Source organism: Carettochelys insculpta, chromosome 4 (genome assembly GCF_033958435.1).
Source record: "Carettochelys insculpta isolate YL-2023 chromosome 4, ASM3395843v1, whole genome shotgun sequence".
NCBI lineage: Eukaryota > Metazoa > Chordata > Testudines > Carettochelyidae > Carettochelys > Carettochelys insculpta.
The window spans coordinates 127,914,045-127,974,992 of record NC_134140.1 but is presented as its reverse complement, the minus strand read 5'-3'; the positions used below and the strand labels follow the sequence as shown (position 1 = coordinate 127,974,992).

At 46.0% G+C, this 60,948-nt stretch overlaps 1 long non-coding RNA gene across 1 annotated transcript; it reads left to right on the top strand.

Annotated features, from left to right (window-relative positions):
* The first annotated feature begins 271 nt into the window (after nucleotides 1-271).
* On the top strand, nucleotides 272-41,969 carry LOC142012843 (uncharacterized). Its single transcript, XR_012645487.1, has 3 exons — nucleotides 272-353; nucleotides 4,602-5,124; nucleotides 41,937-41,969. It is a non-coding gene; the product is annotated as an uncharacterized LOC142012843 (long non-coding RNA).
* The last annotated feature ends 18,979 nt before the right edge of the window (nucleotides 41,970-60,948 follow it).

Below are 60,948 nucleotides of genomic sequence, written 5' to 3'. Positions count from 1 at the left end.
ATATTGGGCAGGGGCAAATGGGAGCATCAAGGGAGCACGTGGTGAAGTCACCATCTCGGGGAGGTTGTGAGTTTTGGAGTCTCAGCTCATGACCTGAGCCTTACTCGTGAGGCCCTCAACTGGGAAAGGGAGGCACAGGCAGGATCCTCATCACTATCAAACCCACAGACTACTACCCTTTCCTACTTCTCCATGTAGGAGCTGGTGATACAGCCAAGAGCGACCTTGATGAGATCGTTGCGGATTACATAACACTAGGAAGAAGGATCAAGGAATATGGACCACAAGTGGTGTTCTCATCCGTCCTCCCTGTGGAAGGAAGGGGTCTGGGTAGGGATCGTTGAATTGCTGAGGTAAATGTGTGGTTGCGTAGGTGGTGTCGCAGAGAAGGATTGGGTTTCTTTGACCATGGGATTCTGTTTCAGGAACAAGGCTTTCTAGGAAGAGATGGGATCCACCTAATGAAGAGAGGAAAAAGCATCTTTATGGGCAGGCTTGCAAACCTAGTGAGAAGGGCTTTAAACTAGGTTTGTGAGGAGACAGTGACACAAACCCTGAGGTAAGCGGGGAAGGAGTAGGGAACAACAAAGTAGGATTCCTAGGTGAAGAGGAGAAAGCGGGCCAATTAGCCCCTTCTCTAAGGTGCTTGTACACAAATACAAGAAGCCTGGGAAACAAATGGGAGGAACTAGAGGCCCTGGCGCATTCTAAGTAGTATGAAGTGGTTGGAAAAACGGAGACTTGGTGGGATGATTCGCATAACTGGAGCACGGTCATGTTTAGGAAGGACAGGCGGGGGAGAAAAAGAGGAGGAGTTGCGCTCTATGTGAGGAAGCATTATGATTGGTCAGAGCTCCAGTGTAAGGAGGGAGAAAAGCCAGTTGAGTGTCTTGTGTTAAGCCTAGAGGTGGAAGCAAAAGGGATGATGCCCGCTATAGACCACCAGATCAGGGAGATGAGGGTGGATGAGGCTATCTTCAGACAGCTAAGAGAAGCTTCCAAATCACAGGTCCTGGTTCTCATGGGAAACTTTAATTATCCAGACATTTGTTGGGAGACCAATACAGCAGCACACAGAAAATCCAGGAAGTTTTTGGAGAATGTTGGGGATAACTTCCTGGTACAAATACTGATGGAACTGACCAGGGGTTATGCACAACTTGACTTGTTGCTCACAAACTGGGAAGAACTAGTAGGAGAAATAGAAGCATGTGGCAACCCGGGTTGCAGTGATCATGAAATGGTAGATTTCAGGATCCTTGCAAAAGGAAGAAAGATGAGCAGCAATATACAGACCGTCATTTTCAAAAGAGCGGACTTTGACTACCTGAGAACTGATGGGCAGGATCCCCTGGGAAATGAAGATGAAGGGGAAAAAAGTGTAGTAGAAATGGCAATGTTTTAAAGAAGTCTTTCTGAAGGCACAGGAACAAATAATCCCACTGCATAGTAAGAAACACAAATATGGTAGGCAACCAGCTTGGCTTAACAGGGAAATCCTTGGTCAGCTTAAACTCAAAAAGAATGCGTATAAGAAGTGGAAACTTGGACAGATGACTAAGGAGGAGTATAAATATATGGCTGGAAAATGCCAGGCAGTAATCAGGACAGCAAAGGCACAATTGGAACTGCAGCTGGCAAGGGATGTGAAGGGTTTCTATGGGCATGTTCAGAATAAGAGGGTTATCAGGGAAGGTGTGGGGCCATTACTGGATGAGAGAGGTTACCTAGTGACAGATGATGTAAGAAAAGCTGATGTGCTCAATGCTTTTTCTTGCCTCAGCCTTCACGGATAAGGAGAGCTCCCACACTATGGTGCTAGACAAAGAGTATGGGAAGGTGGAGGGCAGCCCTCTTTGGAGAGGGAATGAATTAAGAGCTACTTAGAAAAGCTAGATGTACAGAAATCCATGGGTCTGGATTTAATGCACCCAAGGGTACTGAGGGAAGTGGCAGACATCATTGCTGAGCCTTTGGCCATTATCTTTGAAGACTCTCTTGGAGGTCGGGAGAGATTCTGGATGATTAGAAAAAGGCAAATGTGGTGCCCATATTTAAAAAAGGGAAAGAAGGACAGTCCAGGGAACTATAGACTGGTCAGCCTTTCCTCAGTACCTGGGAAAATAATGGAAAGGATCCTCAAAGAATCTACTTTGGAGCACTTGGAAGAGGGGAAAGTGATCAAAAGTAGTCAACATGGATTCACCAAGGGCAAGTCCTGTCTGACCAATCTGATTAGCTTCTATGATGAGGTAATGGGCTCTGTGGACATGGGGAAGTCAGTGGATGTGATATACCTTGACCTAAGCAAAGCTTTTAACACACTCGACCACAACATTCTTGCCCATAAGATAGGAAGTATGGATTGTATACAAGACTGTAAAATGGATGGAAATCTGGCTTGACAGTGGGGCCCAACAGGTAGTGGTCAACGGCTCAATACCTGGATGGCAGTCAGTTTCAAGTGGAGTGCCTTAAGGCTTGGTTCTGGGGCCGGTGTTGTCCAACATCTTTATTAATGATCTGGATGAGGGATTGGATTGCACCCTCAGCAAGTTTGCATATGACACCAAGCTAGGGGCAGAGGTAGATATGTTGGAGGGTAGAGACAGGATCCATAGTGACCTGGATAAATTGGAGGATTGGGCCAAAAGAAATCTGATGCAGTTCAACAAGAAGAAGTGTAGAGTCCTGCAGTTGGGATGAAAGAATCCCCAGCATTGTTATAGGCAGGGGACTGACTGGCTACGCAGCAGTACAGAGGAAAGAGACCCAGGGATTATAGTGGATGAAAGGCTGGATATGAGTAAACAGTGTGCCCTTGTAGCCAAGAAGGCTAATGGGATATTAAGATGCATTAGGAGGAGCATTTCAAGCAGATCTAGAGAAGATGTTATTCCCCTCTGTTTGGCACTGGTGAGGCCACATTTGGAGTATTGTGTCCAGCTTTGGGCCCCCAGTATAGAAAGGATCTGGGTGTGCTGGAGCAGGCTCAGCAGAGGGCAACAAAAATGATTAAGGGGTTTGAGCACATGACTTGTGAGGAGAGGCTGAGGGATTTGGGCTTGTTTAGGTTGCAGAAGAGAAGACTGAGGTGTGATTTAATAGCAGCCTTCAACTTTCTGAAGGGGAGCTCTAAAGAGGATGGAGAGAGACTGTTCTCAGGGGTGACAGACGGCAGAACAAGGAGCAATGGTTTGAGGTAACAGAAGGAGAGGAGTAGGTTGGATATTAGGAAAAACTACTTCACCAGGAGGGTGGTGAAGCACTGGAATGCGTTGCCTAGAGACACTGGAAGTAGAAACTTCTAGGGATGGAATGTCCCAGCTTGACATAGTCATGGCTGGGATGACTTAGTTGGGGTTGATCCTGTTTGAGGCAGGGGGCTGGACTTGATGACCTCTTGAGGTCCCTTCCAGCTCTGTGATTCTATGATTACAGGCCAAAGGTGGAAGAAGACATTTCCTAGCTAGTTCTGAGACCAATGGGCTCAGCACGTCACTGAGGTGAGCCTGTGATTTACCCAGCTACACAAGCAGGGGAACGGGGAGTCCAAGGGACTAGACTAGGAGATTTCTCTACATACCTGAGAAAATGCTGTTGTCTGCAAGGAAAACCCACAGAGCTTCTGTCAGCTTAAACACATGCATAGGGGCCATTAAAAGTCAAACGGTAGGAAACCATTACCACATAAACCAGAAATAGTGTGAGATACTGCCATTATTTCCTGTCCCAAGTGTAGGGATGCAGCATCTGAGATAACACCCTTTTGTAACTGTTGGTAAATGTTGGCCTTTAATTGTAATTGGAGTGTGAGACAAGTATACAGAAAAGTTTGATTGTATCAGTCTGGGGAAAAGGCATTTCATAAATGTCAGACACTATTAGTAGTACTTTGTGTGACTTAGAACAAGTCCACTAATGCATATTTCCAGCAAATGGCAATTCTGATCATCACAAACTCTAGGAATATTCTGGATAAAGCCAGTGGCTTGGGGGTCTTTACAGAAACGGGAAAACTGGTCCCGCACTCTGTGTTGCACAGTTTCATGCTTGCTGTGCAGAAATGGGCAGTATTGCCTCCTCTTGCCTTAATCCCACTTACTTTCAACTTCCTGCTCTCCCTTTGAGCAGCGGTAGCTGCTACAACTCTGGCAGATAATCTGGGAAAGCACGGCAAGTGAAAAGAACTAAGCTATCATCTAACTGTTTTTCAAGGGATTAATTTCACCTGGGTTTCCTGTTTGCCCCAGTAGACGCTGGTTCTTTTTGATTCAAGATGTGGGAAGTTATTTCAAGTTTAAAACCACATGGAAATGCTTTTTTCAGGCTTGGCTCTCTTCCCCCTCCTTTTTTTTTTTCTTTCTTTCTTTTTGACAAGTAAGAAAATTGTGAAGTGAGCAGGAGAGAGTGAGCAAGAGAGAGAAGACGCTTTCATTCTTTTAATGCAATGAACTGAGGCAAAAAGGCCATTGTAATGGTAAATCGCACACAGAAAGGAAGAAAAGACTGATAATCAATCACAAATGAAGCATTCGTTCGGAATTTGGCAATTTACTGGCCAGTGGTTTTAAACTTAGTTTTTTTTTCTTTTTGTCCAGTTTACGTCAAACAGACAGATTTTAAATATCAAGGGCAGGAAGAATAATTTCCAGAAAGTTATCATGCCAAGGATTACTTAAGATGGGAATGATACAACACTGAAAACCCAGCAAGGACTTGGGGAGTTCTTAAGGAAAACATCATGCTGAAATACTGGCATGAAGATTTTTCAGCACAGGACCCTGGACTTCAACTCGGAAGGGAAACTTGGTGTGTCAGAAGCCTCTCCCCAAAAAGCCCAGGGTTTTTCATGCTTCAGGATGACTTGTAGTGGACTTGGGGGAAGTTCACAGAAGATTCAGAACAAGTTGGTTGTTTCAGTAGGATCTGCAGCCGAATGAATATGTGATGATAAAGATGAGGATGATAGACAATAATGCCCCTGGCATAGCATCTTCAGTATCTGGCATGACCTATAAAGAAAGATACATTTATCTGGAGGTGTTGCTTCAAGGAGGAGCTCCATGGGGATTCACTCTAAAAGGTGGCTTGGAGCATGGAGAACCATTAATCATTTCCAAGGTACTTTTTGTTTATTTTTAAATCCGGGTGCAAGAAGGTTAGCAAAAATGCTGAGTTTCTAGAACAATAGTTGTAACATTGCCTCCTGGGTGGTGGAAATGTTCCTGTGTCTGGCCTGATCCTGGCAAGTGCTGAGCACCTCTAGCTTTGCTGAAACCCCTAGTTGTTGTTTGTAATTCCTGCAATCTAAGGGCATTCTTAAGCAATCAAAGTAACTTTCCAAAGAACAGGAGCTATTGCTTTTAGAAAGCGGCTCTTTGTTTTGTCATAGTTTTATTTTTTAAAATGCAAGTGTGTGAATCTTCCTCTTTTGTGCTGCACCAGCCCTCTGATACCATGAAATAACAACAAAAAAGCAGTAAAGTAGCATTTTAAAGACTAACAAAATAATTTATTAGGTGAGCTTTCATGGGACAGACCCACTTCTTCAGAGCATAGCCATACCAGAACAGACTCAATATTTAAGCCACAGAGAACCAAAAATAGTAATCAAGATTGACAAATCAGAAAAAAAATTATCAAGGTGAGCAAATCAGAGAGTAGGGGGCAGTGGGGGGTGGGGGAGTCAAGAATTAGATTAAGCCAAGTATGCAAAAGAGCTCCTATAATGACCCAGAAAATTCATATGAAATCACAGTGCAGCTGAGTGTGTTCAATGAGCCATTATCAGCTTTTGTGAATTGATTAGCAAGAAAACATTTTAGGTCACATGATATTGTTTCAGCTAATCAAAACTGGAAGAAGAAGGAAAAAAAAGAAAAGCGTCATAAATACTTCTGGGTATGTATATGTATATAAATATGCATGCATGCATGTGATTTATATACACACAAAGTATACAGCTATGTAGTTACCAGTCTTAGAAAACCCACCCTGGCATTCTCTTATTTCCTGGTTGCCTGTGAAAAGTGGCACTCTGAGAATTAAATTACTTTTATTTAGGAATGCAGTATTAACCTACAGAAAACTGAGCATAGATGGCAAATATACTTAGGATAACATTTTCAGAAGCACTTAGGTCCTATTTTCAAAAGGACTTGAGTGCTTCGGAGCCTAAATCCTAATGAAAGTGAATAAGGCTTGGCTCATAAGGGCCACAACTTTTAAAATATTTAGGCACCTAAATGCTTAGATGGGTGGCTCATGACTTTTTTAGAAAGTGTAAATATCCGTGGGCCCTCATCTGACTGTGTGCTTAAACACCTTGAAGATCTATCCATTAAGGCTCAAGTCCTATTTGTGCTCAATGAGAGAGACACACAAGTGTCTAAATCATTTTTTGAAAATGGGACTTCACTGCTTTAGAAACGTGTACCCTTGGTTGTTTTCAATTGCTAGGTTATTGGCAATAGCATGCATACATGTATGTCCATAATGTATGGCATGGGCCTTTCTTGTGAGTGTTCAAATATACACATGCAAACAAACTCAGTCTAATTTCTTCATATAAGATGGGGCTTGTGGGCTCTAGAAACGTAGAGGGTTGGAACCAATGGCCGCTAAAATCAAAGAGGTACTCTGGGTCTATTCCATTTGGGCATGGTCCTGCAGCCCTCATTCGTATGAGTGATACTTACTCAGGTGAGTAGTTCCATTGATTTCAATGAGTTCTCATCCATCCATTTCCCTTTATTCACGTAAGCAAGGATTGTAGGTTTGGGACTATCACACAGATGTTCCCAACTGGAATGTTTCTGAGCTTTCAATGACTGTTTTCCCCCCTTTCCTGTAGGGCAACCCTAAATAGAGACAATCTGAGATACACAAAGTAAAACATCCTGTCACTGAATCAGTACATTGTATTTCACTTTTGGCACATTGGGGCTCATAATTTTCAGCTTTGTGCACGAGAACATCTTTTTTTATTGTGGTGAAACCAGGTTTGGCTTTTAATCCTGAAATAGCTTCATACAACATCCAAAGTTCAATAACTTTTCTTAAATGAGACCGAGATGTCTCTTGCTGTGTAACACTAATGAGTCTGTGGGATTTGGTTTCCTGGGCAACCAGCCCCTTGAATGTCAAACATGCCTGGAGTGTGCATGAGGCTACTGGCAGCTGTATGACTTGTGCCTTCCATCCCTGAAACAACACTACAAAAATTTGTATTTTGTTTTTTTTTTAACTTGTAGCTACAACCTCGCTTGCACTGTCATGAATTTTTGTGCATCTGTTCATGCCTCAGTGACATAGATGCCTGCTTGCCAGCTTCCATATAAATGTTTTACGCTCTGGAAGTTGTGCAAAGCATAGTTGGTTTGGTTATTTATTTATGATTTTAGCTGGCAACTGGAAGCAACCTGGTTATACAGATGAATACATTTGAGCATGCACAACTGTGTTCATAATTCACTCTGAAAAGCACATATAGAATTCATGTTAGTTATCCAGAGTTTTTTTTATCTATATTGTATTTTACTATAAAGCTCTTAGGAGCCATTGGGAATAATAAATAAAACCATACTGTAGGTTGAATCTTGACTTCCTAACTGCACGAGTCGTCCCCATTGAAATGAATGGGACCTTTCATGTAAGTATGGCGACACAGTGAGCTGGCTTACTACTGCTGATCCGTAAATACTAGAGAAAAATGGGCATTGAGGCAGCGTGAGTTTAAACAAGTGATAATTCAGAAGTAAGGCCTCATTTTTCGTTTGCACTGTAGCCTCTTCACACTGTTCTGGCAAGTACAGTACAGTAAACGCTTTCATATTCAACAACCTTGGGGACTGGGAAGTTGCTAGATATTCAAAAATGCCGCTTAATAGAGAGGCGGTTGCAGGATCCCCAGCAAGGGGGCAGGAGACCCTGCCAGCCCTGCGACTGGGAGCTAGCTGGGGAAGAAGCCCAGCTGGCTGCTTCAGCCCCGGGGAGCTGGCTGGGGTTGCTGGGTTCAGAGGAACTCTGGCAGCCTCAGGATTGGGAGAATTCTCCTGGGGCATGGGACAATGCTGCCAGCATGTGGAGCTCTGCTGGTGGCACTGGGCACGGGGGAACTCCACCAGGGAGTGGAGCTCTGCTGGGGCTAGGGGAGCCCCCGTGCTGAGAGCTGGCAGCTGCAGCCCCAGGACTGGACCGGTGCACCTTGATCTTTCTAGTTCTCTGCCTGTGGCACATCAGAGTCTAGTCTCCCACAGGCTGTGGTACTTTTGGTCTTACTTTTGTTTTTAGAGTTAGCATGTGGGTGCTGGGTGGTGCTGCTGGCCTGTGGTAGGCAAGAGTTCAGAATAGATGGTCTGTTGGTCTTTTGTGCCCTTAAACTCTGTGGCTAATTTTCAGGACTGTGTTTCACCAAGGTAAGTGAAATATTGGACCCCTTCTATGCCAGTCCCAGAAAGTGTTATTGGCATTTCCCATTGTGTGTTTTGAGTCTCTCATGGTTTGTGTTTTCTCTGTGGTGGTGTTCAACCCTACTAATTGTGCCTGGGCCTGGAAGCCATTTGTTTTGGCTTGCATATGTCTGTGGGTATTGGACAGCAAGCTGATATCTGCAAAAGTCAAGATCCTCTGACTTCTGTGTCAAAATTTCCTGTACACCCACTGGTTATTCCATGGTCTGTCTCGTTACCCAGTTTACTGCCAGTTAAACGTTCATGGATGATGTAAGACATATTTGTAGTCATCCGTAAACAGTAATTGTTTTGGTCTTGTGATCTCACCTAAGATCCCCTGAAACTGGACATAAAGAGAAACTCACTCTCTCGGTACTGCATGCCATGGAAAGCCAGCTGTTTACATAAGTACGGCGTGTGCCAACAATTGGCCCAAAAGTAAAGTACATTGCAGAGACTGAGCCAGGTCCTCAGCTGGTATAAGGTGGTGTTGCTTCACCTGACAATCTGCATCATTGTGTGTATGTCACTCTGTGTAACCTGAGCAGAAACTGTGCGTGAAGTAATAACAAAACTGTCCTTTCAAGAGGTCTGCTTTTATAGCTTTCTTTTAGTGTATCTTTGAAAGAAACGAGCCCAACCCGATAAAAGTCCCCTGGATAATATATTGCAATAGAATTGTAATACTAGATACATGTATTTATTCTGCTGGTTTGAACACTTACACCTACTCTGTGCTTTGCTGGATTAGGCCAGAGTACCAGCAGTTTGCAGGACCAAGCCATATGTGAATGTAACCATAATGGCTTGTTGTGTATGGTCCTGCTACACCCCACCCCAGGAAAAGGACAATAGAGGTCCACTAAGCAGGGTAGATTGGCTGCTTCTCCTGCAGCCAATATGGGGCCAGTAGGGCCATATGAAAGGAGACGCAGAACAGAGGAGCAGGTTAGTTGCTGTGCAGAGCTCAAGGATTAGAGATTGGCTGGCTGGAAGGGCAGCAGTTCTGCAGTGCACCCATGGCAAACAGCAGAGAGTCCCCAGATTAAAGGCAGAGATCATGCAAGCTACAGGGAAAAGACAAAGAGATTTAGAGCAGCTGTGGAAAGGACACCGCTGACAGTTGCAACCTATCTGGTCCCTGGGCTGGGGCCTGGAGTAGAGGATGGGACTAGACCCTTCATGACCCCCCACCCTCTGCCCCAGTAGCCACTGGGGGAAGTGGCCAGGATGTTGAGGCAGCCCACGGCAGAGAATTGGACAATTGTAACTCAGCTAAAGGGCTGGGGCCAGACAGGTTCTGAGAGGGTGAAGATGTTGCCACCAGGGACGGAGTTCTGGGGACATGGTTTCATTCCAGAGTGGGAACAAATTGAGACACACTGCAGAGGGCACAGAGGGAGGCTCCTGCTGGACCTGAGCCCTGAAAGGGACTTGTTTTATTTCACACACAGGTCGCGTGGGAGTCAGCCAGAAGGCTGAGTCACCAGAGAGCCATCAGAGGGAAAGAGGCGCAGGTACACGTGTAATGCCAGCAGACAAAACGGGACCTCTAGAGCTTAGTGCATGAGCCTCAAGCCAGTCTGGCTGGTAGTGAAGGCTGGAGAGCAGGCTTACTATTCTTCCTGTAAGTGGTCTCGGTGCCAGGGGATGGGACAATGCACCACGCCCAGAAGGGCCCCACAGGCCAGGGGTCACTTGTGCGAAGCAAGGGCAACCCCATTACACCACAGAACTTAAGATTTGTTAGGTGAAAAAGCTCCATTGTGAACACATGCTGCTTGTATGGAAAGAGGGGCTCCTGGTGAGACCTTTCTGCAACTAACCCAAACTCCTCAGAGCTATTCCCTTTTCCAGTATGTACTAGAGGAGGTAGGGACAGGTAACGTGTCACAGCTGACCCTGTTGTGCTTCCAGAGGGAAGTCTAGAATCTTCTCAGGGGAGAAGAGAGAGTTAACATTTCCCCCTCCACTTCTGGACTGGGTCTATAAAACTCTTCTCACGGCAGCGTGAGATCTTCTGTGAGGCCTAGACAACCCTGAGATCTCCAGGATAGCAGTGAGATGAGGGAAAGGTGCCTGGTGAATTAATTCCACCAGAAGTTACTTGCTAAAATAACGCAGATCACAGACCTCAAATGAAAAACCGAGAGCACTTTCTCCTGGTGTGATTGAATGAAAGTGAAAGAACGAAATGTTTCATCACCCTGTGGGGAAGAGAACCACATTTTGCCGATTAGAGCTCTAGCAAGAAGGCAAGAGATGGGTCTTCCTTTACATTTGTCTTCAGAGGCAAGAGATGGGTCTTCCTTCACATTTGTGCAATGAACTCTGCTGCCCCTCCCTCCACCCCATTGTGTAACTCTCACCCTTTTTAGTATAATTGGAGGTAATTTAATCAGAGAGGATTCTGAGACAGTATTGCAATTCAACCTCCCTGGCATTCTCCACTGAGGGAGGTTAAAGGGACTCCCCTTATTCATCACACGAAGCACAAGTACCAGTGCTCATGGGGGTTCCCGGTGAGTTTAATTATAGCACATCCCTACCAGATATGTTAAATCAAACTCCAGGAGATGGGCCGTGGCAGTGCTGATCTTCTGCAGAGTGAAGTTGTACTCTCAGACTTATAGCAGCTGCCTGGAGCTGCTTGGGATCATGACGGTACTGAGGTCTCTGCCCTGGCATGCCTTCCGGGCTCTAGCCTGATGGCGATCTTCAGCAGCTAATGTTCTGAGGGATCCTCCCTCAGCTGGGTATGGGATGATGCTATTTTTGCTCTCTTTCCCAGAGTAAACTGGCTGGAGCTGGGCCTGCCCGATGTGCTGGGAAGGGTAGCCCAGATCTATAGAACTCCTTACAGCATAATTCATCCTAGCTAAGACTAGGGAAACAGTTACATCCCTGCTAACACGAGCTGAATTTGTAAAGCATGCCTCTCTCTCACATGGTTTGAACTCTCTAATCAAGAAGCCCTGATTGTGAACTATTGGTGTACTTGCTTCATGGCACGATGAGAGTCTGTCCAGGGAGAACCAGAAAAATAAACAAAATAACCCTAAAGGGGGTTGAATACATAGCCAAACCAGTGCTGTATATTTTGCAATTGTTTGTACAACCTTGGCAATAATAATCTAAATCAGCTCATGAGAGAATCAGTTTTCTGACTGAAGGGTTAGAGTTTTTTAGTTAAGATATTTCAAGCATCTGTAGGTGTAAGAATCGGGATGTGTTTTCTCCTGTTAAACATGCAGAAAGATGGATAATTTCAATGCAGCTTCTTTCCAAAGACCATTCCTCTAAAGGCAGAATAGTCTTCTTGGCCAGTAGTGGGACAACAGCCAAATCTTCTGAGCAAGGCTGAGAAACCAATGAAATTTAGCCTCTTTTTGTGTTTTGAGGTAAAGAACAGCTTTTGTCAATCAAAACTGTGTGTGAGGGGTTTGAAGTAAGAAGAGTGGCCTGACAACCCCCCCCCACCTCCCAATGCAGTTAATATTTCTTGTTTGGGTGGGTTTTGAGAATGCTTCTGTCAATCAACTTCTGTATTTGGATCTATTCACACTGTCTTCCCAGCTATTCAAAGACCTAAGGACTCTCTCTCTCTCTCTCTCTCTCTCTCTCTCTCTCTTGAGGTGAAGGGGCAAAAGAGTTTGGTGGGGAGAGAAAAAATGTCTCTCTTTACAGCAAGCCAAGCTTCATGCTGAACTTTCTAAGCTGAGTGAACTTTTCAAGGTCTCATGTCTCACCATCCAGTGTAAACCTCAAGGCAAATACATACTGTTCACTACTGGCAGAGGTTCCTTGCCACGGCTACCCCTCCGATACTTGTCCTAGTTCATTACTTACATCTGTTTTCTGGCATAACATTACTTCACAAAAGATTTATAAGTAGGATCCTGTTTGTTTTTTAAAAAATTACTATAGGGTAAAAGGATTATAAATACAAAGTAGCCACAATCATTGTCTCAGATACAAACCTTGATGTATTAGGTGTGGGGTAGCTTGAATTTAAATCTTCCCATTATGATCCTAGCCTCCAACTACTGTTTGGTGCCTGCTCCTTTGCTCTGAGTCATATTTCAAATCCATTAATAAGGTTGTTGCAAGAGGACTGAAAGTGGCATGAGACTTGCTCATGATGGAAATCTTACTAAATCGGTGGCTCTTGATTTCTGACATTGAGGGGCCAAAAAATCTCTGGAGAAGAGCACCCAAGATTTCACTGTGTTGAATTTGAACTTCATTTGCCCTGACTCGGTCTCCAGACCAAACCACTGCCCTAAACCTAACTTAGAGCCTCCCTGTTTTCTCACTCCCACTCTAATTGAGATTAATACTGCAAGAGTAAAAGCACCTGAAGCAAAGGCAGTCAAGCTTGGTGCGGAGAATAGATTTATTCATTCCTTAGCTTGCTGCAGAGGTGTTTAATGTCATTTGGCTCATTCTAGAGCCAAGTGTGATCTATTTCCAAAAATCTCTGTGCTACGCACAGGCCTATAGAAACATACAGTGATGTAGGCCTCAGAAATGCCCATTTATTTTCAACTCCATGCTCATGTAATTAACAAGAGGGCTGTTTCTCTTGCTAGGGATTAAGGCATCTGAGACATTCTTTCTTGGCTAGTAGTTATACGGGAACATTTTTCACATTCTGTGCTGTAGCTCATCCATTCGCTTTGCTCAAAAGCATAGGTCGCTGACAGGGTCTTTGTGCCAGAAAGAGGAGGCAAACCCTGAGCTTTACCTCCCAGCAGGCTTGTAGGAAGCAATACAAGTTTAATAATGGGAATAGCTAGGGAGAGAGCATGGGAAATAATCTTGAAAACTAGTAAGAGCTTTAATCCATATTAAGGGCCTGATCCAACTCCTGGTGAAGCTGGTGGGTGTCTTGCCATGGACTTGAGTGGAAATGAGGTTGGGCCCTTAGCAATGAGGAAACTTATTCTGACTGTGCTTGTAATGCTTTTGTTTAAGAAGCCTCCCTCTGTCCTCACTTGAGTGAGCTCATAGCGCATTTAGTGACACATAATGAGAATCGTTCTATCAGTCTTGACAGACCCAGCCCCACCAAGACATTCTGGACCTCAGCTGACTGTCTCAGTCTCTTCCAAGTCTCTGCTTTTGATCTGGCTCCAAATTCTGTGACATTTTGATCAAAGGACTCGCAAAATCAGTGTTTTCCCAATAGGTTGATTCCAGGAGTCTATCAGTCTCTCCCACTCTGACATCCAGATGGCTTTGAAGCAATATGAAATGGTCTCAAGTACCAAGAGGCAAAGATTCATTCCCAAGCCTCGTTATTTTTTAACTCCAGTGACTCCCCACAAAAGGCTATTTTAAAGCTATTTGTTAACCTTTCTGTAGGTCTTGGTTGGTGAAAGAGCAGGGATCACTTCTTCGATTAAATTAGTTGAAGTTGGCACATTCAATAAGCTGCAAATCCTACAGGGGGTTAGACTAGATGACCCTTGCCTTGCCTTCTAACTTGATGGTTCTCTAGTTCTAAGATGGGCATACTGTCCTTGGCACGGTAGACTAGGAATACGAGGACGTTGACTCTTCTTTTGCTCTCTAAGATTGTGTCCACCCTAGCCCCATCCTTTCAGAGGGGGCACAGTAACGAGGTAATTCGGTAGATGCTAATGAGGAGCTGCTATGAATATGCAGTGCCTCATTAGCATAATGGAGGCTGCGTGTGCTTCGACAGTGTCGCTTTTGAAACGCACACCACTCATGTAGCTGGGGACCTTTCGAAAGGGCACTTTTGAAATCAGGGGGTCCTTTCGAAAGGCCCCCGGTTACATGGGTGGCATGCATTTCAAAAGCGGCACTTTTGAAACATGCGCAGCTGCCATTATGCTAATGAAGCACTGCATATTCATGGTAGTGGCTCATTAGCATCTACCAAAGTGCCTTATTACCGTGCCCTCGCCCCCGAAAGGAGGGTCTAGTGTGGCCACAGCCTAAAAGTTTGCGTGTGTACCCCCACGCACCTATGCGTGGTTAACTGTCCCATCTCATGGTACCTGGACTACTTCACAGAGAGAGAATAAATGTCCTCTATGGCATGAGCTGAAAACCTCTTGCCCTTTAGCTCAAGCTGTAGAGGTGCCTGCACTAAGCTCTCAAGGTCCCAGCTTGGAGACTGCCTGTGGGCAGCCACACATGGTTTGTTTTCCTACCAGTTGTTTGGGCTTATTTTGTTTTTATGTCCAACTACAGAATAACTTTATTCCATGTTAGTCATCATCATTGCCATCAATAACCGTGGACTCAGCGCCCATGGGTGTCTGATGCCTCTCTCACTATTTCCTTCCATCTTTCCCTGTCCAGTGTGGAGTGGTTTAGTTTCTGTAGACCAGCTGCACACCAATCTACTATCTCATCTACCCATTCTCTGTGGGGTCTGCCTGTCCTATTCGAGACATCCATTAGGCGGAATACCAGGGTCTTGACTTTTTGCTCATCATTCATTCTGCGGATATGCCCAAATCCCTTGTTTTCTCTGTTTATTTGTCAATACACAACAGTGAATGAGCCATTGAGTCCCGAGTCAATAGATTTTAAGCTAATGGCCTCCAACTTTTTTTACGCCAAGATTGAGCTACAGGCTATGGGAGGGGTCTGGGGTGCAGCCTCCTGCTGGTGGCACTTCTCAAAGGCAGCTCCTGTTTGGCAGCACAGTGGGGCTAAGGCAGGATTCCTGTCTGTCCCAGCCCCACACCACTCCCAGAAGGGGCCAGCTTGTCCCTGAGGGTGAGGGGTACATGGCTCCACACTCTGCCCCTCTCTGCTGGCACCACCCCTCTGCTCCCATTGGCCACTGTTCCCTGTTCCAGGCCAATAGGAAATGTAGGGGCAGTGCTTGCAGGCAGGAGTAGCACATGACTTCCTGTTCTCCCCACCCACATGCTGGGCCGGGCCAGCCCCTTCCAGGAGCAGCACAGGCCGGGGCAGGCAGGGAGCAAGCCCACCTTAACAGATCACTGCACCACCCCAGATCACGATTGACTGAGAGAGTCCCCAGGATCTACCAGTCGATCTTGATCAACCGATTGGCAACCACAGTGAAGGGACTGATATGCAGTGAGTAAACCAAACCCACCTGTTGGATACTGAACAGCTTTTGGACTTAAGCTGATCCTGTAGATCAGGGCTTCCCCATTTTATGTGGCCACGGAATCCTTTTAAACTCAAAAAAAAGTTTGCAGAACCCCTAATAAGTCTTTATTTGGAGCTGAAAAAGCAGACCCCCAAATAAGTAAACAAGGCCATGAGATCAACATTTAGTTTAATTGCACATAAAAACAAAAATCGCATTCAATGTGTACAAAAGTAAAGCTCAAAACCTAATATGCATTGTGTTGGCAGTTGTCAATGCCAAGAGTGTTTTTTTTCTTCTCTTGGCAAATTCTTTTTACGTTTGGTTTAGTACTGGAAAGTTTTGATTCGCAGATGTGGCGGGGCATTCAGTCAATTTCTGTATTTCACTTGTGTTGTATAATTCAAGAACCCAGGTTCGCATAATTATGCGCTGGTACAGGGTAACAACTGACGAATTGCACATCATAATAAAGCTGAATATTCTTGACATGAGCCGCCCCAAAATGATCCACGGTCCCTGAGAGTGAGTAGGGGGATTTACGGTGGTATATAACAGGCAATCAGTATATTGGCGTATGCAGCACTGCGTAGTGACATAATCATCCCCACTATCTGGCTAAGCTGGTATTGTACTAGGACACTTTTCGTGACAAACAAAAATTGTTTATTAAAGTTAATATACTTTAATTATAAAATGTTTTTGTAATGAAATTTTCTCATGGAACCCTTATTTTCACTTCACAGAACTCCAGAGTTCTGTGGAACACCATTTGGAAAACACTGCTCTAGAGTGAGTTGGCGAATAGATTTGTATAAAATGCATGCCACTGCGACCCAAAATAAGAGTTAGTGCAGAACTAATGGTTTTTAGGCAAGGCTCTGGCAAGGTCTAAAACTCTCCTGCACTTGCAGGTAGCTCATCCCAGGGGTACATGGTATCTGAGGAGGCCAATAGAAACCAATGCATTAATTTAAAAACTAGAACTGAGCTGAGCTATACTGGAATCGGATTTTAGTGGTGTTTGTTGTCAGGATTTTGGATCAGGCCTAATGCTGTGAAACATGCATCTGAACTGCCCAAGGCTTGTTGGGGATTCAAATTTGCTGATTACCAAAGAAGAAAATGATCCAAAAGGATGATCAATACTTGGACTACAATAAGCCTGATGATCAGAAAAAATAGCTATGAATCCTTTGGTCTGAATGCATTAGTGATCTATAAATTTTTTGCTGCTGCAGCTCTTCAGTTTCATAATCTTGAAAGCTTTGGGTAAATCACCGTTTGGTGGCAGCAAAGAGTCCCTGAATCCAATAATGCAGAAACCCTTCAATCGCACTGGCAAATTACTCACCTTTCATAACTTCTTGTTACCCTAAAAAGAGATATAGGGCCCAAGCCCACAGGAGGCAGCAGAACGAAATGACATACCTCAAACAGATCTGAAGAATTTGGTGCGCTACGGTGGAGTAACTTCTAGCACAGGGCACTGAGTTCAGTGCTGACTTAGGGAAAAGATTTTCACCTCCTGCCAACCCTGCAGTGCTCTTGTTTGGCATTCCAACCATAAGGATGTAAGAACAGCTATACTGGGGCAGACCAAAGGTCCATCTACTCCAGGATCCTGTCTTCTGACAGTGGCTCATGCCAGATTCCATTACTGTGTAAGCCCAAGCCTGGCCAGTTTGTGTGGCGGGAGGAGATCTCAGTCAGAGCTGCGATGGCTGCTCCAGACAATAGCTACATGAAATAAGAGCCGTGGAGTCTAGGAAAGCTTGGTCCTGCCCTGGAGCCAGGCCTGTGGTGCTACTGCTAGAGATGTGGGTCATGTGCATGGCTGAGCTGGGCACAGGTACTGTGGGCCTAAAACTACCTCTTTTTCAGCTGAAATGCATGAAACAGGCTTCACCTTTACTTCTTAGCACCCTCTAATACGCACTCACATCTGAGTTTCTCTCTTCCCTGTGCCCCCAAGAGGTCCCCTGTGTTCTTTAAGTTCTTCCATTTTTCACTCTGGTCGTTCTTCAAGCCGCAGCCATCTCTGCCGAACCCTTCAAAGGGTGGGAGGCTGTCAAACCCCTGCTGTCTTCAGGAGTGGTGAAGTGTTATGAAGCATTCCTCCCTACCCGCAGTCAGGGAGGCACTGGAGTTCCCAGGAGAACGTCTTCCCTGGCATGCGCTGAGCTGCGTGGGTGTATGTGGTAGAGGTAGGGGCTGTGACGGTATGTCTTCATTTCAACACAGGCTCTTTGTCACAACCACAAGCTGGGGAGCTGGGGGGAAGAGCCCCTGGCCAACCACCTCTGATGAAGTGCCTGTCCTGGGAACATTTTGCACTTTGTTCCTGGTAAATGGTTTGTGTGTGGTGATGCAAAGGGGACTCTCCAACTTCTGTCATTTTGAATAGGGACGGGCCTGGTGTGGGGAATGCTGGGTAGAGGACTTGGGGGCTTCCTTCGCACTGGAGAAATGCTGCAGCTATGAGCTGGCAGTCTATGTAATTTGGCCCATTTCATACTCCAAAAATTCTGCTTCAGATGTGCTTTCCTGAGCTCCGGGAAGGAGTCCTCTCAGGCAGGGGTAGTCCAGCCCCAACAGGGGAGCCTCCATAAGAGGGCAGGAAGTCCCCTGAGCTTTACTTTCAGCGTGGTGGTAGAACTTTAACACGATGTCTCTGTGAGCCTCTCCCAGCCCATCACTGAGAGAGGTTGAGCAGGCTGCTTCTGCAGGAGGGGGTTACGTAGTACTACTGTGTTCATCCACTCTAATTATCCACCTCAAATGTGGTATAACATGGTCATGTTGCGCCTTACGGTGCAGTCGTTAATTATGTGTACTGTGGTAACGCCTATTTCTTTAATGCAGTCCTGGTTATGTACAGAGAAGGTACAAAGTCTAGTTTGCCTGAACACAGGAGGAATCATACAAGAGACGGTTTCTTTGCTCTCAGTTCCAGGCCACTCCAGCCAGAACTCAATCCAAACACACGCTCTTTCTCTCAGGTGTTTCTACAAGTGCTTCTCTGGTGCTTCCTTGCTGCCTTCTTTGTGTGCTATTGCTAGGGTGGTGTTTCTGTCTCTTTGGTTATTTGTATGTAGCCCCTCCGGTTCACAAGCCCAGCGTGAGGTTATTCAGCATAGGAGAAGACTTGTACCTCCTTACACAGCTGCGGGGGACTAGGCCTGAGGCTCCTTGGTGTGCTCTGTGTTTGTGTATTAATGTGACTAGCCACCAGGAATAGGCTTTATCCAGTTAAAAGAGGATCTCAGTTCAGCAGCCTCTCTTCCCTGCCTGCAGCCTGCATGCTGCTTCATCTAAGTCTCTGCTGAGACCCTGCCGGGGGCAGAGGACACATCCTGGCAGGAACTAGGAAGTTCTCCCAGCATGCCGCAGTTTGTAGTCCACAACTTGTTGTTCCCAGGGCTGCTGCTGAAATCTGCTGGTCCGTGGGCTATGTATACACGCATGCAGATTCATCAAATTATACCCACCTCCTGTGTTTGCATTCAAACCCCAGGGGAAACCCCTCAAGTTCAGCTCCTGTTCCAGCTTTGTCTGCAGCCATTGGTTTGAGTGACTGCTCCTAATAGTTGAAGTATCAGAGGGGTAGCCGTGTTAGTCTGTATCCTCTAACGCAACGAGAAGTCCTGTGGCACCTTTTAGACTAACAGCTTTACTGGAGAAGCATGGGTCTGACAACGTGGGTCTTTGTCCATGAAAGCTTATGCTCCAATAAATCTGTTAGTCTATAAGGTGCCACAGGACTTCTCATTTGTGTGTAATAGCTGAAATTAGAGGAACAGAACTATCGATTCCATAAAGATTAATTGCTTTATACATTTATCCTGAATGAAAAAAGGAATCCAGAAGAGATGAATCCACCTTACTCAGCTCAGGCTGTTTGTTAACATTCTAACCGGCATCCATGCACATTATTTAGTTTTATATTAATGTAAAAAAAAACAAACAAACCCAGCAAGGTAACAATGAAGATTGATTCCTCTGGATAAGAAAATCACTCTGTTTAATTTCATTAATAGAGCAGGCTGTGGGACACATTTCAAGGCACTGGGTGAGACATAAGCTCCCAAATCCCATTAAGAAACAACAGGATTTCTGGTGCATTCCTCCCATATATTAACCTTCTCCTCTGGAAACGCCTTGGGCTGAGCTGATGCCATTTCAGAAGCAGGTGTAGCATTTTTCAGTTCCCACAGCCTCCACCAGCTAATCTGCTGGCCTGAAAGGCCTTCTCTATTTTCACAGGAGAATGGGGATTTTTCGGAATGATGGACAAGTGATGTATTTGGTTGACAGCTGTTGTGGCACCAGGTTCCACGAGGTCTTGAAGATGCATTCTGTAGTAGTGCTGAATGCAGAGTTGTCCTGTCTTTCAACACCTTTAGAGAGGGAGCAAATTTCTTGACAGCCGTTGTCAACTGTAGGTCATTTTCCTTCTTCTAACTGACATGCAGTTCTATATCTCCAGATGTTTGGCTAATGCTTTCATTGTAGTCTCTCAAGTTGATTGGAGCAGATCAAACTTTTTCAGACAAAAGTATTTCCAGTGAAAACTGGTGTATTTTTTTGAAAATGGGATTTTTCGTAAGCAATCGTCAACTTCTCCTAACACTTTTTCTTTTTTCCAAACACTTTGTGGACATGTTTTTATTTGTTTTTAATCAGCGTTTGTGTTGGTAAATGAAATATGTTCATTCTGTATTTCAAGCACCAATTTAATAAAAATGTTAATTAAAAATGTTGTGGAAACTTTTACCAAAAGTGGAAGATGGGACTGTTTTGAACCCTGAAAAACAAAAAGTTTCAAAGTTTCCTGTGAAAGTGCTTTTTTCTGGTTTTAGATCATCTGTGTGTATTACAGGTTCAATCTCTAATTTAGCATGGTCTGATGTGGCATCATCTGTGGTTGGAATGATTTTAATTAGCCAGAGGTCTACTTTTCATGGGTGTGGCCAAGTTTCCTATGGTCCCATAAAGATTGTTTACTGCCACCTGTACTGCCTCTCATTCTTCTATGCTGTTATTTTGCTCTAATTTACCCCAAATGTCTTCTAAGAGCTCAGCAAGCACTGGGAGTGTTGGTAATGCTGCTAGACAGTACTGACCTCCCATGGTCCAGCAAATTCTCTGGTTTGATGCTGGTCAGGTCCCAAGCATGCTGGAGTAGAGCGGTTCTATCTGTATTTATTTTTTAGGGCTGAAGTGCTAAGAGGCTGTAACCAGGGATCAGAGTGCCTTTATGGTAAGCATTGTACACAAACAGAATAAAAATGTAATCCTGCTTCAAGGAGCTCACAATCTGTACATGTGGTGCAACTATACGTGGATAAACCAAACAGATGAGCTGATGAGTAAATAGTGACATAAACAGGCTTTTAACCTGCAGAGGCTGCACATGGTTAACTTTATGCACTGTGAGTAAACTCACTGCTTCCCTTTACACAATTCACTACTCTTAGGAATTCAGAATTATGCAACTTGGAGTTTCTCAATGATTTCAAGAGGGAATCAGGTGCCCTGAGCTGCACGTGCTAACTGTGGGAATAATCTTTTTCCTAAAGATTTCTGGTAGTGCTAGAGCCATATATTTATCTTTTCTTGAAAAATCTAGGAATGCACTCTTTCACTCTTTTTATCATTCTTTTTAAGCAAATGGCTGTTTTAGGAAACTGGATTGGTCCCTGGTGCCAGACAATTCATTTTTGTGTGTTGGTTGCAGAGCAATCGTGCAAGCAGACTGAAAGAGATCCGCATTTCTCAAATGCAGTCTCATAGAAACTGGGAAATGAACTGCTGGAATTCAGACCAAAGATCTGGCTGTTTTCCAAGAGCAAATATGTAGCAAGAACCATTTCTACTTTCAAGAGAGTCAGAGTCTTAGAACCCAGACAGAAATGTGACACACGAGGGGAGCAGAAAGCAGAGGATCTTCGTATTACCAAAGATTTCCCCCCCTTCATTTTATGTTAGAGCAAAAGCTGTTGCTCTTAAAAAGGGCCACTTCAGAAGGGATGCAGCCTCTGCTGACCTGACTATAAGGCAACAGCAAAAGGTTAGAAGAATTAGTCGTGTAGTGCAGACTTTTATTAATAGTTGAATTGTAGTGCTCTTGGCACCAAATCTGCAACTAAATAAGTTGCTGGCACTTGTCCCTTAGTTAAATGACTACCACTGTTCACCCGTCTTGCAAGTCAATGAATGCAACCCTCGTGGGGAGGCAAGTTCAGACATGTTTGTTCCTGAGGCTACTGCACATTTCTGATTCCAGGCTAAGAGGTTTCTGCAGGCTTTCCATGTAATTCTCTATTGCTATTAGGTCTCTATAAATAGCCCCTGGAAACTAAATCTGGGAAAAAGGGAGTGGAGGGGAAAGAGGGGAACATGAGGGAGAAAAACACCACCAAAGCCTGATTCAGAAACGATGCTCTTTGGAGAGAGACTCCCATGTTTCTCAGGGTTGCAGCTTTTGTTGAGGGGGATTAATTTCCATCACAGCTTCATCACATGCAATTTAGCCTTTTTATCTGTCCAGAAAATCAGCCCTGTACAGCAGGTGGTTTCTGCCCCACCCGGCCCCAAAGGAAAAGCATCCAATTTCTCCAGATCTAGAACCATATTTCTGTCCCAGTTAAATCAATGAGAGGGTTGGCACATGGGCTGGTACTGCTCCGTGAGCCAGTCAGCAGGGAGGTACTTTCACAAGAGCATGGCCAACTTCTGCTTGCCAGAAAACATCATGCCTGTGATTTATTAAGGATCCATATGCTCTGAGAGGAGAAAGTCCCCCTGCCCCACCCCTCAGTAGCTAAATCTCCAACACCGCAACACCACCTGGTGAACCAAAACAGTCTGTTTTACTTAGGAATGTAAGAGGACAAGGTAAATTCATTAACCTTGTACTTCACAGTTCAGTGCTGTTAGTCAATGCAGATGGCATTTCTGTGGTAATTCCAGTCAGATCTGCATGTATTTGTTACACCCCCATCAGGTCAGGCACACAACAGCTACTATCAAACAGAAGATGGGGCTATGTTTGAGTTCACATTTCTTTTATCTGAAAAAACAGAGGATTTTCTCAAAGCGAATGGTAATTGTGGGTGCTTCAAGTTGGGTGTTCCACCTGAGGCATTTCAAAGGGAGTCTCCTATTGGTTTCTAGAGCGACAGGGCTCAGCATGTTCTGAAAATAAGGCTTCTCTAAGGTGCTTCAGTTTCCCTACACAAAAATAGGCACTTTAGAAAACTTAGATCATGAAGCCAAAATTTTCAAAAACTGCACCTGACCGACTGGACTCCTGTCTTTGGGTTAAATATTGGAACTCAGGATTAATGGTCTGTCTTCAGAGTAAAGCTTCTCTCTTGGGCGAACTTTGTAACTCCCCAGACTAAACTGAGATCTTCTTTCTGAAGTTAGGTGTAGGTACAGTTGTGCAGCACATGGAAGCTTTCAGTCTGATCTTCTATCACAGGTGAACTGTCCTGTTCCAGAGCGGGAAATTTTCACAGGTAACTTCACAGGCAAAGATGCATTGTAATGGTGTTCCCTTTCAGAGAGTCTGGGTTTCTTGGCCTCTTCCAGAGAGCCCTGCTATTTCTCAGTCAGTAATTGGTGTGTGTTTGCATCCCACGCACTAACCACATTTTGCATAATTTAAACTCCCTTCGAGCTGATGCTGCTCTGTTAACGTCTCTAAGCCAGTCACGTTCAAAATCTGTTTCCTTTTGGCTTCCATTTATGAAAGCTGGAATGCTCCGCAGCAGTGTTTCTCAATCGTTTAAATAAAGTACTCCTTTAAAAAAATATAAATAACCCCATACTTCTTTTGCATACCCTTAATAGTATGCATGTGTGATGGGGTTCAGGGGTCCCCCTGCACTGCACCCCGTCCGCTGGCAGGAGAGACTCTCACTCAGCAGGTACAACAGCAGGTTTATTAGGCAACAGATGTCCAGTTTCTCACAGAAGCAACAGCATAGCAGCCAGAGACAGTCCTTCCAACCTGTCCTGGGGGGAAGACCCCGAGGGGTGTCCCTCTGGGGTGTAGCTTTCCCCCCTCCTCAGCTGGCTGCCTTCCAGCTCTCCCTTTTCCTCGCCTCTCACTGCCGCCCCCGATTCAAAACCCAGCTCAGCTCCTCCCTGCTCTTTGTTCAGGCAGAGGTGTTATCTGCCAGTTGTAGCCCCAGGGTCATCCTTAGCCACTGGGAGCTGCTGCTTGCCTCGGACATCCAGCCTGACTCACCCATGCACTCCCCCCACTCCATCACAGCATGCCACCACTTAAGAAATATGGTCTTAAGATAAACTAAGGTCTTGAAACAAGTGCCATTCAATCTTTCCAGATGACTGTACCCATGCTACGAAATTACACCTCACTTGAAAACTACTTACTTGCAAAAGCATGCAAAAAAAAAAATCCTAAAAAAGGACTACTGAAAACTTGCTTACTTTCTACCATCGTTTTTTCAAATAAATGAATTGGAATAGAAATACTGTATTTACATTTCTGTGTAAGGCATATGAACCAGTAGAAACAAGTCACTGTCTCAATGAACTTTTAGATTGTACTGACTTTACTGGTGTTTTTTTATTCAGCCTGTTGTAAAAGTAGGCAAATATCTGGATGAGTTGATGTAACCCCAGAGGACCTTGGTGTACCCTTAAGGTTGAGAAACACTGCTCTACAGTCACCAGGGGCTTTCAGGTTGATGCAGAATTTGGTTTGCCAGCTGGTTTATTAGGGTCTTTCAGGCTGCGGAGAAGGTACACTTTTTAACCTCTTGGACTTCCCATCTTTTTCTGTTCATTTATATCATCAGTGATTGTATCTCCATATAGTTGGACCAGCGCCTCACCAGTCCCGTACTGTTTTCCCGAACAGACATTTATCCCTTCACACCACCCTTCAAATAAATTTCAGCCCCCGTTGCTGAAAGGGGCACTTCCCTCATCACTAGGACTTTGCTGTATCTCTGCTTCACTCTTCAGGATGACAGTAACTTACATGTCTTGCAGGTGCTGTTGTATCGCATCATTGGGCTCAGGGCGGGGGGGGGTTGGAGGGTGTGGGCGGCTCTGGACAGGGGGCTGGGTTTGTGGGGGCAGAATTTAGGGGGAGCTGGGAGAGTTGCAGTTGGTTACCCTGTCCTGCGCTGCTCCTAATCCTGGCCAAATGGGAATGTGGCTGGTGAGACTGGCACCATGATGAGGCTTTGAGTGTTTGCATGACATACTGCATGCAAGGTCTACTGATGTATACACGCTTCACTGCGTTGAGTGGAAAGCCCCCAGCCCAAGAAGCTACAAAGGCAATATGGTTCAGTGTCTATGCGCGAGGAAAGACTAGACAACACCGCAAACCTCCCACCCCTTGGGCTAAGCTACGGCTACCCTCTCTGTTTCTTCACAAAGGGTTTTACTGAAGAAAGAGTCTGTCTGTCTGTTAGGGGCTAAGAAGGAGTGAAGAATTGCTGGGGGAAGTTTACCTCCTGGTAAGTCTGAGGGGTTGGGTTGCTTTTGGCTTGCAGAAAACATTCAAAGCTGAGTATCCTCCTGGTTCGTGACTATTCCTGAGGTGTAGAGGAAGATTTGGCCTTCCCCAAGGAACTTCTTTGTATAATGGCTTGCAAAGAAGGGCTGGGCAGATTGTGTGTAGACAAAAGGCTTGCAGAGTCCTAACTCATATTCCACCGCTGCAAGGAAACTTGCAGCAACAGGTGTGTTGTGAACAAGACACGAGAAGTCATTCTTCCGCTCTACTCTGCACTGGTCAGGCCTCAGCTGGAGTATTGTGTCCAGTTCTGGGTGCCATATTTCAAGAAAGATGTGGAGAAATTGGAAGGGGTTCAGAAAAGAGCAACAAGAATGATCAAAGGTCTAGAGAACATGACCTATGAAGAAAGGCTGAAAGAATTGGGCTTGTTTAGTTTGGGAGAAAGAAGATTGAGGGGGGACACAATAGCGGTTTTCAAGTACCTAAAAGGGTGTCATAAGGAGGAGGGAGAAAACTTGTTCTTCTTGGCCTCTGAGGATACAATAAGAAGCAATGGGCTTCAACCTAAACCTCCCTTGCTGCAGTTTGACATTAGGAAAAAGTTCCTAACTGTCAGGGTGGTCAAACACTGGAATAAATTGCCTAGGGAAGTTGTGGAATCTCCATTGCTGGAGATATTCAAGACCAGGTTAGATAAATGTCTATCAGGGATGGTCGAGACAGTACTTGGTCCTGCCATGAGCGCAGGGGGCTGAACTCAATGACCTCTCAAGGTCCCTTCCAGTCCTAGCATTCTATGATTCTATGACTCTCTTATAGGGCTCTGGTGTCTCCCACCGCAGAAATCAGGCACATGGGGGACATTTTCACTCCAGCTCTTCTCTGTTTTACTCTACAATTAAAGCCTGGTGGGGAAGACACTGCGGTGAAAGGATGAACCCACAAGCAGGGTCCCAATCCTTCCAGATCTGCCACAGACTTTCTGGGTAGGTCACTTCACCCCCTGTGCCTTTTGGCCACAGGTGTAAAACAAGGATAAAAACACATCTTTTCATCTACCTCTTTTCTGCCTTCTCTTCGACTGTAAACCCCGGGGGTTTAACTCTGAATTGTTGAACGGGCCAATATGCACACGCTCCAAACCCGGTCTCGTCTGTCTCGAGTGACTATCTCTTATTATCAGAGGGGTAGCCGTGTTAGTCTGTAGCTTTGAGAACAACAAGAAGTCTTGTGGCACCTTATAGACTAACAGATATTTTGGAGCATAAGCTTTCGTGGGCAAAGACCCGCTTTATCAGATGCATGAGTGGGGAGGTGGTTTCAGAGGGGTATTAAAAAGGTGGAAATCTCCCCATTAGACGCTGACAAAGGCTCACATCGCCCTGTCTGATCTGACATGTTTTTGACTCCTTAGATAAGTACTGTTGATATTGGGCCATTTCGAGCTTGCTGAATAGAGCTTGTCAGCTCTGGCCCTCCCTTTTACTGGGACCCCACTCTTTAAATACCTCTCTGAAACCACCCCCCGACTCATGCATCTGATGAAGTGGGTCTTTGCCCACGAAAGCTTATGCTCCAAAATATCTGTTAGTCTATAAGGTGGCACAAGGCTTCTTGTTGTATCTCTTATTATGCATTCATAATACATAATGAAGATTTTCTAAGCGTAGGTGACAGAAGACGCAAAAGATGCCTACAGCTCTGTCATACTCAAATGTCATTACAAATAAGGCAGGTGATTTCCCATTATTGTCCTGTAAATGGGTAGCATCTCTGAGTAGATGCACAGTTTGGTATACGGCAGACAATATTTTAGCGCAAAATTCCTTGCTGGAAGCTTCTACAGTGTAAGCATGCTTCAGCGACGGCATCCTTAGGATGTCTTTTGCATCTCTTCAGCTCCTCAAACAGGGTTCTGCTGCTGGTCAGGTTTTAAGAGAATGCAGGGTAAGTAGCTGTTTTTCAATGTGGAGAACGTTTGCGTATTCTCAGGCTGTGATCTTGTCAAGTCTCATTAGCTAAGCAGGTTGGACAGAGCCAGTGCTCAGATGGTGACTTGGAAACGCTACAACAAGGGGCTTTGGGGATTCAGTATGTGCCTTTATTTCCTCTGACCCAGTGCCGCAGGAGGGCTCTGGGGAATCGGGTGGGTGCTATGCTGCTGGCTTTCTGAACAGTAGCAGTCATTATGGGTCACCCTGTGGGCTGTTTTCCTAGGCCAGAGGGGTGACGCTTGCGTCCTGGCCAAATTCTAAGAGTAATTAAATCTGTTGACTTAAATTCCATCTCACTACTTCCCTTCTTGACCTAAAGCCATTACATAGCATTGGTGGTGCTATTATACACGCTGCTGTGTGTGCTGTTGTAGAGATGGCTGCATTTTGGAAGTGGGTGGAGTGAAAGGAGCCCCCTGTGGACTTAGTTTGTAATTCTTTAACATATCATGATTTAGGAAATCTACAATATATATGAATGAATAATCACAATCAGTGTATCTCACTCTATTTGATACTTTGCACAATAAAAGAAACCAGAATGAACAGCACAATGAGACACAATGGGGCACTGACCTGAATACCTTTAGACGACAACCAGGGAAGAGATCTTTGGGTTCACACCAATAACTGGAGATTTGGCTGACATCTCACCAAAGTTAATAGGGTGATTTATTTTTGTAACCAGTGCAAGCAGGAAAAGGAACAGGCAAAGAATGCAGAAGAGAGGTGTGAAAACTGGGAGAATGAAGTGAGGAACTAGCTAGAAAATCCACGTGCAGTTATAATATGTATTTTATGACCACGTTGCATTTCCTGCTGGTGGCTAGGCCTCTTGGAGGATAACAGCCTACTGTTGTTCTGAGCTCGTGACTTCTTTAGCTCAACTGATCAAGGTGTGTGCTATGGATCTGAAGGTCTGAGGCTATGTCTATACTAACCTGGAAGATTGCCTTGCTCGGGGTCGATTTTTCTGGGATTCGATTTCGCATGTCTGGTAGGGACACGCAAAATTGACCTCTCAGGAGTTACAACTGCGAGACACGAGGAGTAAGGGAGGTCGATGGGGGAGTTTCTCCCATCAACCTTCTTCAGTAAGGATGGCCAAGCAAGCCGAGTGCAGATGTGTTGATTCTAGCTATGCAATTGCCATAGCTAGAATTACATATCTACAGTCAATTTACTTTGCCTAGTGTAGACATGGCCTTAGTTTCCTATCTTGCTTGCAAATCCGCACATGGGGATGAAAGATACTAGGACTCTTTTAGCTACATTCTGTGGGTTGGAGATGAACATCCAGACTTATTCCTATCAACGGGATGTCTACTATTAAAACACCAGAGTAGCACAGCTGTAGTGCTGCAGCTGCACCGGTGTACCATTTTAAGTGTAGATTTTCACTACAGTGAGAGAAGGGGGTTCTCTTGTCACTGTGATAAGTCTATCTCCATGGGACATGGTCTCTTTGCCAATCGAGGAATTCTTCAGCATTCATTGTCTATGCTGCAGAATGGACTGGAATAGCTGTCTCTCTCTTGGGCTGTGTCTACGCGTGCATTCCTCTTTTGAACGAAGTATGCAAATGAGGTAAATCAGAAATGCAAATGATACAAATTTGCATATCTGATTACTCATTTGCATATTCTTATTTCAAAATAGCTTCTTTCGAAAGAAGAAAACCAGTGTAGACACTGCTCTTTCGGAAGTAAAGCCCATCTTCGAAAGAATCCTTTCCCCCTCCAAAAAAAGGGAAGGATTATTGCAAAGATGGGGTTTACTTTCAAAAGAGCAGTGTCTACACTGGTTTTCTTCTTTTGAAAGAAGCTATTTCTAAATAAGAATATGCAAATGAGGTGCCAGATATGCAAATTTTCACCTCATTTGCATTTTCATTTACCTCATTTTCATATCTCTTTTGAAAGAGGAATGCAAGTGTAGACACGGCCTTGGAGTGTGGATTTTTCACATCCCTGGGAGATGTAAACTTGCAATCTACATAGTTACAGCATAGTGCCGGTCTAAATTTGAATATCCTTGATCAGTTGTTGCCTCATCAGCATTTGGTAATGACGTCTGGCTCTGAAGAGCCATTGCAGGAGAAAAGGTTGAACCTCTAAGCTGATGTCTGCTCCACCCAGTGGAAGCATTTAGTTCCATTGCATGTGTGAGCCGTAGACAAAACTTGCAAAAATGACTCCTGACTTTGGGTGACCCACTGTTTTGGTGCCCAACTTGGGATACCCGCAAGGGGCTCCGTTTACAGATCATGCTCAATGTCTTCCTCTGAAAATCTTTGAGATGTCTCAAGCCAAACACCCAAAGTCAATAGACAGTACAGTAGACCCTTGACTTATGTGGGGGTTGCATTCTTGCAACCCCTGCGTAAATCAAATTTCCGTGCAACTTGGGGGAGCCGGGAAACTGAGGAGGGCACCAGCTCTGGTCAGCTTCCTGGCTCTAGCGAGTGGAGGGGAGCTGAGGACCAGGCAGCAGCCTGGCTGCAGGCACCCCTCCACTTGCAGAGCAGGGAAACTGACTAGGGCTGGTGCCTGACTCTCTGCTGCTGCCACTGACATGAGCAGAGAAACCTCTCCTGTCAGGGGCAGCAGTCACATTAACCTGAGACACACGCATCTTGGTTGCGCATATCTCAGGGGTTTACTGTAATAGCTTTTGAAAGCCTTGGCCATTGTGTCTCTCTGTTTTTAACATGGCCAAAGTAAAGGCGAGGGTGTTGAAAAGAAGTTATACATCAAATTATGTATACATCAAATTATGCATCAAACTTTGCTGCCCTGAGTTAGAAGGCGTACTGCTTTGGTGCATAAGCCAGGTCATATCTGGCTATTCATTGAGGAGGAGGGAAAGAGGGTTCAGGGAGCCCTTCCATCTGCTTAGGGGCAGCCGTTATTCCCATTCTGTACTTGAGCACGTGGGCAGAAAGCATTTAGCATCACCAGGGAATCATAACACCCCAGAGGAAACACAAATGGCTCTGGGGCTGGGAAGGTCTGCAGAAGCTGGTGGATGCTGGGAAGAACCTGTCCTTCCAATAAGAGGTGGTTGCCACGTGCTCTCTCCTTGCCAGACATATGACTTGCTTCAGGCAGGGTATCTCCAAACACTCCTCACTGCAGCTGTGGCCAGGAAGGCTGACATACAGCTCTGAGTCTGAGGGACTGACTGGTTTTGGCAGTTGACACCTTCATGAGAGCAGGAATATTTTGCTCAGTAACAGCTTGCACAACGTGGCTGGGCCATGAAATCAGAGCTTGCCCAAACCAGCTGCGTTCTTGGCTGCTGAAGCACAGCGTCTCCGTTTTCAATTGAGGTTTTAGCAGATCTCAGAGCATTATGCCCTGTACTTTGCCATTTCTCTTTCTGAAATGCAGGGAGCAGCTTGGTGAAATTTATGACTAACCTGAATCCATACTCCTGTGGGTTTGCTCATCTCTGTCACACGCTACAATCCCTTACAGAGATCTGTGGCAGCATTTGCCTGTACATAAGCCAATCTAATTGGGATCTCCTGCTGTCTTGGTTGATTGAACCAGGAACCTGCGGCACTAACAGCATGACCTGTTCTCGAAGATACAGGCTAACATGGCTACCTCTCTAATACCTGCTACAGTCTGTTACTGGGATAGACCTCTGCAGCTGTCTGCTGTAATAACTCATACACTCTGCAGAGCAGCACAGCAGAGGACCTGTAACATGCACTCACACATAGGTTGCACTGTGATGTAGCCTACGCAGAAGTCAGATGCTGAATGATGATTATTCTATGGCTGCTTGATACCTTCAGTCCCAGTAATAACTAGAGATGTGCCCAAACTGGAATACTAAACAATTGACAGAGGACACTGTCACAGGCAGTGGGGGTCACCATGCCTTGCACCCCATCTGCAGTCAGACATGACTCTCATTCAGCAGGTAAAACAGGTTTATTAAACAACAGGGACACCGCTTAGAACAGACTTGTCAGCACAGAAACCACAGGGAGGCGGTACAATCCATCTTGGTGAGAGGGGGCGCAGGTCCTCCTTCCTTGCTGAGTCAGCCAAGATTCCCCAATTCAACTGCCCAGTTCCAGTTCAAACCAGCCAGTCTCCTCCTCTCTCCTTTGTCCTCTTTCCTTGGGAAGAAAGGTGTCACCTGATTGCCCAGGTTACAAATGGCATGGAGCCATCACACTTCGATGAGAAGTTGTCACACCAAAACTTCCATCACCAACTATGCATTGATGCTGTGCCTAGGGAAATGGAGGTACCCACCTCATGTTAGTACAGACAGCAGGAAACACATGCAGCCTAACACGGGAATAAAATCCTCACGCCCTCCCCCACTTCGTCACAAACACAAATCAGAACACTTGGGGGAAGTTTAGATTGGGGTCCGGATCAAATCTGGCTCCTCAGCTTTGTAACCTGATGCCTTTTCTAATGCTTTCTGTTTATACTAGTTAATCTGTTATTAACAAATGCTGTCTGCATTTAAGAGATCAAGATGGAGCAAATTCTTAAATACCAGATCAGCTGAAGAGAGAGCTGCAGGAACAGAGAGTGTAAGCTTGTACGGATGGGTCTCTGTCGTGCTGGAAAAATGTGCTAGAGTGTTTTCAAACGTAGCTTGTTGACGTTTTGTAATGAAGATACGCCTACAAATGGGCACTTATGGAAGGATATGCACAGAAATGCCCAGGTAGGGAAGGCCCCCATGCAGACATGCAGGAATGCACTTTTCCAAAATCCTTATTTGTCAAAAAAAAATGAAAAATGGGGTGGTGGTCTAGCTGCTCAGTGGACCACTCAGACCTTTCTCACAAGATCAACTGAATCTGAATTCATCATTGTTTGGTTTGTGTCACCCAGCTGATCAGGTCAGAGAAACACCCTGACCCGAGCTTGCAAATGATGGACAGCTCTGTAGAGGGCATTATCCCAGTATAATCAAATGGAATGAAAGGGAAACCATGTGCCTTTCTCCCAGGGCAACTCTTTTTCCCATTCCCTCTATCTTTAGAATAATACAGCTTTTCTTACTTCACTCAGAATTCATTAATACTTTACGTAGCAGGTTTTTTGTGAAGTAGAATCTACCCAGATAGTGATTCCCAAACAACGGGTCTTGGAGCTCTTCTGAAGATCCACAGAAATGTTCCTGTGACACACTGAAGCAGCCGTCAATCTTCATGCAGTAATGTGTTCTGGGAGCTATGGCCCAGTGCCTGATCTAAGTGTCCTAGAGGAAATTCCAGTGGAAATTACCAAGTTTTTCAGTGGGACCAGTTAGCCAGCTAGGCTTTGGAACAGAATGGCAGGTTTTTTGGTTTCCTGGTTCTTGGGGCTGTTAGTCCTCTTACAAAAAAGAATAGCGGCCTGAGGAAAAAAAAGTGCGGTAGCATCTAGAAGGCAAGAGAGATCAGCAGAAATGAACAATGCCAGGTAAAGAATTTTGATGGGATCCCCTGAAATATCTTTTCGTGGTTGGGGAACGAGTGGGGGGAGGTGGCCTCTGCTGCTGCTGAAGTTCTGTACCTTAATTTAATGTGCAGGTTTCATTTAGTTGCAACATGTGTCTGAAACATAAATATGTTCATACATAGCTGCATTTGCATGGGTCTATTTAGAATTTGTGACCTTTCTGAGTAGGGTGACCATATCTCCCCCGCCCAAATACGGGACAAGGGGAATGATGTTGTCCCGGCCAAAACAATCACCCTATCTGGGAGTCAGGAGGTGGCTGCCCTGTGGGGGCTGTCACTCTTCCAGTGAAGCTCCTGTCTTCCATCAGCTGTGGGGCCACCATGCTGCCACTCCAGCTCCCGGCTCAGGGGCAGCCACAGCATAGGGCCAGCTCCCGGCTCCCTCCAGCCAGGGGAAGCTGGGCAGCAGCGGTGCTGCAAGCTGGGGGAGGGGGCTGGCAGAAGCTGGGGCACAGCTGTGCTGCTGCATAGGTCCAGCTCCTAGCTTGCCCAGCTGGAGGATGCTGGGGTGTGGGGCAGCTGCGGCCAGGTCCGGCTCCCCCCAGCTGGGGGAAGCTGGGGAGCAGCTGTGCTGCCACAGGGGAGCCGGGGAAAGCTGCGGGGGGGAGCCGCACCGCCACATGTTCTGGTTCCCAGCTCCCCAGCTAGGGGAAGTGGGCGGCAGCCAGCTGAAAATATGGGGCAATTAGCCACTTTGACAAAATAAGTCGGGATGCCATCCTGACATCCCAAATACGGGACTGTCTCACTGAAACCAGGACAGATGGTCACCCTCTTATCAATAATCTTTCTCACAAGTTTTATGGCTCAGGGTGACATCTCCATCCTAAAAATGGAGGTGAAGTTGCACGTTTCCCCTGCAGGATCTCATATCCTTGATGGCCTGAGGGGTAATGTTAAGCACAAGCCTAAATTTCATTGACGTCAGTGAGACATAAGCATGCGCTTCAAGTTAAGCCCCTGCTTTTGTGCTGCATTGAATCAGGGCCCATAAAGAACAGCCTAAACCTGAATTTGGAGCAAGTGCAGCACCTGTAGCACAAGGCTTTGAAATTAACAGCAGAACAGGGTCTGGCAGTTGCAAAAAGTGACTCAGGGTGTGAAGTATTCAGTGACTCTCGCTTCACAGCATCGCAAACATTGTTCTCTGCTAGAGTCACACGCAGAGGACACATCCAGCCATTCAGAAGTAAGAAGAGGACTGCTTCCTAGTTTTGAATACAAAGAGCTGCTTCTCCTGGAGCTTCGGAATTTTTCCTTCAAAAAGCACCAATTACTTTCATTCCTGGCCACCGACATGGCATTAGCACAGAGGACAAAAATGTTTTCTATGCCACCTGATCACTGTAGCTTGTTGGGGTAATGTGAATCAGACTGGGTCTGTCCATCAGGTCAAATGTGCAGGTGAATGTATCATCTGTTCTTCTCTCACCACAGTGATGCTCTTGTGAGGCCTTACGGTGTAGCAAGGAGAATTATGATTTTATTAATGTTACTCATCTAGGCATGATTCAGAAAGGAGAATGTGGACTATCGTTATTGGGTAGAATGTTTACAGTGTTGTAGCAGTTTCTCTTGCAGGTTAGGAGAAAGTGAATGGGGGTAATATCTTTCAGTGGACCACTTCTGTTGGTGAGAGAGGTGAGCTTACACAGAGCTCTTCGAAAGGTACTTAAGCGTCACTGCTAAATACAAGGGGAACAGATTATTAAGCACAAGGAGTTAACACATTGCAAAAGACCATTCAAGATAAACTGGACAATTAACACCTCTGTAGTCACTGGGCAAAGGAAGAATAGTGGGTTTCCGATTGTTGTAATGATACATAAATGTGTCCCTGTCAAGTCAATGATTTTTCATGTCTAGCAAAGTTATGAATTTAAGTTGCTGGGCTCATCTTTTGAAGGTGGGGCGCAGGTTTCCTTTGAAGTTGAGGACTGAGTGGTCAGATATGGAGCTGGTTTTACCCTGGGCAGTTTTGTGCTTCTGCCTTTCATCATTTTTGGTGCAAATCTATTCAAGAGCATAGTGCTTATCTGGTGCCACCCACATAATTGTTGCTGGAACTTTAGGTGCAGTGGAGGAGGAACACCACATGTGTTGGAGACGTGTAGCTCTTGGGGATCTTTTGGGGAGGATTAATTGTGACCCATGAATCCTTCACGTGTCTGGCATAACCTGAGTGATCATGAGAATACAGTCAACGTCCATGGGAGCAAGCCCTGAAGAGAGATGGATTACAGTCTGCTGACTTGCTGCAGTGCTTTGCTTCTTATGCTAAATGCAGTGTCATGTGTTTAAAATGCTCCTGCCAGGCTTTGCTGTGGGCCTCCTCCCCACGCAGACAAGGATTTTCTGGTTTCATTTATTGGAGTGGTAGCCATGTTAGTCTGTATCTTCGAGAACAAGAAGCCCTGTGGCACCTTATAGACGAACAGATATTTTGCAGCGTAAGCTTTCGTGGGCAAAGACCCGCTTCATCAGATGCGTGCATCTGATGAAGCAGGTCTTTGGCCACGAAAGCTTACTCTCCAAAATATCTGTTCGTCTATAAGGTGCCTCGGGACTTCGTGTTGTTCTGGTTTTATTTCTAACCAATCTGCTCCTTTTCACTTATTGAGCTCATCCCAATCTCCTGGAAAGGGTGACTGTTTATTAAATTTGGAGGACTCCAGGGTGCTGCTTCCAGGCATACAGTGGCACAAAGACCTCTTTTTCTGTGAATTAGAAATTTGCCATATATCGGTCAGATGTTGTCCACGTGCTCTGCTGTGATGTAATCAATACAGCACAATGACATCAAGCAGAGGAACAGATCTCATAGCAAGCCTCTGCAACGTGACCATTTTCTATACTGTGCTATTGTTCCGCTTCTCTGTGTGTGTGACGTTCCTTTAAACCTGCCCCACCGCAACCCCGGATCTGTTACATCCTTTCTCCTACCTTGTCTTGGTTGACTGTTGCACACTGGCCAGACCTGGCGTTTATTTTGTTTGCAGTTCGTTGTGCTGCCAAAATCTGCGTGTGTGCTGGCAGGTGGAAAATGTGCACAGATCTCAGTGGCTCTGGAGATTTTACCTGAGACATACCTTTTTATGTATTCCCAAAGGCCATGGATGGAGCCCTGGACTAGAAGTGGAGCAACCAGAGTTCTGTTCCTGGCTGTACCCCTGGCCTTTGGGTGAATCATTTCACCTCTCAGTGTGCCTCAGTTTCTCCACCTACAGCCAATAAGCTCTTCAAGGCGGCACTTGTCTCTTCAATATGTGTTTGGTGTCTAGCACAGTAGGGGCCCCTATCTCGGCCTGGGCCTCTTGGTGAGTAGTGTAACAAAAAGAGTAATAATATTTACCATCCCTGATTTTCCATCACTGTTTCTTGCCTGGACCTGTAAAGTGTGACATTCGCTGTGATTTGAGAGAGCACAGGGGCATTCCCACTTCAGTGCAATATGCACTTTCCTCCTTTCTACCCTGTGGGGGATGTTGATCAAACCCTTCTTTAAAACATATAAATATATTTGTTCAAACTTGCAAAGTCTATTGCCTCAGTCTCCGGTAGCAATGAGTTCCAAGGGTTAACAAGATTATTTATTTGCATTGCAGTAGCACCAAGGAGCTTTTGTCATGCGCTGAGCCCTCTTGGTGCTAGGTGCTGTGTGAATACAGGACAAAAAGATGCTAATCTTACAGGCCAGTTATAAACAGTTATAACAGTTCTTCTGCTACTAAATTGAGAACAATATGCATAGGAGGGAGGAGGAGGAAGAGGAGCTGATTCTTACGTAGAGGGCCCTTCTCATCTTGCCCTCTCAGGTGCGGCAGCATATTATTACCTACATAACTGCAGCATCTGGGAGCCCTAGTCAAGGACCAGGATCCCTTTATTCTAGGTTCTAAACTCAGAGTGAAAAGGTGGTTCCTGCCCCAGAGTACAGGTATAAGACAAGAGAGGCCAGATGAATGCAGACGGACTGAGAGGGAGCACCAGGAAACAGGGTTGGTCAGCATCATGAGTCATGACTCAGCACTTCACCCGTTCAACTTTTGTCAAGATTCGAAGGCAGGAATGGGATTTAGGTCAAGAAAGGGGACTCTGAGAGAGGACAGACAGATGAGCCTGTGACAGGAAAGGATGGAGCCCAGGAACTCAGAATGGGCCTTTCAGAATCTCTCCATGTTGGTGTAGTTCTGCTCCTGTCAGAGCAGCCAGTGATACACATCTCATAGAGCTGGAAGGGACCTCGAGAGGTCAGTGAGTCCAGTCAAACGGCCCCCTCAAGGATTGAACTCACAGTCCTGGGTTTAGCCAGTGCTGAGCCCTCTTCGAAACCCTGCCCTGCAAACCATGTGTCAGAGTTCATATTGGAGCCACGACCATGGGGTGTAAAGAGAAACTAACACAGAGGCAGCCAAATCAAGGCTCCCTCCTTGGGGAGAGCGTGTCTCTTCCACAGCACGGGGAGCGCGGTCTCCATGAGAGAGAGAAATAAATACCGTGCATGCACGTGATCTTCCCCTATGTATGTGTAAAGCTGATGGACCCAGCTCGTTGGAAGGAGGGATTCCACTTGGGACCATAGGGGGTAAAGCCAGGTACCTCTCCCACAGAGTTGGCCAGTGATTTTTCATGGTGGGGGCACACCAAGATTTCTGAAGTGGTCAAGGGCTGCACTTTTCTCTAGAGGGACTTGTGACCTGGCGTTTGGGGGTGTGGGTGGTGACCTGGGGAATGGAAAGGCTGGGGTGCCAGAGGCAGGCTCTGACCAGGACACGCTTACCTAGGCAGCTCCCAGACAGCCGCCTTCTGAGACAGGCTCTCTGCCTGCTGCAGCCCCAGATGGATCAAGCAGGCTCCCTGTGACTCTCAAGTCCATACGCCATGGGGAGGGGGGAGGGGGGAGGCTTCGCCCATTGCTCCCACTCCCCAGCAAAATCTCTGCGCTCCTATTGGCCAGTAACTGGCCAGTGGGAGATGATAGATTTTTATGACGAGGGCACAGGGACGGCATGCAACGCCTTCCCCTCCACCTGGGGTCTAGAGCAGAGAGCTACAAGGAGCAGGATGCCACTTAAAGCAGCTTGGCACAGCAGCTTCCCACTCTGTGCCTGAAGGTCCCAGCAGGGGGCTGGTCCGCAGGCTACATGCCGCAGCTTGATGGGCCAGATCTGGTCTGCAGGCTGCATCTTGCCCACCTCTGCTCTAGTGCATGCGCTAGAAGTCACCTGGCTCTGAGTTAAGGCTGCAGCGTAGACTTCGCTCTCCCTTGTCAGTGGTCTCAGTGCCTCTGGCTTACATATGCTTCAGACAACGCTTGTGGATAAGTGTAAAGTGATGCACATTGGAGAAAATAACCCCAAGTATACATACAATATGATGGGAGCTAATTTAGCTACAGCTAATCAGGAAAGAGATCTTGGGGTTATTGTGGAGAGTTCTCTAAAAACATCTACACAGTGTGCAGCAGCAGTCAAAAAAGCAAATAGGTTGTTAAGAATTATTACAAAAGGGATAGAAAATAAGACAAAGAATATTTTACTGCCCCTTTATAAAACTATGGTACACCCACACCTTGAACACTGCATACAGATGTGGTCTCCTTACCTCGAAAAAGACACTTTGGCATTAGAAAAGGTTCAGAAAAGGGCAACTAAAATGATTGGGAGTTTGGAACGGGTCCCAGATGAGGAGAGGTTAAAGAGACTAGGACTCTTCAGTTTAGAAAAGAGGAGACTGAGGAGGGATATGATAGAGGTATATAAAATCAGGAGCGGTGTGGGGAGAGTGAATAAAGAAAAGTTATTTACTTGTTTCCATAATGTGAGAACTAGAGGACACCAAATGAAATTCATGGGTAGCAGGTTTAAAACTAATAAAAGAAAGTTCTTTTTCACACAGCGCACAGTCAACCTGTGGAACTCCTTGCTGGAGGAGGCTGTGAAGGCTAGGACTATAAGGGAGGTCGAAGAAGAGCTAGATAAATTCATGGAGGTTGGGTCCATAAAAGGCTATTGGCTGGGGGTAGGAAAGGTGTCCCTGGCCTCGGTCAGAGGCTGGAGACAGATGGCAGCAGTCAAGTCTTTTGATCATTGTCTTCGGTCCACCCTCCTGGGGCACCTGGCACTGGCCACTGTCGGCAGATGGGATGCTGGGCTAGATGGACCTTTGCTCTGACCCAGTAATGGCCATTCTAATGTTCTTATGTCTCCAAGAAGCCAATCAAAGCCCCATGAAGGGCATTCTGTAGCCTCCAGCGAGTTCTGGATTAGTCCCTACTGTATTGCAAGGTATAAACATTTCTTGATGCTGCAAGTTTCCGTTCTGCATGGATCTTTGAGACAGTGTCAGCAACAGGCATTAGGAAAGGAATGAGAAAAGCTGGATGCGTGTGGCACCAGTAAGCACCACAAGCGCCTGATCAGTGAGAGTATTTCCACTGACTGCAATGGGCTTTGGCTCGACACCCAAATCTTCTGATGCAAGGGAAGATGGTGGGTAGAGAACCAGGGGTCGGTTGCATACTTCTCATTTTTCTCAGATTAGGAGTTGCCTCCTTTGCACTGTAAATCTGCTGGGAAGAATGGCTGTCCCGAAGTAACCTGGAACAGCTGGCCTATGGCGGTGACCTAACTCCCTGTTAAATCTTGATTGTGTCACTGCCGGCTAGCAATAATCTCCTCATCTGATTAGACCAAGTCATGTGCTTGCTATTTTGTGAGATTACATCTCAGAGCCTGAGAGAGAAGCATGGCTAGCTGTGACTAGTCAGCATTTTACCAACGACACGCAGCAGGACATGGGCACGGGCAGTGATGCTGCTATGAGAGAAAAACTGAGCTTTGCAACTAGGGCTTGACAACTGTAACCAGGGCTGATGAGAGAATTTGCTGCACGGGTGTCAGGTGTGGGCTTTTTCCTGGTAAATCACACCTGCACTGTGTCCACCTTGGAGATTTGCATCAGTACAATGAGTGCAAAATTTCCTAGCCTAAACAAGGACCAAGCACATACTTGTTCTGAGGCTGAGACACAAGATTGATAAACACAGTGGCTATGATTACACTAGAGAGTTTTGTCAACAAAACACGCTGCATGTTTACACACAAAGTGCCTTTTGTGGACAGCGTATCGACAAAACCCAGCACTTCCCTGACAGGTTTCTGCTTCTCTGCTACCAGTCACAATGCCTTTGTTGACAGATTTCTGTCAACAAAACAGCTTTGTAAATGCCCCCCCCGGGGGACTCTCTCCACAGACAGGGCATCCACAACAATGAGCAGCTCTGTCTGCTGTGCTTCCAGGCGCCTATTTACTTGAGAGAGCAGCCAGGCAGTCCGTCTGCTCTGTCGACAGAGCAGAGCACTCTTCTGATTTGCTTTGGTCGGTGGCTGCACTCTGTCAACAGAAGTTTGGTCAGGAAGTCTCTTCCAACAGTGACTTCTCTTGACAGAGCCCTGTAGTGTAACTGGAGCGTTTGTGATTTCGCCGTATGTTGCACACATGAGCACAATACATTGGAGAAGAATCAGCACAGCTTTGGAAAAGGAAATCACGTTTTTTCAGTCTGTTAGTATCCTTTGAGATGTCAGCCTGGATGTCGACGAGGGTGATCCAGTCTATATAGTGCACTTGGTCTTACAGAGAGTCTTAGGCAAACTAAGCAGTCCTGGGAACAGAGGGAAGGTCCTTTCATGGTTCAGAACCGAGCTGAAAGTTAGGAAGTGTAGGGTAGAGAGGTAAATAGCAGGTTTCCCCAAATATCTGTACCAGTACTTGTGCTGTTCAATGTATTCATAAAATAGCGGGGTAAAGGGGTCAAGAGCGACGTGGTGAAATTTGCAGATGGTACAAAATGACTCGTGATAGTAAATTCTAAGCTGACTGCACAGAGTTACAAAGGGAGCTCACTGAAGTGGATGAATGGGCAAGAAAACAGCAGATGAAATTCAGCGGTGATAAATGCAAAGCAATGCACAGTGGAAAAACCAAGCCAAATTATACGTACAAAATGATGACCTCTAAATTCACTGTTACTCCTCAAGAAAGAAATCTTGGAGGCCTCACAAATGGTTTTCTGAAAACATCAGTGCAAAGTTATGGCAGCGGTCCAAAAAAAAAAAAAAAGGAGTGGGGTAACACAATATTAGGATCCATTAGGAAAGGAGTAGACAATATCATAATGCCATTGTATAAATCCATGGTACTCCCACATGTTGAATACTGCAGGCAGTTCTGGTCACTCGTTTAAACTAGTATACTGAAATAGGAAAAGGTAGAGAGAAGGAAAAGAGAAATGACTAGGAGTATGGAACAGCTGCTATACGAGGAGAGATTTAAAAGACAGACTGTTCAGCTTGGAAAAGACACAGCCGAAGTGGGGTATGATAGGGGTCTGTATAAATCATGGAGCTAGTGAATAGGGAAGCGTTCTTTCCCTCTATGTAACACAAGAACGAGGGGTCACCAGATGAAAGTAATAGGCAGCAGGTTTAAAACAAACAAAAGAAAGTCCTTGGTCACATGACGCACATTGAGCCTGTGGAACTTGTTGCCATGGCGTGCTGTAAAGGCCAGAAGTATAACTGGGTTCAAAGGGGAATTGGCCCGAACCAACAGGAAACTATCTGTCACAGGCTGCTAACCCAGACTATCAGAGATGCAACCCCAGGCTGCAGGTGGCACTAAACCTCCAGCTGCCGGAAGCTGGGACTGGATAACAGGGGATGGATCACTTGAAATTATCCCTTTTCTGTTCATTCCTTCTGGGGCATCTGGCATTGGCCTCTGTTGGAAGGCAGGACACAGGGCTAGATAGACCATTGGTTTGACCCACAGTGGGTGCTCTTATGTTTTTAAGATTAGCAGACCGAAGACCCAGACAGCTATTTCCACTGGTTTGTATTCTTATCAGGGCCAACTCAGTGCTCAGCTTTGCCACCCTACAGCCCATCTTGCCCTTGCTCTGGCTGCCCTGTGCAGAAGTGCTTTACCCTTTGCGGTGAATATAATGCAATGGTTTTGTGTCACCCGCAGCCAGCGTGCTGGGGAAACAAGCTAGTTGAGTGCTAGGGAGCCACCCTCACTCTTCGCTGGGCAGCCTACTCCTATGTAAACTTGAAGATGATGGCAAGTCTCCAGGTTACAACGCTGGCAAGGAAATGCCACTTTCGCTCTCAAATGGAGTTGCACAATAATTCCTAACACTTGCATAATATCTAGGAGGATGATTAGGACATCCTGGCAGTGGGGCGTACTTCGTCAGCCCAGACAACCTTGGTTTAACTGACTTGGACAGCTCTGAGGTTACCTAAGGCCAGCTGAACCCTGTCAAGTAACATTGCCTTGCTTCACTGTGGCTCCATGCTTTCTCTTTTCTTCCACATAGGAAACACAGAAACCATCAGAGTGGCGTTTGAATAGGGGAGGGGAGTCCTGGCCAGCCCTGGCCGGGATCTTTGCGTAAGCGTGCTAATGAGGTTCAGATGTGATGCCAGCCAGCGATCTCAAACTGCAGTGTGCGCATGAATGCACCAAGAATGCATCAGCTATTCAATGGTAATAAGTTTTTATAACCACCCATTTCCAGCCTTGTCACGTTTTGTACCCATGCGGCTACTAAACTGCATGGAATTTGACATTGGGGGAACAATCACAGTTGAGAAAAACCTCTACCACAGGAAACTTTTGTTGCTTACTGAATTGAGTCTGATCAGGTTATTGGTTTTCTAGTATAATGCCCCCTAAAACATTGGTCCATAAACGAGGATTTTTTTTAAAAAAAGGAATGAACAAGCAAGGTGGAAATAGAAAATACTCCTATACAGGTGCATTAACTATGCACTAAGAACTTCAGAGTTACAAACACCAGAGTTATGAACTGACAAGTCTATCGCTCATCTCATCTGGAACTGTAGGTTTGCAATCAGGCAGCAGCAGAAATGAACAAAACAAACGAATACAGACAGTACTGTGTTCAGTGCAGTCGGCAAAAAAGGGAAAGCAGCATTTTTCTTCTGCAGAGTAAAGTTTCCACGCTGCATTAATTCAATGTCCAGTTGTACATTTTTCAAAGAACTATGTTTTGTTCAGTTACAAACATGTCAGAATTACAAACGCCCTCCGTTACGATGCGTCCATCGCTCTGAGGCTCCCCTGTAAGTCAAACCCCTCCATGCAAGAGTGCAGGCTAAAAAGGAGAGACAGGCCTTCTGCAGGTTTGGGCCAGGTCCTGCAAATACTTAAGCGAGTGCCTAACTGCATTGTCCTCACATCAGCAGTTCCCGGGAGCTGCTCATGTGAGCGCAGTTAAACACATGCTTACGTGTTTCTGTGGGATCAGGCCCTCTGGTTTGCAGACGAGACAGTAAAGAGCCAATTCATGCGGACCCTGCTGTCCAATCTGTGGGGAAACTCTAGAATGGGTTTGTGTGCCAGGAAGTGCTTGTGCAGTCAATTGGTGATGTCATCTTCACAGGGGAGAAACACTGTGAGTTTAACGATCCCACACTCTAACAACGTACCAAGGAAGGAGATAGCAGGGAACCGGTGCCTGGGGAGTGGAGAGAGAACTGGGGGCCAGGTGTGGAAGGAGATATGTAAATAAGCTTCCAAACCCCATAGTCTTAGCAAATATGTACCGTGTGGATGGTAGAGAGGTAAAGGATGGGCTAGGCAGGCTGGAGAGAAGGAAGTCATTAGTAATCAAGGTAGGAGACACTAAGATCCATGTTTTCTGCTCAGTATGTAAGTCTGAATCTGAATTTAGTGTGGTTAGAAATCAAACACACTGGACACCAATAGTCTTTAAAAGGCCACAGATGGCTAGGTGAACACCTTAGGCAGAGCCTGGTGTTAATTAGCTCCATGCTAATTGACACCAGCAAAGGATTTGGCCCTGTCTATTTGGTTGCTGTGTAACTCTTACCTTTTGCCCCAAACTAAAACATGTCCATTTAAATGAATACCTCTGGGAATTCAACAGTCTCCACTTTTCTGGATGGCAATGGGTGCTAGCAGCAGGACATTATCCTTATTTTAGACAAATGCTATCAGGGTGATACTTTGCCATGTTGTCTGCCTGAATAAAGAATTAAATACAACAGATGAATGCACTGAAATCTCGTTCCCACGCTGCTATTGTGTTATCAGCTTACCACAATAACCTGTGCCTGGTAAAACAAACATTAGCTCTTTAGGAGGCAAACTGCAAAACATAAGGAAAGAAATATTAAGGAAATGACCAAGAGGTCACTTGAGCTCCTACAATGGCATTTAACTTTCTCACTCCAAAGGCTTATGGCCAGAGTTCCTGAAACTCATTATTCATTTAAAGCTTTTTCACATCGTGATCAGTATTAAAAACCAAAACCAGTATGAGAATTGTAGGGAGATAAGGGACAAGTAATAAAACTAGAGTCAGATTATAGGCCTGATTCTTCTCTCACTCTGTTTTATACGGCACTGCTCCTGTAAAAGAGACAGTGAAGTCTAGTGGATAGAACACTGGCCTGAGACTCCAGCCACTCACCCGTTTGATTTTTGGAAGATTACTGGTTTTTTACCTAAGGGAAGTGCAGTATATCTATACTTGGTCCCCATATGTACAGTGCATGGCCCTGCTGATGTGTGCGGAGGATCTTAGTCTCTCCTACCTTGATTACTAATAACTTCCTCCTCTCCAGCCTCCCTAGCCCATCCTTCGCCCCTCTGCAATCCACACGGTGCATATTCACTGAGACTATCTTCCTTCCCCATTGCTTGGTCCACATCATCCTGCTATCTGAGCCCCTCCCTTAGCTCCCCCTTGTGCACCACACCCAGTCCGGGCCACATCTCTTTGCTTTCCTGGCCGCTTGCAACTCAAGTCTTTTCCCAGCAGCCTTCGCTACAGCCTCAGTCCTCTGTTAGTCTGTGAGAGCTGTTGGACTGATCTCTTCCCACCCACTTCCCAGCCAGCGAAGGCAAAATCACCCTGCAAAGAATGGTGCAGCTCCAAATCCTCTGCTCAGGGCCTTTTTCTTTTTTATTTTCTTCTAACGTTCCAAACAAAGCAATGCAACCCATCCTCTCTGGCCCTAAGGTCCCAGCCCAGCCCTTTTTCCAGGGCTCAGACTTCCTTCCCCACCTGCTTTCCTATCAGGTTACCTCACATGTGCAGAGGGAGACCATCCCTGGTCCATCTCTGATCCAGGATCTTACTTGCCCCCTCCCTAGCCTAGGAAGCAGGCAGCTCTGTGGTACGATTTCCTGCAAGAGACATGACTAGAAGGCAGCACGTGACTTACAACTACAATTCCCAGACTTCCAGGGCCTGAGAAGCGTAAAAGCAAGACTGGGACATGAGCAAGTGCTGACAGTATTTTGCTCACAGTCCGATTCTGGTGCAGTCAGTTCTGCACCTTCTGCTGCCACCAGCCCTTCTTCCCCACGCCCCATGGAGTTGAACAAAATCCTCCACAAAATAATGAATCCCAAAGATACCGCATGGGATCCATTATCAGTCCCAGCTCCCACTAGAGAGGTTACATACAGTCCTGGCCCACAATAGTACATAAACATAATACAATAATTGCAGGAAGCTGCCAAACCTGCCCCGTATTGTTACTTACCGCTTTGCCTTCAGGAGTTTACCATGACCAGGTATATGCAGAAACTGGGACTGAAATAACTTAGTTGATTGTAATTCACACTTTTAGGCTGTCTGCGCATTAAAGTTATCCCAAAATAACAGCAGACTTGCCTAGTGGCAGTTGGTGGCTTTACTTTTGGCCCATAGAGTTTCGGTTCTCAGGCCTGATGGATGTGCAGAATGTAGGAAAACTTTGGGTTGGGTAGGAATGAGCCACAGTATTTTTTTTTTGAAACTGCAAGTTACAAAAAAAAAAAAAAAAATCTCCAAGCAGGTCAGCTTGGGGTTGAGCTTGGACTGGCGGCTTGAGTCAGTTCATATTTCATGCCGACCAGTTTGTGTACCCTTAATTAGAATTGCATGACCCCTGAAATATCGGATTACAAAGCTTCTTGTAACCACGCTTAGCAGCCACCAACTCAATTCATTTCCAGACATGGGCTGTGCAACTGGGCACCAGCGTTTTCACAATTAAAAAAATAGAAAAGCGTCAAATAATTCAGACCAGCTGCTTCATTAGGCAGCATGTATATTGCCTTTTGTCTTGTTCTGGGTTGCTTTTGTTGTCAGAATGTCCTTTCCCTCCGTGAGCTGGTGGGAAGAGGGTATCTGTTTATTTCGGCAAGTTCATAATTCCTTCTCTCGCGCAGCTGGAGCTGCTCAGTCTGAGCAATGAATTAGCCAGTGGGAGTCAGGGTGAGAGGGGTTAGGGGCTCAGAGCGGCGGAGGAATGTCAATATGGCGTGTGATGGTTCACAGGCCATGAAAGGCAGGGTCTGCTATCACGGCAGGATCATCCCATCCGGAAAAGCATGGGGAGGGGAGAGAATTGTATGGACAAAGTGAAATCCCTAATTGGTCGCAAAAATAGAACAGGACAACCCCTTCCAATTAAAACAACATGGGTGGTGCTGAGTGACTGCTTGAGACTCAGGTTTAGCTCATGTGTTACACAGAGTGCCCATTAAAACAAACAGGTGAAGCCGCCTAGATTGTTAAAAATAAATCAAGCATTAAGCGAGCTTATGGGGCCTGATCTTCAGTGGTGTCAGTCAGCACCTCCAGTTCTGCACTGAGTTTTCCAGTGCTACTTCAGTTTACGCCTGTTGAGAAACTGGCCTTTTTGTCTATTTTTCTGGGCCTGCATAGTGTAGCCCTAATGTACAAAATTGACTGGATACATAAATGTAGCTTTCTTATGGAAGAGGCGTCCGGGGTGTTCTGGCAGTTCTGATCTAGGTGTATAAATTAAGGCGTAGTGTTCAAGAGCGCTTTGGGGAAAAATGGTGCTTGAAACGGCTTTTTTTGGATATGGGTTAAGTCAGTGGTTCCCAACCTGGGGTCTATAAGGATATTGAAGTGGGTCTATGCATAGTGCTAACAGACCTAGGTTCCCAATACCAGGGATTGAACTTGCAATCAGAGGGGCTAAAGCCCTGTGCTCTATCACATGAGCTAAAGGCCAGATTGCAGTCAGCTAAGGCTGCAGAGCAGAGACTTCACTCATCCTGGATGAGGTCTCAGTGCCTCTGGGTACTATGTGCTTCCCTGGGCTGAGGAAGCACGTCCTGAGCTTCTGAGACCTTCCAGCAGTTCATCTCAGACAAGCTCCCGATTGTAACACCGGCAGAACCGGGTTGCTGGCACAAGTCATAGGGGCTGAAGCCCTGTGCTCTACTGTATGAGCTGAAGCCCAGCTGGCTCTCACCTGAGGCTGTAGAGCAGAGACTTCACTCACCCTAGTCTGAGGTCTCAGTGCCTCTGGGTACTACACATGGAAAACATAAAAGATAAAAAAGATCATAGAAAATAGAATTGGCTTTGATGAGAGTCTGCAAATGGTTTGGGGGGAGTGATTTGGGGTCTGTGAATGGTTTGGGGGGGAAGTGGGAGGTCTGCACTGGTGACAAGGTTGGGAAATGCTGGGTTAAGTTCCTTCCAAAAGTTACTTGCAAACCAGAAGTGCTGGTTTTCTGCTTTGTCTCATTCCTTTGAGGAGGTGATTAAAATGGAGTCCTGGCAGCACGCTTAGCGAATCGGTTTGTAATTGTTTTTATAATACTGACTTACAGGGAACGATATCCAGAAAAAAGAAAATCAAGTGTTAAGTGGCACCATACTTTGGAGGAGTCTCATGGGCTTGTCTCTGCCACTTGTCCAAACCTAGGGTGGAAAATTTCAAAGAGACGAGTAGCTGAAGGCAGGGGGAGTAGGAAGGGAAATCAAAGGACACGTGGTCATCTGTTCCAGGGGTGTGCAAACTTTCTGCTTTGGGGCCCACTTTTCATTCCTGCAATTAACAGCTTCCCTCCCCTCCCGCCACCTGTCTAATGTAATCCAAGCCAATGGCAATCTTGGTTGTGTTCATATGAAAAAAAAAAGACTTTCGGGATGTGTAAGAAAATAAGTATGTAGAATGTGAAAACTTTCTTCGTCAGTATATAAATGTGAACACACATCCATAAAAACCGTAACACATGTCACCATTTTTAGTGAGATGGATGAGCCTGAAATCCAGCAGGTGATCATGCTGCACCCCCCATCACAAAATTTCACCCCCCACAAGGATCATGCCCCCCCGCTTCGAGCACCCCGATCTGGTCTGAAAAAAGTCAGTCTGGTAGCAAATCAACCTCCCTGTAAATATAAATGTGCACAGGCCCAGTCAATGTGAGGGGCAGCTCTGTCTTAACGGTATGCAGTGTAGGTCGTCCATCGCGTCCGACGATGATGTCTTGAGCTTGGACAGGCTCATCAGTTGTGGTCTTGCATGTGGCTGGGGAGTCCAAGCTTTGAACGGTGTCGGTGTTCGCAGTGGGGGGCAAGGGAATTGTCCTGGTTCTGTTGGTGCTGCTGCTGTTGCTTTCTTCCCCTCACGAGCATCAATGAGGCATACGCGTCGCTGCTCTTCAGAGTTGTCGTATGCATGTTGTACGAGAGCACGCCAGCCTGTTCGGTCTTAAAGGTGTAAGAGATGGTCAACCAAGGCCTTAGACTAGAGCAGTCTAGTTACGGTAGTACAACCCATCCTAGTGTGGATATGGTTCTGCTTATGTCAGTATGTCTTTTCCTCATTCCATTAGGAGAAGAAGCTGGAGTGGTTTTAGGCATCTTTTTACAAGGATAACTATATCCACACTACAGGCTGAAGCCGAATCACTCTAACTGCTTTGGGAGAACCTTGCCGAAGACTGCCCAGCGGAGAACGGTAATCTGTAAGGGGGTGGTGCAATTTGAGAGGTCCCACTGCAGTGGAAATGAGGAGAGGCGGAGAAGAAGAAAAGAGCTTCAAAAACTGCCCCATGCCCATTCAACAGCTACTAACATCTGCCCCTTCTGTGATAAGACCTGCAGCTCCAGAATTGGGCTGATCAGCCATCAACGGACTCCAAATAGGAGGGTGATGTGAAGATGTCCTACACGTTATCGAGTGACCACCAAGAGAGATGGACCATCACGCTCCATAGCCAAATAACTAAATAGCTACCAAAACAGCATGTAGACCAGGCCATGGGCCTTCATTCAGTAAGGCGCTTAACCACACTCTTAATTTTCAACACATGAAAAGTTTCATTGAATTCAACGGGATCACTCTCATTCATGCTTAATGATAGGTACCTGATTCTGTATGTTGCCGGGCTGAGGCCTAAATAAGCTTATTTCATTATTGTTAAGGAGTGCATTCCGGGATGTTGATAGTACATTCACTGTCAATAAGGAGTACTTTATGTCTCTCGTTTCCATTCCAGCTTATTAATTATTGTAACAGTGAAGTGCAGTGTAACCCTCTCCCTTCTGCCCGTGAAAAATGGATATAAAGGGGAAGAACATGTGGTTTAGGGACCTTTACTTTCTATTCTTCTGCACCCCAAATAAAAAACAGCCATGGCAATCCTTTTACAGGAAAGGCATCTCTCCTAGGCCAAAAAAGACATAACAAGAGTCACTCTTTTCTATCCTGTGTGAGGATGAAGAAGAAATACCTCTGGGCTGACATTTACCTAAAGATCAGCCACTTTCTTCTGTGCTTGTGAGTCATTAAGTAGCATCAGGGATATTTGTAGGTCAGATAAATCGGTTCCCGAGCCGATGGAAATGAAACATGTAAAGATAGTCAAAGGCATGTGGTGCTGAACTAGCACAATGGGCTGTTGTAATTGTCTCTGTCAGGGGAGCACATTTTGGGAGAGGGGCGAGGCTTCTGCAGAAAGCCGTCAGGCCATTGTGTGTGCGTAATATCACAGGACAAAGACCTGGAAGAGAACTCCTGAGCCATCAAGTCCTGCCACCTGCTATTGTAGTCAACCCTGTCATATAATCCCGTTCACAGACTTGCCAATAAAGTGCTCACCTGTCTGAGACAGACTTTAGCAACATGCCCAGAGGTTTCTTTCTCCAATTTCTGCCCAGGGAGGGTTTGGAACTTGCAGCGACTGGGTGTAGCCACGGCCAGACTAACCTATTCTCGGCAAACCAGCTTTTCAACTCTGGCCTGACTGTCCTTGGGTGGTGTGTGTGGCTTGGCCTGGTTTAAGTGAGCAGTGCTGAGACCTGACACACAGGATTTCAACACTGCTCAAGTTTGGCCCATCCGTTTTGCCCTCATCCATGTATTTGGGTCTTTGGCCCATGTCTGCTTTACCTGTGTGTTCATCTGGAACTTGCTTCAGCATGTCTCTCTGTACCACCCAGGAATGAAACACACTAAGCTGAAATACTTGCTTGTGGATTTCTGTGTCTTTAGCTTTGGTTGTTCTCACACACTCCTTTATTCTTATGGCTGAGGATGCAATGCAAAGGCTGTAGAAAACAATAGACCATTTGTTTACTTTTCCGTCGATCCTTTCCGCCATATTGCTTTTAAATAGCTGGCTAATATCTATTGGGGCAAGGGTGGGAGGTGGGGGCGTTGGGAGTGTGACATTCTCTTGCATTTGTCCATTCCTAATTTATGCAGGCGCATGTCCTCTTTTGACATCTATTTTGGGCATTAGTAGGTGCATGTGGGCTCCAATCTGGAGTAGTCCTACTGAACTCAAGGCAGGCATGCATGTAGATCTTTGCAAGATCAGGGCCGTGATGCATGACTGGCTGTGTAAAACACCCTTGTAAACAAATAGTAAAACACAGAATAGATAGAGACTCTGCCCCGTAGGCAATCCTTTCACAGCTGTGAAAGAGTTAGTAGTCAGAGTCTTCCACAGAGTATCAATGTTAGTATTTATTGCCATATAAAAGAGGGTCAGCAACCTTTCCGAGGTGGAGTGCTGGACTTGGACTTTGTGACCTCTGTGCTGTCCAACCGCCGGAGATACTTTTTAAAGTCACTAATAGTCCTACTTACAACAGCTTCATTAATAAATCAATGACGCTGCAGAGCTTTACCCGTTAGGTGGTGGTTGATAGCGTTAGGTAGTCTTTTGTTAAGCCACAGGCGGCCTGGCTTTGCGAAGCTGAGTTCCTGCCTCACGTGCTGATGAAAATTGGCTTGTGTTCCACTCTTGGCGCGCATGCCGGGGGTTGCTGACCCCTGCTCTGTACCTACATCCTCGCATAGGTGCTGGAGCTAGTGGTGTAGGGGACGCTGCAGCACCCACGCCGTTGAAATGGGTCCACTCGTATATAGGATTGACAGTTTGGTTCAGTGGCTCTCAGCACCCCCGCTATATAGAATCATAAAATCATGGAATACTAGGTTGGGAAGGGACTGGAAGGGACCTGGAGAGGTCATCATGTCCAGCCCCCTGCCCTCATGGCAGGACCAAGCACTGTCTAGACCATCCCTAATAGACATTTATGTAACCTGTTCTTAAAAAGCTCCAGAGATGGAGATTCCACAACCTCCCTCGGCAATTTATTCCAGTGTTTGACCACCCTGGCAGTTAGGAAATTTTTCCTAATGTCCAACCTAAGCCTCCCTTGCTGCAGTTTAAGCCCGTTGCTTCTTGTTCTATCCTCAGAGGCCAAGAAGAACAAGTTTTCTCCCTCCTCCTTATGACACCCTTTTAGAGACCTGAAAACCGCTATCATGACCCCCCTCAATCTTTTTTCCCAAACTAAACAAGCCCAATTCTTTCAGTCTTTCTTCATAGGTCATGTTCTCTCGACCTTTGTAATTGTTCCAGTGCCCTGCACCCTAACCTGGCATCTCGAGCGCAGGCTCGCCGACTGGAAGAGGGAGGGCAAAGGGGGCAGTTGCCCTGGGCCACTTTGAAGGGCTGCTGAGAGGCTGTGAGGCTCTGAGGGGAGCAGACCTAGCACCACGGTCTGGGCAGTGCTAAGGGCTGACTTTCCTAGACCCTGCCCCTTCCACCCTTCAAGGGGCATGGAGCTAGGCCCCCCTCCCACCTTGCGGTGACTGTTGGCCCCACCACTCAAGCAAGAGGCATGAAGTTGCTGGATGAGTCAAGCCTGTGCAGAGGCCTTTAAACTTTGGAGGAAGAGCTAAAGCAGAGAAGCTGAGAGCGCTTGGGAGGCGCCTGCCAGACAGGGCATTTTCTTAGGACTTCCCCTCTGTCTGGGAACTGCTGTGTAAATACCACCTGGGAGAAACAGAATGCGGCTCAGACAAAGGGCATTGTGTGAGTGACGATCTTGTGATGCTTGGTGAGTAGCAGTGGGCGTGCAAAGTGAGCAAGAGCGAGGCCCGTTAGAGGAGTGGGAGAGGCAGATTTGCTGCTGGGTAACTTACACAACAGCTGGCAAATTGTCAGCTGGATCTGGCGGCAATTGAAATATTTCTTCCTCTGCAGCAAGTGGACGTCGTGGATGCAGGGGCTGATATTTGCTATCGCGTCACAGATTTTGATCTCTGAGTAATTCTTAGCCCCTGAAAGTGTCTTCTCTTACATAGGACCTTTACACAATCGAAGAAAAACCCCATCCCTGCAGCCTGTCCTGGCCTATCTCTGGATCAGGGGCCTTTGTAGATGGCCCCTGGAAAGAAAATTGGGAAGACATCCTGTAGTCTTACGGAGCCAAATCCTCAGCTTTTGGATCAGGCCAATGGATTGCAAATTGTCTGAATTTTGACAGCTGGTGAAGAGTGGGTCAGATTGCCAGCTGGGGTAAATTGGCGTTGCTCCCTGAAGTCAGTGGAGCTAATCTGATTTACCATAGCTGATCTGGTTCCTCTCCAAGGCTTTACCACCTACAGGTACCATATCATTTCTAGAATGCTTTAAGCCTAAAGTAGATCCATGGCATTGTGTTTAGAGCTAGGCAAGTAACTTATATTTTTCAGATCAATCTCAAATTTTTTCAAATTTCTTATCGAGCCTCTCTTTTCAGAGGCTTACACTGACAAGGAGCATTGGCCAAATAGCTGACATAATCATCAGCTGGTCAAGCTCGTCATTCAAGGGCTCCTTCAGAAGGGTGATGGATATGTCAGCCTGCGTAGGTCCTTCATTGCAGGGTTTCAGGAATATGTTGGGACTTGACTCCCTTCTGCTGAAAGGAAGGGAAAGAATCCCAATTAATCTTTCACTGCATTTGGAAGGAGGGTGATCAAATAATTGCCTTCAAGTCACAAGCTGCACAGCTGGACTTTATAAGTAGATTGAAGTGCTCAACAGGAGAGGATAGAACAAAGGAGATTCTAATGGTAAGAAGCCTGTGGTTCAGCGGGCAGGAAACCGTGGAGGAAGTGTACTCAAGGAGCAAGATATGCTCCTGCAGGAGAAGCCCTGAGGCAAAGCCAACAAGGAAACTCTGGCGATGCTGGGGAAGAGCAGAAGGACTATTAGTTTGTTGACTTGTTTGGACTTCTATTTGGAGTTGTACGTGCTCTCTGGCAGGGGAGGAATCTGTTACAGGATTTGGCTGGAGGGCTGACGCACAGGAAACCCAGAAGGGAGATAGGCAAAGAAACCTTCTGGGACTGGCCATTGTGGCTACAGGGAGGGTGTGAGAGGAAGTGTTGAGTCCCTGAATGGGGGTGTGCCCTGGAAGTGAGGCTGTGTCCTTGCAAGGATGTTGTAAATCCCCCTAGTAAATAGATTGACTTTAGAATCTGTCATTCGCATTCAGGGCTCACTGAGTTTGTGTTTCCTTGCAGCACTTGTAATGCACGAAAGCCTCATGGTCTTTCTGTTTGAGCAGGTCTGAACACCCGTGAATCATGGCTTTGTCTGTCTTATTGAGTAAAGAATAATGTATCAGGCTCACATAAGCAGGTGGTGCTGGTCAGAGCCCTCCAAAAAACATGTTGGATTCATAGTGTTTCCAGGTATTAAAATTACACCAAGGAGTGTTTTTGAATTCTGTGAGACCAATAGATGCAGTGGATGAAAGCTACATGCTCCGCTAGTGAAGCTTATGTAGCTTGTAGAGTGAGTGCTTGAATGATGGCAGCTGGGGTTATAGGAGCTTAAAAACATTTCTCATAAAGCTGGCTGACTCTTGTCTAAAATTTCAGCAAGACTTTTCCACAACATTTGGACTGTTGATGGGGAGAAATTTCAACAAAACTTATGACCTTTCCCCTCCTTTTAAAAAAATAATTAATATATGGATAAAACCATAGCTGGCCTTGAAATACAAGTATCTCTACAGCTGTTTGTTGTTTTTTAAAGTGGTTGTGGGGGAAAGATTGCAGAAATGTTGGGGTCAAAATTTCAAGGAACACTTGCATTAACATGTGACCTGCTCAGGAGTCCTCCAGCACATTTATGTTCGAGGAGAGCAAATAGCCAAGGAATTCACAAGCTTTGCTGATTAATTTAGGACAAAGTCTTATCAATTAGTGAGGTTAAAAAAATGAGCCAAATCCTTTGAATACACGCTTCATACACTTGAAGTGCAGGAATTCCTGTGTGAACCTCTGAGGAAAATGCTTCCAGTAGATTATATGGTTGGAGAGAGGGGCTTGTGATGTTCTGTTATTTTTGTTTTTGAATATGGGTTGCACTGTATAGGAAAAGCCTGAAAGTGCTTGCTGGTGTTTCTTCTATTTTACAGCACCCCATCAGAACAATAGCTAAGCATCTCCCAATCTCTGCTGTATTTATTCGCCCAGGAGGGGTAGGAAAGTGCTACTACACTTGTTTCACATTTAGAATCATAAAACTGAAGGAGCTTGAGAAATCCTCAAGCTAAGTCCTCAGCATCCATGGCAGGAGCAATCACTGTCTCCGTCCCAGAGAGGTGTTTGTTCTACCTGCTCTTAAATATCTCCAGTGATTGGAGATTCCACAACCTCCCTCCTTGTAACAACCTTTTAGGTACCTGAAAGCTGTTATCCTGTCCTCTCTCAGTCTTCTCTTCTCCAGACTAAATAAACCCAGTTCTTAACATTTGCCCGGATAGGTCATGTTTTCTGGACCTTTAATATTTGTTGCACTCTTTTGGACTTTTTCCACTTTGTTCACATCTTGCCTGAAATGTGGCGCCCGGAACTGAACGCAATACTCCACTTTGGGCCTAATCAGCGGAGACTAGAGCAAAATAATTACTTCTTGGATCCTGATGACAACACTCCTGCAAATATCTCCCAGATTGGTTGAAAGACCAAGACATAGAGAGGCTAAGTAACTTGTCTTAGATTGCACAGGAAGTCTGTGACAGAGCAGAGACTTGAACCACCTAGTAAAATGATTAAATTGCAATTTCTAAGTCACAGCTTCCAGAGCAAACACCTGTTAAAGCTCAATTAAAGACAGCCATAACCTCCCTCCCTTCAATAAGAAGCTTATCTTCATGTAGAATTTACATAAAATAAAGTCCAGTAGCACCCTTTGGGACAAAGGAAATGCAGAGGGAAAGCTCCCTAAATAACTAACTGTAGGCATTCTGCACAGGGTTCTACTTAGCCTGTTTCCACACTACTGTGGAAGACTGACTCGCTCATGGTCTATCTTCCACAGTTTTGTTTTGCACATATGTGAAATGGAGCTTTCTGGGGTCAGCGTCGACCCCGGAGCTCCTCATGAGTGGCAAGGATTAAGGAAAGTGGATGGGAGAAATGCTCCCGTCGACCTTCTTTTGTGATGACAGCCCTAGCAGTCGACTGCTGATAAATTGACTTTACCTATGCAATTGGCAGAGCTAAAATTGCGTATCAGCGGCCAACTGCTATGTCAAGTATAGACATAGCCACAATGTGCAATCCTGTGCAGGCCCATAATACATTGGGCTCCTGGGAGAATGAAGGGGAAGAAAAATAGATAAGAGTTCAGCCAGCACTACTCTTAAGCAGTCATGTCCAGCTTATGACATTAATGCCTCAGTCGTTGGACGTCATAATGTACATACAGTAAAACCTCGATTATCTGACCCCCAGTTATCCAACATTCCACCTGGGGTGCTGTGGGATAAAACAGAATGTTGGATAACTGGGCATCAGATAATCTCCCCCCAGCCCCATGGCAACCGGGAAATGGCTTCTGGCAGCTCTCCCTGGGCGGCCACCCATCTGGCTGGGGCTACGTGCCCCGAGCTGGCTGGGGAGCTGCACCCTCAGCAGCCAGTGGCTGCCCATCGGGGGAGCCAGCCCCAGAGCAACCAGCAGCCTGCAGGCAACTCAAGCTGCATGTGGCTCTTGGAGCCTTTAAAGACGGCTCCTCCTGAGAACCACACGCAGGGAGTGCCGCCTGCCCGCTCCACGCACACACCCCACCGCTTGGTGGGAGAAGAGTGGGGCGGCCCCAGCAGCTCTGGTGATTCGCCGGTGTTGAATTAGAATGGTGGGGCTGAGAGTGCCGGGCTCTGGGGGGAAGGAGGGAGAAGGCAGTTGTTTAGAGAAGGGGCTGGGAGTGCCTGGCTCTGGGGGAGGGCTTTTATTTGCCCTGGGGGGGCGGAAAGGCTGGGAGTGCCTGGCTGTATAGTTTTGCATAATATAATGTGGTGAATAAAGAAAAACGACAACCCCAAGAGTGGCCATCTTTGAATTCCTATTGGATGCCGCTGCCGTAGAGTGTTTGAAGGGGGTTGGTTTGGTTTTTGATGGATGGGATGGGAGAGATTGTTGTGGGTGTTAGCGGGTACTTCTTACCCTTTCTTTGAGACACCAAAGAGCAATCTGTCTGGCAGAGACCCAGCAGGGGACCAGTTGTTAACGTGGTGGGCTACCTACCAGGCAGAAGAGAGCCCACCTGAACTGAGGAGAAGTGGTGGGGCTGGTGGAGTCAGCTGTCTGTAATCTTGATAGAGGGATGGACAGTGCAGCCAAGGATGTGATGGATGGACCCCCGCCCCCAACTAAACCGGGATGGCGAGGGAAAAAGTTCCTTTGAAAAGACGTCCAAGAGAGTGGTTGATGGATCCCAATGCAGCCTAGGGACAGCTGTCCTTGTTCCGAGGTTACGCCTGCTGCTGTCAGGGGAGGGAGCGGATTTGAAATGTTTTGTTCATTAAAGTATTCTGCCCGTGCCGCCCACAAAGCTGTTCGGTGACTGAAAGAATCAATTAGGCCATCCAGCATTAGCAGAACAAAAGATCTAGGCCACCACAATTAGCTGTGTACTGCATGCCATTCCTGCCGCCCCCACAGGGCTAAATCAATCTGCCCACCAAAGAAAGACACCTCATACTTCTCGCCTGGGGGGCAAAATCCCTCCCAAGCAGATGCGCAATCAGCTGCTGCTGAATTCATACCCCAACAGAACCATCTGAAATCTCTCAGCCAGGAGGTGGCCTTTGCTTGTCTCCATTGCTCCATACCAGCCTTCCTGAGACCCGGGCAGCAAGAGGGAATGTGGTAAATATTAGGACATGAGGCTTCAGCTGGCCAGGTGGGTGCCTCGGTGGGAATCCTTGTGAGGTATGAGGGCCAGATCTTCAGCTTGTGTGCATGGGTGGAGGATTTGATGTGTTAGTGCTGATCGGCTGTGCCGATAACAGGCTGCACTTGGCGGGACCCAAGGAGAGGCAGACTCACTGTTTTAAACCATTCCCTGAAAATGACAAAGGGTGAAGACCTCTGCCCAGATGATAAACCCTAAGAAGCTGCTTGGGGCTTGCTCGGCATCTCAGGATGGGTTAGTGACGGGCTCAGATCCTGTGATGAGAGGGGCCACCTGGATGGTCAGAGCGATGGTAAGTGCATGTGCTGGATCCTGGGATTCCTGTGCTCCACCGTAGAGAGGCAGTCAGGCAAACAAGAAGCTGCATCTTTTTGCTGCTAAATAAGGGCATCCAGACCCAGCCGTCCTTGAGCTGCCTGCACTGAGTGGCAAGAATACAAAGAAGGGCCTTGCCGTTAGTACGTATACTAGCCTGCTGAGTAGGGATGGCTTTCTAGGGGGAGCTACACTCAGCTCCAGACACAGGAAGCAGCCCTGGGGAGCCTGAGGCTAGAGCCACACTATTGTGGAACCTCAGCCTGCTCGGGGTCAGTCTTTCAGGGTTTTGTTTCACGTATGCACAAAACGGTGCTTTTGGGCGTCAAAGTCGACTCCGGAACTCCTCACGAGCAGTGAGGATTAAGGAAGGTCGAAGGGAGAAACGCTCCAATCGGCCTTCCTCTGTGTGGACAGACACTGAAGTCAATCTCTGATAAGTCGACTTTAGCTATGCAGTTGATGTAGCTAAATTTGCATATCGGCTGTCAACTTCTATATCTAGCATAGACAGCCTGAGTCCACCTGAGACCCAGTGCCTTCATGGGCTCCACCCCATGATCGGAGCATGGGGATGTTAGAGTGGCCATACTGTGTCTAACCAATGGGCCGGATGATCCAGTCTCCTGTCTTCCAGTCGTGGCCAGTGCCAGGTGCTTCCAGGGAATATACAGAACAAGGCATCATCCTATGATCCACGGTCATCCGCTGTTGTTCAGTCTCAGGATTTGGCAGTCACTGGGGCGCGTCCCTGATCGGCGTAGCTAAAAGCAAGTGTGCTATTGCTGTACATCATTTACAATGTGCGTGAGATTGCTCAAGTGTTTAACCAACACAGGAAAAACCCAAACAAATGTCAGCAAACAACATGAAGGCAAGGAACAAAGTGGTAAAAACACAAGTATGTTACACAGTAACTGCAAAGTGCTAAACAAATTCCTCCTTATTATGAGTCTAATTTGAGACAGTAACATTGCATCCTAAGTAAATAATCTTGTTCAGTAACTAGGAATCAACACTAAATCCTAACACAGCAACAGTTAAGCACTTTCAGTTATCTAAAAACCAGCATGCATAAAGAACAACCAAATCTACATCAGCTACCAGGATATCACAAAGCAAAGCAGCCACTAGAACAAAAAAAGCTACCCATTCCTGTTCATTACCCAGCAGAGCTTACCAAAGGGTAAAAACCAGCAGTAAGGGTAACCTATAACCTGTAGAATAGTGACAGAGAGATACGCGTTAGTCTGTATTCTATCGAAACAAAAAAGCAGCCAAGTAGGACTTTAAAGACTAACAAAATAATTTATTAGGTGATGAGCTTTCATGGGAGATCTGAAGAAGTGGGTTTGTCCCACGAAAGTTCAACACCTAATAAATTATTTTGTTAGTCCTTAAAGTGCTACTTGACTGCTTTTTCGTTTTGCTGTAACATATATTGACTCTTCAAGGGTGGTGCTGGGTATTAACTAATTACAAAATATTTATATCTAAAGGCCTCACTTGTAATGTCACTACTCCAAATTTCTGTTTCACTTTTCACATACATAAGACTGAGACACACTATAATGCTGCCTATTCCAGTATAACAACATAAGCAATCTAGCACAATTTTAGTTAGCTGGATGACCGCTTACACTGTATGTGGACAAGTTTCCTGTGGTCCCATAAAGTTCGTTTCCTGACACCAGTCCTGGCTCTCAGTGTTCTGTGTTGTTATTTAGCTGCAATTTACCCCTAACTGTCTCCTAAGAGTCCAGTAAACTGTGGAAGCAGTAATAATCCCGCTAGACAATGTTGACGTCCTGTGGTTCGGTAAATTCTTTGGTTCAACACCAGTCAGGTCCTGATGGTGCTGGAGTAGAGAGGCTCAACCTGTATTTCCAAACAGTCAGCCTTCAGCAAATAATAATACAGATGATATTTAGTAACAGAGAGTAAGCCATGCTGGTCTATACACTATCAAAACAAAAAGCAGTCAAGTAGCACTTAAAGACTAGCAAAATAGTTCATTAGGTGAGCTTTCGTGGGACAGACCCACTTCTTCAGACCATAGCCAGACCAGAACAGACTCAATATTTAAGACACAGAGAACCAAAAACAGTAAGCAAGGAGGACAAATCAGAAAAAGATAATCAAGGTGAGCAAATCAGAGAGTGGAGGGGTGGGGAGGAAGATCAAGAATTAGATTGAGCCAAGTATGCAGACGAGCCCCTATAGTGACTCAGAAAGTTCCCATCACGATTTAAACCATGTGTTAATGTGCCGAATTTGAATATAAAAGTCAGCTCGTCCACTTCTCTTTCCAAAACGGTGCGATAATTTCTCTTCAGTAACACACATACCTTGAGGTCATTGAGAGAATGCCCCATTCCATTAAAATGTTGACTAACTGGTTTGTGGATCTGGAGTGTTTTGATGTCTGTTTTGTGCCCGTTGACCCTTTGTCTAAGGGAATTAGAAGTCTGTCCAATATACAAAGCATCTGGGCATTGTTGGCACATGATGGCATATATGATGTTAGTAGAGGAGCATGAGAAAGTGCCCGTGATTCTGTGAGTAACCTGGTTAGGTCCAGTGATGGTATTTCCAGAGAAGATATGTGGACAAAGCTGGCAGCGGGCTTTGTTGCAGGGAAAGGTTCCAGGACTGGTGTTCCTGGGGTATAGACTGTGGCTGTTAGTGAGGATCCTCATGAGGTTGGGAGGTTGTCTGTAGGAGAGAACAGGCATGTCACCCAGGGCCTTCTGGAGTGTAGCATCCTGATTAAGAATAGGTTGTAGGTCTTTAATAATTCGTTGCAGTGGTCTGAGTTGGGGGCTGTAGGTGATGACCAGTGGTGTTCTGTTCTTGGCTTTTTTGGGCCGATCTTGGAGTAGCTGGTCTCTGGGTATGCGTCTGGCCCTGTCGATTGGTTTTTTTACTTCTCCTGGTGGGTGATTCAGGTTTATGAATATTTGGTAAAGTTCTTGTAGTTTTTGGTCTCTGTCAGTTGGATCAGAGCAAATGCGATTGTACCTAAGAGCTTGACTGTAAACAATGTTCTAGTCACGTGTGCAGGATGGAAACTAGAAGGGTGTAGATAAGTATAGCGATCCGTAGGTTTTCGGTACAGTGTGGTACTGATCAGGCCATCCTTGATTAGTACTGTAGTGTCCAGGAAATGCATCTCTTGCATGTTGTAATCGAGGCATAAGTTGATGGTGGGGTGTAGACTGTTAAAGTCTCTGTGGAATTCTTCTAGAGCCTCTGTACCATGGGTCCAAATCATAAAGATGTCATCAATGTATCTTAAGTAGAGGAGGGGTAATAGGGGACGAGAGCTGAGGAATCGTTGTTCCAGGTCAGCCATAAATATATTAGCATATTGTGGGAGCATGCGGGTGCCCATAGCAGTTCCACTAATCTGGAGGTATAAATTGTCCCCAAAACGGAAATGATTGTGCGTGAGAACAAAGTTACAGAGGTCAGACACCAGATTGGCTGTGGTGGCATCAGGGATGGTGTTCCTGATTGCTTGTAATCCGTCTTTATGTGGAATATTAGTGTGCAGAGCCTTTACATCCATTGTGGCAAGGATGGTGTTATCAGGAACTTTTCCGATGTTTTGTAATTTCCTCAGGAAGTCGGTGGTATCTTGGATATAGCTGGGAGTGTTGGTGGCATAGGGTTTGAGGAGGGAGTCCACGTAACTGGATAGTCCGGTG